Source organism: Plectropomus leopardus, chromosome 21, assembly GCF_008729295.1.
Source record: "Plectropomus leopardus isolate mb chromosome 21, YSFRI_Pleo_2.0, whole genome shotgun sequence".
NCBI classification, from domain to species: domain Eukaryota; kingdom Metazoa; phylum Chordata; class Actinopteri; order Perciformes; family Serranidae; genus Plectropomus; species Plectropomus leopardus.
The window spans coordinates 8341960-8401354 of NC_056483.1; the positions used below are offsets into that span (position 1 = coordinate 8341960).

The 59395-nt window shown below is 38.6% G+C and overlaps 2 protein-coding genes and 2 long non-coding RNA genes across 4 annotated transcripts; 2 read left to right on the forward strand and 2 right to left on the reverse strand.

Moving 5' to 3' along the window:
* The first annotated feature begins 1483 nt into the window (after positions 1-1483).
* Positions 1484-19271, forward strand: LOC121960388. Its single transcript, XR_006106975.1, has 4 exons — positions 1484-1543; positions 2199-2267; positions 19042-19114; positions 19220-19271. It is a non-coding gene; the product is annotated as an uncharacterized LOC121960388 (long non-coding RNA).
* A 6253-nt stretch (positions 19272-25524) lies between these two features.
* en2a (engrailed homeobox 2a) lies at positions 25525-28634 on the reverse strand. The gene is given in 3 exon segments (XM_042510762.1): positions 25525-25857; positions 25860-25982; positions 27924-28634. Coding segments are annotated over 3 exon segments (804 nt in total). The 5' UTR covers positions 28411-28634; the 3' UTR covers positions 25525-25663.
* Positions 28635-34196: 5562 nt separating this feature from the next.
* LOC121960504 lies at positions 34197-50661 on the forward strand. Its single transcript, XR_006106991.1, has 3 exons — positions 34197-34238; positions 39038-39117; positions 49881-50661. It is a non-coding gene; the product is annotated as an uncharacterized LOC121960504 (long non-coding RNA).
* Positions 41740-52485, reverse strand: insig1 (insulin induced gene 1). Its single transcript, XM_042510235.1, has 8 exons — positions 52350-52485; positions 51518-51671; positions 51320-51409; positions 50862-51206; positions 48688-48812; positions 48305-48471; positions 47482-47581; positions 41740-44397 (listed from the first exon to the last, which is right to left on the reverse strand). Exons 3-8 carry the CDS (start codon positions 51375-51377, stop codon positions 44368-44370), a joined length of 825 nt encoding a protein of 274 aa, XP_042366169.1. The 5' UTR covers positions 51378-51409; positions 51518-51671; positions 52350-52485; the 3' UTR covers positions 41740-44367.
* Between the last annotated feature and the right edge of the window lie 6910 nt (positions 52486-59395).

A 59395-nucleotide genomic window follows, 5' to 3' on the forward strand; every position in this document is an offset into this window, starting at 1 on the left:
ATGTGTCAGTAAGTCTTGTGGGACGGTGCATGTGTACCTGATCTGCTGCTTCCTCAGACTCGTCTAGACGCTTTTGCTCTGTCACTGCAGTTGTCGGCAGACAGTGCAGTCATATGACTTAGGGAGCCTTCCTCCCTCCTCCCAGTGTCTGCTCTTTTGGGGCAAGATGGCTGCTATAGCATTGTTGTTGTCCATGACGTATATGACTTGATGTGAGGGGAGAATACATTAGAAGCATGATGATACGTTACACTTCAGTGGAACAAACCACAGCTGCTCCAGCATTTATTGGACACAGAGGAGACAGTGAATGTTAACTCTTTACTGGGTTTTTGTAACCTAAATTTTATGGCGTTTAGTTGATTGGATGATAATTAAATCACTAGTTTCCATCCTGGGGTCAACACAACCCAATAAATAGATAGTTTGAATGTTATGATATAGTTTTCTTATTTCTGTAGCATTGTGAATCTGTCTCTTAGTGGGTCGCTTGGTCGCCATTTTGTCTGATTCATCACTGCCAGTTAGTGCCAAAGGCTTCAAGGGTATCCCCAAATTTGCTGTGAGCAGCCAAAGTGTCTCTGCATATTATAAAATGTCAGCAGTAGTTTCTGATCTTAACAGGCAGTTTGAAAGAAATTAAATCAAATCTATTAACCGTAATTACTCAGCATTATTTAACATGCGGCAGTGTGAACACTAGAATAATTTTATGCAGTGTCAAAGTATATATATGAATGTTTTTCGTAAATTAAATTATAAATTAGCAACTGAAAAAACTGTGTATATTTTGGTATTAATGATGATAATCGACACAAAGTTTTTTATGTGATTATACAGAACAACCAGTCATCTAAATGATGATTATCGTTGTATTTTGAACTAACTACATCTAGATTGTAAAAAGTAAGTAACAGGTTTAATTTTTGTCTCTATTAACAGGTAGAGCTTTGTTGCCTTATGCTGAATTAAACAGTATAATAATAGCCAGTGAAACCTAATGTCATAATGCAAGACAATAGAAGATAAGCCTCATATGTTAATGTTTTCAAGTTTCAGTTTTATAAATAGCGATCTACTATCAAATTGATCTGTTAAATTTTACTTTTTAAATTAACTGCTTGCAGCTTTAAAATGTCATTTATTGCACCAAGTAATAAGATGTGTTTTAAAAAGTCAAAGCACTTCTTCACAGTCCACTTATTCAGTGAGTCACTATTAACTTTGGCCTCTGAAAGTGCTCCCAGCCTCACTCTGACATTACAAGTTACTTTCACTCAGTGAGTCTGTGATGTTTATCTGTTTGCCATATCAGTGACCAGCCTGGACAGATCTCTTCATTATCACCTGCTAGTGCATACTCGTCTGCTGTCAGACAGCTCCTTTAGTCTCGTCTTGTCATATTCTTTATGGTTTTTGAGTGCTTGTTGATTATGTTTTCACCGGAGAATACAGAAATGCTTAAAGCATGCAGTATCTTTGCAGGCCTGTCCCAAACCTGATCCAGTGTCTGACAAAAATAATTGGAATTGCAATTAGAAAGGTAAGAAAATTGAAAAGCAGGGGTAACTTGTTGCAATTTCTTATTTTAGTTCTCCTAAATATATATAATATCAGATTATGCCTTTTTGACGTTTTGGCTTTCAATATTGTTTTCAAAACATAAAATGATGGTTATGCGTCACAAAATCTTAGTTTTCAGTTTTGCATGCAATTTATTTGATGTTGGTGATCATTTGTAATTTTTTGTAACTGCAGGTGGATGTGGATTTGTGTGCTTCTTGTGCAGATAATACAGCTTTCTTAAAATAATTTCAATTCCTAATTATTAAGGTTTGAATTAGATAAGTAATTTTATGTAAATATTATGAAATACAGCTCATGGTTTTTTTTTTAACGATAACGATTAACACTGTTAAAAATTATTTGCTTTCAAATAGTCTCAGAAATTCTCACGACATATGCAATATAGTATTTATTATTGGGTTTCTTTTACTTTATGATTGCAAATTTAGCTTTAATGTGTTACAAGCCAAATCTACAAAACAAAAATGAAAACGCTTTTTAATTTGAAGCTTGTCCTTTAGGTTTCTCTGTGGTTTTTATTTACCCTCTCTGTGACAACATAATGTGTATCTAGACTTTTACCAAGCCACACAGTTGTTTGATGCTGTTTTTTTATTCTTTTATTCTCACAGGAGAGCCATGGTTCCTTGCAGCCTGTCATGCCTTCATGTCTTCGACGCTGGACTGTGTCCGCCCAAATGGTAAGATCTGTGTTGACCTGTTCATTAACGCACATTTGGGCACGTTAAAAGTTGAGAAAAAGCTATTCCTGGAATGCTTTAAGGTGCTGCAGTGAGTGAATGCGATTGCCTGAGGGAAATATCAGTCGGCTGCACAGACCAGTGTTTACAGAGGTTGAGCTCTGGCTCGCAATGCCAATTCTACATGATATGATGATGAGAAATGGCTAATCAAATTCGGTGCTGTCATTCACTCGTCAGCAGCTGCAGTCATTTTTTATTAACGTTGATTTGTGATCTCTTCATAAGATAATCATGGATATGGATCTCGTAACTTTCACTTGAGGCTTAGCCGGAAAATGCTGATGCAAGAAGGGCTCCGAATCTTCATCCTGTTTTTCTATTGGCTCATTGTCTCCACCCACAGTGCAGTCACGAGGTCTAACATCATGATGATGTCTGTAGAAAACAGGCTTTCATCTAGGCTCTAATGCTGCCTGAGCTATAATGAAAAGATTTCTTGGGTTATTTCTGTGCACATACAGAGTAGAATTTGAGCTTGTTTCAAAGCATTGCTCTATGCAACAGCAGCACCTGCCATTGTCTGTTGTAAAACGGCGGCTTGTTTATCTCACCAGCCTCTGCTGCGTAATGACGCAGTTCCCTTTGACATTGGTGTGGCATATTTTAAATCAAGGCCTTCACTGTATTTTAAGGAGTCTCCTGGCAGCCTGCCAAAACATGGATCCATTTGCCTTTTCCCTCCTAAGAGCACAACTGCACAGCTGTGACCCTTAGCAGGTCCTAGCCATCGATAACTCAAAGCCAGCGGCGTCCATTTTAGGTTTAGGCAGTGGCGAAAGAAATGAACTATAATCTAGCTTGTAGAGAAGAGAATCTGAGCTCAAAGTGTAAATTCAGTTAGGAAACGGCACATTTTTTGCGGAGTAAACAAACTTTTCAGTGAAACAGATTTTAAAATACTGAACAACGGTCACATGTGAAAAATGCTTGCACTGAATTGTGTTTTATGATTCATAGGTTTACTTTTTGTCAAATGCAGCGCGATTAATTTTTATTTGGATGAGCATTTTGATTTAAAATTTAATTTAGATAATTCATTTAATTCTGTATAAACTACAAATGCTTTTGATGGAATATTTATTATTTCTAAAAAAGCACGTTGATAAAAGCTCAAATAAAATATTGAAGCATATGTTAAATTCCACGCATGCAATAGTATACTATGGTAATATAATATTACCAGTATAAAGTGATATTAATTCTTCGAAGATGTTGTTCTGTTTATTTATATTTTTCATCGCAAAAATGATCCGAGTTCAATCTAAAAGAAAAGATGAGTGCAATGCAGTGTGCTTGAATTAAAAACTATTTTTAAAAGCAATTACATTTTTTTTTTTAAACATTTGATGATTTAATCGCGTGAATTGTAATTTCTGCCAGCTGAATATTAGAAGCATAACTAGTTCTCAACATAATTAAATTGTTTTAGTGTATTTATTTTAAAAAATGAGATCAAAAGAATATACACACATCAAATAAAATTCTGTGTTATTTAAAAGGAATCGAACGTTGTAAACATTATACAAAACAAAATAATTTCATCGCTATTTCACCTGGAGTGCAAGCCAATATTAAAATGTTGAGTAGATATTTTATGTCCGATTTGAACGATCATATTATGCACGTATTATTATTCAATTATTTTAGTTTGTAAATCTTGCAAATCTGGTTTTGTTGTATTAAGACAACTAAATACATCTTGATGTATTAAATGTAATAAATGATTGTACTATTTATGTGAGATATTGTGCTTACTAAAAAAAAGCAATATTTAATGCTCTTCTATATTTGCTTACGTTGAAAATTATTTTTCTTTAAAGGAACCTGTATATATTTTTAAAATGTTGTATGGGATTTCCACTAAATGCACTTTAAATTTAAAATCAGCCCATTGCAACATTAATTTAAAAGTACAGTATATTGTGAGGTTACTGCTGACTTGAACTGCTCACTGAAAGGTTTAGGTGACCTTTGCCCTCTTGAATGCTTGTTTTCGTCCACTGTTAAGAGCTCGTGTTAAAGCCAGACTCTGTTCTGATGCCACGTAACACAACAGTGGCTGTCAGTAACATATTAAGCTGGGCCTCTGCTCTGTTGCCATGAAAATAGGGAGAGAGAGAAAAGGCACTTTGGGTGCATGCACATGTTAGAGGCAGGTCAGAATCACCAAACTTACGGATTAACGTCAAATTGAGTGTTTTCCTTTTTTTTAATTTTATTTAATTAAACCTGTTGACAAGTTTACATCACCATTTTGCAAGCTGTACATGCACACTCAGACTAAACTATCTTCAGTGTGTCCAGACTTTAGAATAAAACCCTGATTTTATTAGATTTCTTTTTGATACTTCAGTTCACCGCAAATGCTTTTGATAATATTCCCTATTGTTTTTTTTTTTTTAATCTAATATTTCTGCAGATCAGTTACAGTTGAGTGCGTTTCCTTCATACTGTATTCATGATGCCCTAATATTAGAATAATAACACGAGAGACTTGTTTATAGGGTGCACCTCTGCTCAAACACTATTCCTGAGGTTTGTAATTGATCTTGGGCCAACAGTGAGATCTTTGCCTCGAGATAGCAGACCTTTGTTTATCATTAAAATAACCACAACACACCCCACTCACTGACTGTGCTGAGGTTTTGGATTTCAGGTGCAACCACAACATCAATATCAATGTCACATGAATATTAGATCCTCATTAGGAGGGGGAAATTGCAAATGAAATTGCACAGTGACTACACTGTAAATGTCGATTGTTTAAATACTTATTTTTGAGCCGTGTGAAAGGTAAGTAAATAACTTGATTTCTCTGACTGCAGTGTTGTGTGACTGCCGTGTGTTTGCCTGCATTTGTTTTCCCCTGTTTGTGACCCAGCCAGTCTTTGAGATGTGCACATGCAGCATGTCCGTTCCCACTCAGCTGCGTAGCATTGACAGCTTCAGCAATACTTCCTGTTTTAATTTGACTGCAAATCCACCAGTGACTTTGAAATGGAGTGTGCTCATCTATAACCCCCTCATAAACGGTACAAAGAAGGCGGTGTGAGGCTGCATGCCTGCTTAAACTGAACAGCAGCCTGAACAAGTACTTACTTTTCTGGGAACGAAACTTTTGGCCTGAGATGAACTTCTGCTTTTTTGCTTAACTCTTAACTTTCACAGAGTTCTCAGCACATACTGCTGGATGGAGAGCTCGCAAATAAAGGGGTCCAGTCCAGTCCAAGTTATCATTTTTCAACAAAGCATTTGCACATAATCATTTAACACACTGCACTGCACTTAATGAATCATTAATTATCATTAGTCATAATAGCATAGTAAAATCATCTTATATGTGTGTGTGTGTTTGGACTTAGATGTCAGCTAAAATATGTTAATGTCTTTTTTTCCTTTTTCACACAAAAGCTGATTGGGGGAAGAAAAAAAAACACAGTGGTTGCCATTTGGGTAGATCTAGGTTAAGTGACAGTGAACCGACACATCAGTTCACTGTCACTTAACCTAAATCTACCCTTCTCTTGGCTGATGCATTATGCAGACCAGACAGACCCTGCTCAGCTTTGGTATGAAACGTTGAACACAGAGTACATAGTGTCCTTGACGTCCTATAGTTACTAGAGCTTGACCACTTCTGAATTTTATAGCCTGATAGTAATATTGAGGAGTACAAAAAAAATCTGATAATAAAAAATCAGCAGATATTTGTATTCTTTCTACATGTTTTTATCGCGATTCAATCAAAATTCAGATATCAGAGTTATGGCACAGTTGAACAATAATGTAATCGTTCTAACCAGAGTGAACACAAACATCTGGTCAGACTGTAACATGGTACCCCATGTTTAGCTTTTTTTTAATTGTATAACTTGTTTAATTAACTTTGAATACTGACTAAAGAGAGACAATAAAGTTATACATGTTTTTACTAAGCTGTCAGAGGAATCTTAGGTGTAAAAATATAATTGGGTGTAAAAATAAAATTGCAGCGAATACTTTTTATGATGCAACAGCCCACTTTTACAATAAGAGGTACAATCAGCAGGTCCTTAAAAAGTCTTAAAATATCTTCAATTTAATTCTCTAAATATTAGACCTTAAAAAGTAATTAAATAGTCTTAAATTTGAATTTGTTAGAAAATTGCCGCAAACAGACAAGCTCAAACTTACAAATCTTTAAATCTAGCGCCAAACCTAATACTGTCTTTTGACTTTATACTTATCTGTTGTTAACCATACTGCATAAAACCTCTGCACAGATACATAATTACCTTTTATATTTAGCTGCAGTGCTTGAATAAGAAACAGATGATTTGTCCAGAAATCTGTCTTAAATTTGGTTAAAAAATGATCTTGGAGAGGTCTTAAAAAGCATTAAATATGAGTGTCTGACACCCTTATTACATTCTACAGTTGTGCACTTGGTCTTGTGTTGGTGCTGACAATATGTCACTGAATATTTTGTGTAAATGTATCCGTACAAGGGGTTTGTCTATAAAAGTTTTTTCCCGTTCTCTTTCTTTTTCTGCAACAAATATGTAAAAAAGTCCTCTAACACACCACAGCATTAAAATTGCCCCAGTTCAGGAGCTTTACTGGAAGTTTCCTTCCAAGTTGGATATGTGAGACTTGAGGGTATGCTTGCATTTTTCCCTAATTGGGGCTTATTTTAACACACCTGGACACACCTTCCACTTTGCCATTTGACCTTTTTGTGAATTAAGACGCCAAAGCAGAGTTAGAGTTCGTCAACCCCGCGGTACATCATAGCAAGGGAAGGCTGCACCATGACTAATTAGTAAATCTCACTTCTCTCTAAGGTGAAAAAAAATGATTTCCTTTGCAGGGAGGTTGGGGGTTGATGAGTAAATACCCACCTGCTCCAAGTTGCAGTAACCTAATAAGTCTCCCTGGACTTTGAAAGTGAATATTTCATATTTCACTGATCTCTAACAGCTTTTCTGCATGTCTCATATTCGACTCTCCATAAGCCATCTAAGATGGGTAAAAGGGAAACACAGACTGCAGGGTCTCTTCCCTGCCACACAATGGCGTGGAAAGGTCAGGCCTAATGAAGTCGGGGGTGTGACCCCTAGTATTCAGTGACTTTGCATGGGCCCCCATCCTACCGCTGCAACCATGCCGGTTAATCCCTTTTTGATCCTAATTGATAGGCATTAACATGATCCTTATCCAGGAGCTGTGTTTTGTCTTCCACAGCCCTTCTCTCTGGGTGTCAGTGACACAAAGTGTGAAAGCGTTAAACCAAATGTGAAATTGATATTTTTCATGTTTGTGTGCTTAAAATCTCGCTGTGTTTCTAAACACTCACACAAAAGTGCCCAGTGTTTGGCGTTTGCCCTTTGAGGCTCTTAACAGGACTTAGCACATGACCTGCAGAATCCGACTGTGATGTGAATGGTACCAGCCCATTTCCACTTTGTTTTCCTTTGAGTCCTTTTATCTTCATCACTGGGTGATTACTGCCTTTAACTGTTAACTAATTACCCTCTTTAACATGTTTGCACTAACTTTAAGTCAGGACCCATATCAGTTATATACAAGTGCAGACACTGCGTGATCCCCAGTTCCCAAGAGCTTTCTCTTAGTGACTCCTTCTGTTTATATTCTCTCATCTTTATACCTCAAACCCCATAAACCTTAATTGATTTAACAATTTATGTTAATTATCAGTGTTTACTGTTTTCTAGACCTTAATTAAACATTTTCGTTGATTCTTAGCTGACCCATTATTAGTTTTGTTTCATCAAAGCAATTAGAAGTAGTTGTCCATTTTACCGAACTATATTAGGACTTTCATATTGCAGTATCTACAATTTAAGGCTAAGCGATATGGAGAAAAATAGATATCTCAGCATATTTTAACATTTTATTTATAGAGATTTTTAGGTTTATCAGAGGACAACATAGGCTATTACCTCAAGGTACAAATATGTTCAGAAATGTAAAGAAAAACAGAAGAAAAATAAAGAAACAGACGGGTCCCAAAACAAAAAAACAAAAACACATGCATCGTAGTGTATTTAAGTACAGACCACCTGTAGTTCCAGGCCAGATGGAAAATTCACAAAGTTTATTAAAGGGGACCAGATTTTGTAAAATCTCTTATATCTCAGTTTTTGGTTTTTTTTTTAACCCAAAACAATATTGTTGGTTTGACTCTTGATGCTTTCAGGAAATATTTACACAGTGAGATTTTTGACGAATAATCATCAGTAATGTGGATATAATGTCTAAATGGTTAAAGGCAAATAATAAAACAGCTAAAACACTCTGGTAATTAAAAAAAATACACATTTTACTGCAATGCAGCCTTTAAAACCAGGAAAAGACAACACTTAATATATAATATCCAAAAGCTAAGATGATATCTAGTCTTATGTCGCAATCTTGACATAATATTAATATACTGCCGTGCCCTACTACAGTATACTAAAATTGCATGTTTTTCTCACATAATAATAATTTTCCACTTGGCTCTATGTCAAAAGAAACTGCTCTTTATTAATTTTAACAAATTATTTCATCATAAAATGCCTGAAACTGAATCTAGTCTTGAGTGGTGAGTGACTGACAATAATGCAAGAGATAAATAATTAATAATTCAGCAAGTTTAGAAGTACTTCACAAAATGAAGTTCTCACAAACTCAGCTTTTTATATTTTCATAAACCAGTTGCATAGAAATCATTTGATTTGTTGTGATGTGACTGCTGTTTGTTTTGGTACAATATGAAGCTTTAATCAGAAATTAAGAAAAGGCGTAGATTATTGGGGTGAACACGGTGAGGTTTGAGCAATGCTGGAGCTTGATCCTAGGATCAGTTTGTTTGATATTACAGGGTTTTTTTTTAATGTTTGTATATTATAAAAGTGTTTGTAAGTGTATAAATGTGCATGAGGACAACTTTTTCTTTTCAAAAACTTAAACTTTCAACAGGAAATAATTTAAGTTAACAATAACTTTGTAATTTTGAGCCACGTTCAGTCATAAAATGATGACTACATTTAGAGAATGGTCTGACCTGCTGCTGTCTGTGTACCTTCAAGTTTTTTTGTTGTCATTTTCCCCTCCCCATTTTTACAAGATTAGAGCAAGGTAGTTTGTAGAATTTTATGCTTGTTTATTACAACAACACAGTATCAATGAGATTTACATTAAAAGATCAAAATAATGACGATTAGTGCTCACAAGGCATGTTATGAGAATAAAGATTTTTTAGAAAAGTAAAATTATAACCCTTGCAATATTTAAGAACTTTATTCAGTGTGGAATGAGCACATTAATTGAGCCACTGCACCTTTACAATTACATGTTTATTCTATATTTTATATTTTGACACATGTACGCATCTATTTGCATCTGATATTAAGTTTTAATTCTTCCATTTTTGCCTATATGTGATTTGATTTTCTCAGATGTTCTGAAATATTTTTTATACTCCTGGATTAGCCTGAAAATAAGTAAATAGTGTAGGCAAACACTGACTAGATAGCTGCTGAAAATGAGCATGATTAACATTAGTATCCTTGAACTGATGCTAAGCCACAGTGACTTATGTTATATATTTTTTGCTCTTTTTAATATGTCTAGAAATTGTCTGTTTTCCCATAAATACATGTTTATCTAAAAATTAATAAATAAATCTGCAGGTTTTTAAGCCTTTATATGGCCAGCCATATGTGTGATCTTTTTTTTTTCTCTCGGCACTCTGAAACCTGCACAATTAAGAAGCATGTCTCTCCATTGTGCTCAGCAGTGTGCAACAGCCCACTTTAGCTGGAAAATGCCAGGTGTCGTGTTGGTTCTTGTTGGTTTCACACAGCGACTCGAGTCCCTCCCTGGAACGCAGCTCTGAGGTCTCCATAGGATTGAGTGTTATTTCCAGCTTGTTTGTTGCAGTGAATAATGAGTACTCTGTAAGGCCTGATGACATAATTTGGAGATTGCTATGGAAAAATAACTAATTATCGAGCTATGAAACTACAGATTGGGACTACGTTCACGTACTTCACTTGACTGGCACCACCTGCCCTCTATATGTCACACTCACTTCACTTATCCCACAGTTGTGAGACCGAGCTGGTGTCTGCCAGTTATGTGCAACCCCCAGCAGACATGAATCAGTAGTGGGTTGGACTTGGTAATGCTTTTGTTATTTAGATTTTATTTACCCACAAACAAAAGATTAGCAGTAGATGACAGACAGGATTGTGGAGAAGGCATTCAGTAATAGCAATAGGAAGAGAATTCCCTCCAGTGTTGCTGCCTTCACTGAGACTGTAGGAAAGTTGAGAAAGTCAGAGCTTTGGAGAGAAAGTTCTGGGAGTATTTGTTTTTAGGAGCGTGTTAGTATATGTGGTTCACTGGACGGTATTTGTCAGATGTGAAGGCTTGACCTGCCGCTGGGTTCTGGTTTTCTTGCATTTGCTCTAAAATATTTCAATGAGATGTTTTGGGAATAGACATTTAGCAGGGCAGGAACATGGTGTATGATCATATGCAGAACTGTATGAGGAGTTTACTTCAGTTCTGGCTCTGGCTGTGAATCTCTTCCCTCTACATTGTTTTTTTTTTTTTTTTTTTTTTTTGCTCCTCACTACCTGCTTGAAAAAGTGGCAAAGTAGTTCATGAATATAAAACAGTTTTCTGTTTGTAAGATCGCCTGAGTAAGTTTTACAAGTTTTACAATTCCAGCGTTGCACTGATATAATAAGGTCAGGGTTTCTGTAGATCCTTAAAAGGCTTTGAATTCATGAATTTCAAAATAAGGCCTTAATTGGTTTTAAAATGTCTTAAATCTTTTTTAAGACTTCAAAGGTCTTAAAAAATGATAAAATTTGTGATTAGTTTTTTACTGATGTTGCATTGTAAATTTTTTTAAAGGATTGATAATGTTTATGCCTCTTGCGATGACCTCACGCAGGTCTGGATAGTGGAACCAACGACACTCATATTTTGTGTCAGAGGATCCACTGTCTGTTAGCTAGCTGTCACTCTCTCATGGATGACATGAAGAAGCGACAATTCTTTGAAAATTGGCTTCTTAACCAAGATTTTGCAGAATGCCTGACACTTGTACAAGGCAATGCATACTAGGCTCTTTTATGCAAAAAGTTTTTCAAACTCAGCACGCAGGGAATCACAGCCTGTTTTCATTCACAACTCATTATATATTGCTGCTTCATCAGTAATTTTGATAATTATGTCTGACACTGATGCAAAAAAACCCTTTTGTGTCAACAAACCCCGGACTTTCACCCATGAGCCCAGTGTTCACTTCCCTCATGAATGGTGAGCCGCATGATGTTTTTTTTTTTTCTTCTTAACCTAATCACGTGCTTTTCTTGCACAAGGAAATTAATGTAAATACAAGGTATATTCCTGATATTTTTATATATATAATTTTTTTTAAAAAGAAAAGCTGTATGCATCTAACTAGCACAAACAGTACATTTCCTGTGAAAATGAAAGTTTATTTTGAAAAGATACAATGCATGTCCTGGAACATGAACAACAGACACAGGAGGATACCTTGTTTGTCATATGTAGACATGAAAGTCCACTGACCAAGCAGCAATATTTACCAAGTTTGGATGAGAGCGTTTTGGGAATCAAGGCTTTCGAATCCCACATTCGGAGTAAGAAACACAAAATCACCAAGAAAAAACTGCCAATGAAGGGCAGGTATTTTCCCAAAAGTCTTGTTTTATGCACATTTTATGCAAAACCTTGCCTAACCCTACATAATTGACATCAGCTCATGTATTTTTTTCTCCATGTTTTGCAATTGTAAAATTGGTCTCAAAATTTCATTCAGAGTGGCATTAAAAAGTCTTTAAAGAGTCATAAATCAAACTTGCCCTAAGCTGCAGGAACCCTGGATACATTAGGTGATTTTCTAAATAAATTTCAGCTGTGTGGATAATAGATGATGCCTATAGTGTGCAAATTCAAAGTCTGATTTGTGCACATGTGCAAATGTAATCTTGCAGCATTATTTTTTTACCTCCACAAACAGTCTGGCTTTAGCTGCCGTGGAACTTTGTATTCTCTTCTGGTTTGCAGTTTGTTTTTTTTTTCTTTATTTTATCAATAATTGCAAGGCCAAAAAGTACTTCTTGAGAAAACAAAGAACAAAGAAAAGCAACATCATCCATATCACGTTTGTGTGTGTGTGTGTGTGTGTCTGGTGTGTGTGTGTGTGTGTGTGTGTGTGTGTTGTGTGTGTGAGGTTTGACTTCCAGTGCTGAAGGAACCAAAGCAGGTGCAAGTGTGCTGGCATCATTACAAAGAACAACCAGTATGGTTGACAACTGACTGTCCGAGCCATGCTTCTGCGTGTCACACCCTTGTTGAGTGCAAGTCAATACAACAAGTCTTGAGCATTACAGAGCAGTTTTGTGCCTCATCTCTGAAGTTTGGAACTTTATTTGGTATTTTGGGGGAAAAAAGCCTCTTATTTTTCTCTTGAGCTTTATCTCAAGAACAACAGACAGATCACAGCTCCTCACCTGCTTCAGTTTATTCTCTCCATATTGTTCTTATATGAACTCCTCTCGTAGAAATGACACAGATGAAGAAATCAGATGTAAAATACTTTCAGGTTGTTGCTGCATCTCAGCAGGTATGAGAAGAGCTTGTTGTCATGTGTGAAGAAGTTCTTTTAAGACATTGAAGTCTGCAGTAATTTCCACCCTTCTCAGGATATAGCTGTCAAAAGTCACACCAGCAGACTGTCAGTCAGTTTATTTTTATGAATCGGCTTATTTATTTGTGCAATTTGACCATTTTCAGCTACTCAGATATGCATCTATAAGCGTGTAACCACAGTTCTTTGCTTATTTTCTTCATTTCATGCATTTCATTTTGATTTTAACTTATTTATACATGGATTAGAAACAGACAAGTGAAAGTTTGGGCCTGGATGTGATTTATAATGATGAAAAGTAGGAAGAGAAAAGGTCGATAATTATGACCCGTAGATAATGAAAAGTTAGAGGGCAAACGATTCACCAAATGTAGAAAATGTGCTATGTCAGGCCGGGGTTACTGTATATTTAACACTGAAGCAAAATTTAAGAAGATATTAAAATTACATGAAATTTCAGTACTTAAAATCAGCTTTACATAATTTCTCCGCAGTTTAAAGCTAATAAGAGAAAAATCGTCTTTAGGTGCACAAGTTTTACCTTGGATACTCTGTGTGTCCTAGTTCTACCAGTATTATTCATATATCTTATGATTCATTAAAACATCAATTTGTTCTGGCAATACTATTAATTTGGATTTCATTAATCCTCCAAATCTACATTCAAAGTTTGGATGACAGGTCTATCTGAAACCTTGAACATGTACATTCATTTAAAGCTGAATTATGTGTTGTAGCTGGTTACATTTACTGTAGACCTGCTTTGTGCACATAAAGACGCAGTTTAAAGAGATAAACACTCTTTACGATCATGATTGGTGGACAAAAAGACACATCTGTTGGACCAACTTGATTATCCCTGTCATCTGTAGTTGTTAGAATCATACAATGTGTCCAAAATATATATTTTGTAAGGAAATTTTGTACTTCTTTCCACATTATTGTTGCATGGCTCGTGCCAGTCAAGAGCCGAATTTAGATTTTCAGCTTTGTTGTGAAATCAGTTTTCCAAACAAAGCCGGTCCCATATGGCCAAGCTACTCAATCTAACTTAACTTCTCAATGCCGCACATTCACCTTTCTCCTGACAAAACCATTCAAGATCAAGGGCAGCATCACCTTTGCCAGTAATGAGGTTGTTTATTTACCAAATTTCCTTGTGGACTGTGAGAGAAAAACAAGCCATGCATAGCAGAGCATATAATCAGCATTAGCAAAACAGTGCTCCAAATGCTCCAAGTTATACATATTGTGATAGTTTAACGGTGTGCAGCTAACCTGAAGTACCTGCATGTTAAACATGTAAACCTTTCAAAGAGGCTGCAGGAGTGAACAGACCACATTATTATAACCTGAAGTCGTGCTGGATTTTTAAATTGGACATGATCTTCAGAAGACAGAAATAGACTTCCAGACTGGTGATTAGGAATTTTAAGGCTGTAATTTAAAATTAGCTGGATTCCCATCTTGATAACATTTGCTACTTTATATTCATCACGTCAGATATCTTTGACATAATCAAGATGATTATGTCAAAATACCACAACTTTGGCAGCAAAGATGTCCAGCTGACTTATAGCTTTAACAGTAAAATCCACTCCTCCTTTGATTATACTTATGCTAGGTAGTTATTCTAGTATTAATTTAATGTCACTCCGTTAGTAACACTGCACAGGAGAGAAAAAATAGCAGTAAACACTTAAATAATATAATAATAAAATAAAGTAAATAATCTTAACTCTGAAGTAACTTCATCACGATTGCCAGGGATGATACAAATGTTTGTAATGTAATATCGAATGCCAGCGGTGAAATGTAACTGAGTACATTTACTCAAGTATAAACTTGAGGTACTTGTACTTTACTTGAGTCTATTCTTTTAATGCCAATTTAGACTTCTACTCCAATACATCATATTGTACCTTTACTTCACTACATTTCTGAAAGCTTTAGTTACTGCATCAAAAAATAAAAGTTTATAAAACATGACGTTTTGTTGGTAATTAAAGTACTCAACAGTTAATACAAGTACAGCTGCAACAATTAGTTGATTAATCAATTAGCCGATTGACAGAAAATTAATTGCCTTTATTTTGATAAACATTTTGGGTGAGGTTTTTTATTTTAGATTTTTCTGCAATGGGTACTTTTACTTTTCATACTTTACATACGTTTTCCTTACTATACTGTTACTGAAGTAACCTTTTGTAACCTTAAGTAACCTTAATGCAGTACTTTTAGTACTTTTAACAGTATAATACAGAGTATTTTCACAGTGTGAGAAAAATATATGTCGTTTTTTATTTTATTTTGAATAATTTAGAATTTCTGGGGTGTTTTTTGATCATTTTTCTGCATTGGGTAGTTTAACTTTTAATACTTAATAAATGTTCCTGATTATACTTAGCCTGCTTCTCACAATGTATGTCTTCTCAATCTATTATGTAGGTATTAGTACTTCTACTTAAGTAAATGATCTGAATACTTCATCCGCCACTGTGGAATGCTAGTTAGATGCCTTTCCAGCTATAATAGAGGTCTAATAATGAGCTCTTGGATTTCTGGGAGTTTTCGAGGCAACATGAGCTGCAATTAGGCCAAATAATCTGTGCCCAAACAGCAGCTGCATCGGTTAAAAAAAAGCCCCAAAATGATTTGACATGTGAAAGTCATGACGCCATGTGCAAAACACTGACACACAGCTTGGACAAAGTGGACTGGGCTCAGTGTGGCATTGACCAGTATGTGACGGACATGCAGCATGCAGGATATTTGAGGCTGCAGACGCTGTTAATTGGTAATCAACCTAATGGGACACACCTGCAACATTGCCGATTTACTGAATTCAAAGTTAAAAATCCTTTTAGCCACCACAGACTTTTGCCTTTTTTAGTTACGGTTATGTGTAATGCATTATGTCTTTAATTATTTACCTCTTTTTATCGACTGTATTGTATTAAAAACTCAAAACTATCGCATAAATTAGTATTTTTCTTCTCATTTCCATCACAAATCTTTCCACGGTGTCCACAGTGGTCCAACACAGATGAGTTTAAACTCGTGAGGAGCCTCTGGGCATTGATAGTTTGCAATAATAATGATGTATGTGTGGCACAGTTCTCTATTTGGTGCACAGCAGAATTCCATTTGTGCTTAAATCCGTCAATGATTTGCAGACCTGCTCATCAGAGCCCTTGAACACTGCTGTATTTGCTAATTTAGATTGGCTTCCAATCTCTGCGTAAATGTGTGAGGCTTTACTGTATGTTTGCTTATCTGTCCAGCCATCCCATCTATTCAAACAGCGTTCTTTCATTTAAGGCTGGCTGGGCTTTTTTTTTTTTTTTTCCTGGGACCTTTTCTGTTATTTTGGGACCAGATGGCGAGGGGCACGGAAGCGCCTCTTTTGTCCAGGCGCCCCAGTGAAAGGAGGCTGTCCTCCCTAATGTAATCAGCGGCACCGGAAGGGTCCATTTTGGGCTGTGAAAGAAGACAATCGGGTCTGGACACGTCTAGATTACAGAAACGCAGAGTTCATCTCTCGACCCTGCCCCCTTTGACCAAGGCCCTGGCATGGAGGATCCTCATCTTTGATCAGTGGAGGGTGGAGGTGCTGATCCGACCTCACGAGGGCCAAAGGCCACCCCCCCTCCGCCCTGTTTACCCTGCACTTGGCTGCTGCTGACACCTCCTTCCGGAAAGAGCCAGGGGGTGGTGGGTTGCTTTGGGCATGGGGGGGATACCATGACCTGTCTAGACACCGTTGCTTGTTGCCCTGGTGTTGCCAAGGGGACATGATGAACTTTGACCTCAAATGTAGTTGGTTAGGAGCCACTCTGGTCATCCAAGGAAGGCATTTTTTTTCTTTTTAATTTTCAGGGTTGGGGGTGGGGAAATGAGGCGGGGGTACGGATGTGACCCACATAATACACAATCTGTGTTGAGGGACCACAAGCATGAATTTGTTGGCAAAACTTCCTTTTTTTATTTTTATATTTGTGTGGCATTTTCCGTCAGGTTACAGGACGTCAGAGAGCAGCTGACAAATTCCTTTTGACTCTGAAACGACAGTGTGACTTTCCTGAGAATTCTTTGTTTCTTTGCTTTATTTCGTCTGATCCCACGATGACCCTCTTGGAAGGAGGACTGATTTAGTTGTTTTTTAATTTTATGACATTTAAAGGAAGTCATGCTTTTTTTGGTTCCTAATTTTTTTTTTTCATTTTGATACAATTTTTTGGACATTTTATTTCTCATGCGCAGTAAGTAAACATGGAATTTTTTTTGTTTTATTTTTTGAAGTATTATATTCAACAGGCAGTTTGTGGGTAAAACAAAAAATATTCTTACATTGACGTGTTTTTTTGCAACATTGCTGAGTAATACTCATCATCCTGAACTGTTTTTTTATGTTTTATCTTGTTGAGCCAAGACAATTTTCTACCTACAGTAATTTTGCATTCTATTTAATTGTGTATCTTTATGAAATTAAATTTTTGTTTTGCTATAAATGATGGTATTGTGTAGCAGATATACAGCCGTTTTGCACATGCACCTTTCTCTTTATTTGTACTTGTGCAGAGCTTATACATATTTAAATGGAAAAGATTAGAAAATGTTATCAATTTAAGATTATGAAAACTGCAATGCAATACACAAGGACACAATCTGTGTGCAGCATACAGTATTAATGTATACTGAATATTTTGAATTTATACCAGCTAATTTTACAAATCTGATCTAGAAAGAAGTCTAGAAAGTTTTTGCAAAAAAATAAGCTTGAATTGTTTTCACTTTGTCAGAATAACGTAATTTGTGTGTGTTTTCTGTAATAGAAATGTTCCGCCGTGCATGCGGCAAAATGTTAGCCTATCCTACATCTATTAATCACATGACGCACTTCGTCCTGTACCTAGAGTCTCCAGTTTTGGCCTGCACCACAACGTAACCCAATGTGCGAATTGGCTTTGATGTTGAGGCTGTTCCTCAGGAGTGGGTGTAGTGATTCCACCATCATGGCCGCTGCTACCAACCCCGCCCTCTCGCCTGCCACTCAGGAACAGTTAAAATGGCAGCATGCAGCAAAATGAGTGAGAGGGAGAAAGGGGAGAGACGCCCACTACTGTGAGCTAATGCACGGTCGACTGAGCCGCGGCTCGCCTTGTATGCCAACTCAAACTGAGATGATTATTTTTGGTGTATTTGGCCGTCTGAGAACAATGTAGAATCTGAAGAAGTCTAGACAGGTAGATTGGGCTGAAATCAGTGAGGGTTAACCTCTTCTGTCGCCGGTTTATCCAAAATGAGCAGTTTGATGGTGCTCTGTTTCCAGCCACAATATGTCCATGTGTAGAACTAAATGCCGCCATTTCTTTTTCGTTTATATGGCTGAGTGTTTGAAAAAAACATCCAAACATAATAAGCGAAAGTGTCGTCACTGCATTTTCATCAAGCAAATGCAGCCAAGTACAAAAACATTTATGCTAAATATGCTTTTCTGGAGTCAATGTGACCGTTATTGGAAAATGTTAACATATTTTGAACTCTTCACCCAGGTCTCTGGCCGGCTGCCATTTTATTCTCCAAATTATCCGTCTGGCACAGGAAACGGACACTCGCTGATTATCACGGGGGTTTTCTTCTCTGTTGTATCTATAAAGATACAAAAACAAGCTATAATGTTCATATACTGTACATGTGCCTAAATTGTAATATGCTTTAAATTTGGACGTCACCATTGGCCATTGCATCATCTGTATTCTGAAGTGGTTTAGTACAGTATCTCAGTGACTATATTCATTTTTAATGTAGAAAGAACAAAGTGCTATGATCACTGAAACCCTTTGCTCTTAGTCAAACGCCTGTATGCATGTGCTTATTATGTCATCTACTTAATACCAATTAAAGCCTATACGCTACACCAACTCAACGCCGTTTCAATGAGCTAGAGACCCATTTAGAATGGATCACAGAGCGCACATGTGTGTATGCAGTCTCAATGAAGAAATTACACCCAATCATTATAAACCTTTGCAGGTCTTGCTGCCACTTCTTAACAACTCTATTGCAAGGCACCCCACATCCGAACTGCAGAGTGGAGAATTTTAAGGTAAATGTCCAAATCTTCTATTTTTAGGTCTTCCTACTCACACTGAATGACATTTTATTATTGGCTTTTGGTTTGAATGTGTGTTTTTTCCCCTTCCCTCCACAGAGTAGAGAGCTGGTGGTGGACTAGGAGGAAGATGACATGGTTTTTTGGTGATGATGTTGCTGCTGTTGATGCAGCGTCGAGCTCTCACTTTGTGCCTCTGTCAGTTATGATGCGTAACCACAAAGTGAGTGACAGGCCGGTCCCCGGGGAGAGCAGGGGGCCTGAGGTGAGTCAGATGTATCCTTGACCCTGTCGAGCTGTGTCAGCAAGCTACACAAACTCTGTAACAAAGGCCAGAAATGGCATGACTGTACATTGTACATCTTAATTTAGTATATAGAGGAAGAATGTGAGATACACCAAGAAGCACAAGCAGCTCTACTATTTCTGTTCAAAAGATCTGTTTTTCTATGCATAAACTCCCTCAACTTATGAATAATGAAATTATAATGCAGCATATCACATTACAGCTCTCATACCTTTGATACCTTTGATACCTTTGCGTGCATTTGTTTCCTCCAGAGTACTAAGTGTTTTTAGAACATGAACTTGCAACTGATTTTGGTAGATATTCAGCATTGTTTACTTCAGTGCATTACAGTACAGTATTAAACACCCAATGCACTTTAAGACTTTTAAAAAAAGGATGTCAGAGAAAAGTGTTTTTTTCTGTGTCAGGCTATGAAGGCGGGTCTTGTTTTTATAGTGTGTTTATTTTGAGGGTTTTGTTTTGCTGCATACCTGTTTTAGCTAAAATTTTGATTATTTTTTAAAGTTTGATTACTTTCAGAGTTTTAGGGAGCAGGAAAGTAGTCGTTTGTAAAATTTTTGGTTCTAATTGTACAAGAATTTGAGAAAACTGTTATAAGGATATTTATCGTACATGATGCCAAACAGCCAAAGAATCTTAAGTGTTCAACTGCAAATCAATTGCAACCCTGAGCGATGAAATACTTGCAGGTGATCCAACTTTAGAGATATGGTATTGCGTTATTATAATGAGAAACATTTGGAAAGTTCTCATCTACATTTGGGCATTGCTCTACCTTTGCATTTGTTTCAGAATGGCTAATCAGTGTTCAATAAAACTTTTCCCTAATCCAAATGATTAAGACAGATGCAATATATTATCAGTTTATTTTATTCATGCATTTCTTATGATGTTTTCAATGTAACATATACAAAATTTCAAGGAAAGAAAATGAAGTTTCATGTGATGCATTTTAAACAAACTTATAACGTCTAACGTCGTATTGCAATTTTTATCGTTTTATTTAGGGCTGAAAAAATTAGATGATTAGTCCAACAGAAAATTAACTTATGACAACACTGATTATCGGTAAGTTTGAATCATTTATAAAGCAGATATGCCAAACTTTTACAGATGCCATTATCTAAACCACAGTAATTTGCTGCCTTTCTCTTTTTTTATGTCATCACAAATTTGATATATTTGTGATTTTGACTGTTACATGGACAAAACAAACAAGAAGATGTCACCTCATGTTCTGGAAAATTGTGATGAGTATTTTTTGGTATTTTTTCTGATTTGATAGACTGAACAATGAATCATCAGTCGACTAATCATACATGTAAACAAACAAGTCTGTAATGAAAATAATAATTTGTTGCAGCCTTTATTATGTTTACATAAAAAACAATTACAATCTGTTGACATTTCACATGTTTAAGTTATTATTGTTTTGTTTCGTGAGGAATATCTGCCTCCACTTGCGAAAACGGCAGAATATCCATATATAATGAAAGTTAGTGTTAGTTTACAGTTTTAGAAGTGCTTGTTGGGATCTGTTATAGCAGAGTTACAAGTGTAACAGCAGTTCATTTGACCAAAGCTGAAGTAAAGGTCATTTTTGAATGCAGTCAATGAAACAGTCAGTGTTTGTGAAACAATTGATGTAACCTGCATCAACATTTGCACATTTTTTCAATGTGCAAATGCTCTTTAATTTCAGCTTTTAATGAAGAAATGTATCCTATAATGTGATCTTGTTTCTACATTTTGTAGACCCCCACTTCCAAAAAATCTTTTTTGTGACACATCTGTGATTCAGTCAGCGTAGACCAGAAGTACTGCTGGTCAAACTATGGTACAAACAACTTTGTGACATTTAATGCTAAAGGTTCCACGTTGCAATTCGTTCCTCTAAGCAGGAAACATCCACTAAAGAAACCCAGATATGGTCGCTACATGGGAAAAAGGCACATGGAGACTTGTTTTTCCCGAATTCTGTTAAGCGAACAAAAAGAATCTTTATTGAAAAAGTCTTGCATCTCTTTTCAAGGGTCGCTCAAACAGGGTGTGTGAAATGAGAGTTGCCTGGGTGTGACTTTTGCAGAAAGCATCCGCTTGCTATTGTCTGCCTAGTCAACTTCTGCAGGCCCCAGTGCCCTGACTTCCATACATGAGAGATCAAGGGTTACCAAGGTGCTTTTGAGAACGGAGGGCTCAATGTGAGAGGGGACAAACCGGTCCACAAAATACTCATTTCCTTTGCATGTTAGGTGCCCTAGTGGGGATTCAGACGGGGTCACTGACACAGCCACTGGAGTTTTTTCTCCTCCATCGTTGTTCTTAATGAAAACTGTTGCTCGCCTTTTCACTGGCTTGTGACTGCTATCTGCCGCCTGTACAGTACGCGGCTTGATAATGTGCTGAGTTTGCCCAAAAGAAAGTTTGTTCAGACTCTGGCTGTTTATCCGGTGCCAGACAGAGGCACCTCATGTAGAAAAGGTAAAAGTAATTCTGTCCACCTCTCATTCTTGCCAGAAAGTTCAGTCACTGAGCCACGGCATTAACTTGTATTCTAACAAGATTAAAATATATTCGTCCTGGGGATTAGCATAGTTAGGTGTCCTTTTGCCTCTTTTTTTCCTGCACTGGTGCGGTGACAGTGGGCTTTGATCTGTGTTGCGAGGCAAGAGTCCTGGCTTGGACCTAGCCATTCGAGTGCCAAGTGTGAAATTGGCCTGATGTCATCCCCATTCTTCACCTTTTACATCTTTCACCACTTTAATTATGTTTCCGCCACAAAGCCTAGGCACCTCTGAGCAGATTCCACTCTGGCCGTAGGAAGCATTTAGAAAGTGGGTAAATGACACAGTAGGGGAGGGGGAGGATGGTAGGAGAGGTCATAGCAGGATGGGGCCCTTTTGTGTTTAGAGGTAGACATTGATACTTTCCTGATGCTCACTTCCATTTTTACAGCATGAGAACTTTGGGAAATTGTCATCAGAAAATCATTTTTATTCTAGGCGTTTTTCAAAACTACTCCATCCTGTTCCAGAAAAGATGTTTATTTCTCAGCACCATTTACCCAGATCACTGATGACTTTTACTGTCATATATTACATTTTCCAAGCAATGCAAGCTTTTCGGTTAAGTTTGAGCAGTCAGAGGCCCAAACAAGGACCACATCTGGTCACTTGCACCTGAATCTCACTTTTAGTGATGAGATAAATCATTCTCCAGTAAAAAAAAAAAACAAAAAAAAACATTTGTTCCAAGAGAATGTGCCCATGCACCCGTACAGCTCCAGCTATTGTTCATGCATTGGTGTCCCTATCTGAACTTCAGCGAGCTTCTCCACCGGTGAATATTTTTGATGAAGGTTCCTATTGATGCGTTGAATGAAGGCCCAAAACAACATGTGCATATGCGGAGGAAGAGAAATGAATGAAGTGGATGTGTGCGTGCCAGGCAAGAATAAAATAAAAGCAAGTGATAGTAAGATGTGTGTGTGAGGGAGGGAGAGAGTATGAGTTAGTGAGTGAGAAAGCTGTGTGTGGAGAATGGGTTACTGAGGGACGGGAGGGGGGGAAACCAGCCACCTGCAGCCATGACAGGCTTTGACCTTCATTGCTCTCTCTCCCTCTCTCCAGTGTGTCTCTCTCTCTTTCTCTCCCTCTCTCCACCTCCCTCCCCTCTCTCCTCACTCTCTCCTTTCGACTCCCATTTCTGCCTTGTGATAGAAGCACAGGCTCTTTTCAAAAGCGGCGAGGAAGACTGACCGTCACAGAGACAGTGCTGGGAGCAGCCCTATCCGCTCTAATGCTAGTCACTGGCCGTTAGACATGGCGTTCAAAGACTAGCGGTGCAAGTATGGAAATGCAGATAAGGCATTGTTGAGGAAACATGCCTGGGAATTGTTCAAGGCTTTCCCTTGCATAATGTTTGGATGCTTTCGCAAATGTTTTAATCTCAGGATCCATGAATTTGATCCTCCATGAATGTGATCCAGAACCGCCCCTAGAATGAGTGGGTGTTTGCATGGAAAGGATTGTCATGCTATGCAAATTAATAATGTTTGTGATTGCATTTGTGGATTTTTGACATCTGGCAGGATTTATTTAAACTTTTTTATATATATATTTCTCTTTTCTAGCTAGAAATGCATTTGTTTTTCTAGATTTTAATGCCTGCAGAAGCTCGGCATTGATTTAAGGTCACATTTGCAGCTTCAGCCAGGCTCCAGTTTTTGTTTTTTTTTTCCTGTTTTAATGACAATAGATATCACATAAACATGCCAGAGACTTGCTTGTGTATAATCTTCAAGGTTTATTTACTCTTCTTTTGCAGTTTTCAGGAGGCAGTTAATTACACAATTAATACATGATACAAATTATGTACATTTATACCAAAGAATACTCCCAACATAAAATAAAAAATAGCATTGTATTCTACAACTCTGTGTTGTAATTTTATTTAAACATGTTCATATATAGATAGATATACGCTGATGAGTAAATTCATAATGTCGTACCAGCAGTTTTTCATAAAGGCATTAAACTTGAATAGTCTGCATTTGAAGTAATACTGCTTCTCTGATTTCGGCACAGTTCTGTTTCATAAAAAGTTCACACTTGAACTTTAAGGCAAAGTGTGTTTCTGTTTGGTGGATTTTAATTCACACACACTTTTTGCAGATACACAACAAAAACACTTTGAAAAGGCAAAAAGTCCACAATTTGGTATGGATACAGTCTAAAACTTAGCTCGATCATACTCCCCGTTGATAAAGACCAAAGTTTATAAACACAGTTATTTGCCCAAGTACAACAAATTGCAGCTTTCATGCAAAGGCCCCATAAACTATTTTCATTCACAAAAAAGGAAAACAAAAAGAAGTTATTGCAAGATAAACAAGCAGTGTAAACACCTCAGATATCTACTCTAAAGCAACACTGGTCATTGGATAGATTTTTTTTTCTCAATATAATCTATATAAATACACATATGAAGTCCTTTCAACAACGATAAGAGATTTCCAACATTTGTAATACAGTCACTGACGGATTTGCCTTCTTTTATGATAAATGGATATGTAATAAAACTGTATATAGAGAAAGATTTAACAAGAACATCCAATAACCTGCTTTAATAGTCTATACTCAAGAGTGCGCAGAATGGTTGTCATCATTGTCTTTATGCTACAGAGTTGTTCTGTGACTTTATAGGCAGCATTATAGCCTTCAATTCAGTTAGCTACAAAAAATGATTTATATTGCTAGTTAAAAACTATAATAGCTGCACTGATGCATTGGTACAACGAAGGAAATACGCACATGTTTGTTTAAAGGCCATGAGACGACCACATGCATATAAGCGAGGCCTAACTTTTTAGTTATGTGGCGTGTTAGAAAAAAATGCGCTACCTCTCTCAGTCACTTATGATAATAAACTGTTCTTGTGGTTTTATTTTTCTTTTTAAAAAACGTATCAAAATTCATTGTCTGCCCAATTAGCTCTGCAACTGACACTCAAAAAACCCCAACAATAACACATTTCCTCTGTCCGTTTTTACATTAAAACAACCAAGAAAATCGACAAGCATGGAAATAAAACTCGTGTTAGCATTTATTTAAATTCACAGTAGCCTGGATGCAGCAGAAAAATATTCTTTGGACTTCAGTTTGTTCACTTTCACTGACAGATCGAAACGTCAAGTGCCAGTTAGTTCAGTGTAAAATGATGGCAATCATGGATAGCCTATAGAAAAAATGGTGGGTGTAAGCTTTTGTACCTCCTTTGGGGGGGGATGCGGGTAAGGGGGGGGGGGGGCGACAAACAATGAAAACATACCTTTATACAACATCTTTTATAGACGTGATATTGCAGAAATATCTCTCTTATTTTTTTAATCAATTTATGCTGGTATACTCTATACACTGGCCCTTTATTCGATGAAATTATTGCATTGTAGGCTTGACAAAACCTCCTATATAACGAAAAATAATACTCCTATAGGAACCTATAGAGACCTATAAATAATCCTGTAGGGACTCTGAGCAGTCCAATGAGCTTTTTTTTTTTTTTCAAAAAAAAAATCCTGTAGTGTATAGTGGGTCAGCATTATAGTGATAGTAATAGAACTTTTATCTGCTGTGGTATCTTTAAATATTCCTGTAGTTTTGCGGTGATATCTCTATAAAAATCTATCAGATTACTATAGGTTCTTTTTCGTCAGGAGGCTGCTGCTCTGGAAATCAATCGCTGTCTGATTTTTCGTCTTTCGACGAGACTGTGGCGTGATTGTACAGTCCTTGTGCCATCAGGTGCAAGGCTAGAGAGTTTTTAGCGCCGGTGGCCTTCTTGATTTTGGCCCTCTTGTTCTGAAACCAGATCTTGATCTGGGACTCGTTCAGGCCCAGCTCCTGCGCCAGGTTCTGCCGCCTCTGCCGGTCAGATACCGATTTGTCTGAAACTCCGATTTTAGTCTTTGCAGCTGCTCTGCTGTGAAGGCCGTCCGTGGTCGCTTGTCCTCTTTGCTGGTCGTTTTCTTCTTTGGTTTGCGAGATCTTGGCCCTGTGGTGTCGGGGGACATGGGGGTGTGGGAGGGACACAGACACACATATATTGGTTTGTCAGTATCGAAAATTGGTCATGAATATGGGTAAAGAATAAAAACGTGGACAATAATCAGGCAAACGGCTTAATTACAACTTTAGAAATTAAAATGTATATATATATATATATTTAATTTTAATGTTTCCCGTTACAATACTCAATCATTGTAAACTAGAATAATATTCTACTACTTTAAAATGTATAATGGTTCATACACGTGTATCTAAAGTGTACTTTATACATTTCTTTTACTTATTTTAGGTCTCCAAAATTTAGAAATAAGTAAACTGTTTCTTTGGCCATCTATTGTCATTGAGTGACTTTCTTAAGAAGCTTTATGTTGGCCTTTTGTTTGTTTTTTAAATCACAGAACTATTTGTTTCTTTAAACCTTTCTGCAAACTTATAAAAAATGAGCAGAACTGATTGTAAAATGTTGACACGTCCACTGAAAAAAAACCCATCCAAGAATCAAAACCTCCCCTCCCTCCCTGTTTCTATGCCTCTTCCTCGCTTACACACATATACGTGCATGTACACACACACACACACACACACACACACACACACACACACACATACACACATACACATCACACTGACACTGTCTGTAGTAATAAGGAATTATTAACCAATAGGACAACCCTTGGAAAAACATCACTGACACTCAGCCACTGTTTTGAAATACAGGATACAGTTCAATGCAGCTACTTTGCATTTTTTGTTTTTTGTGGGCCTCTCGAGGAGCTCCTCAATGGGCAAACGTGAACAGAATTTGAGCAGCACACACGTTAATTTTCCATCTGGACAGAGGCCTATTTAGTGCAGCTTTGCGCTTAGTGTTTGGTTCCCTCCTCCAAACAGTGTGAAAAACATTAATGAAAAGCACAGAAACACAGGCCGAACCTTTATACTGATGAATCAGCTTCTCACTGTGTGTGTGTGTGTGTGTGTGTGTGTGTGTGTGTGTGTGTGTGTGTGTCTGTCTTTTTTTTCAAGCAGCCCATATAAAAACTGTGCAGCTCTACAACTCGTAGTAGTCGCCTACGCCACTCTCCATACAGCGTTACATAATGCATGAGAACAAGTTGTACTCCACTTTTCATAGACTCTAAGAAAAATACACCTGATGTAAACTTTACTGCAACCTGTCGAGCTGCAGCTTGTGTTTTCTTTTAATTAAAGATAAGAATTTAAAAAAAAACTCACAACTATCAACTATGGGAGCGTCCATTATGAAATCAGATGCATATTTAATTCATCCCAAACACAAATCGCCCCACGCTTCTACAAAGCAAAACAGCTACACCAATTATTATTTTTCAGACCTGCAGATTTTGTGCATGCAGCCTGCCAATGCGCTGATGTTTACTACATGTAGGACCCCAGTATTAGCATATTCATAACGCGAGGAAATATACGAGAACTGCCTGAATTCGACATTTTATTGCAGAAAAAAAAATCTGCGCGTAAAAGGTAAAAATGTCTTTTTAAAAATGTTTTGATGTATTTTAGTGAGAGATTAAAATATGCAGATTCACTCAAGTTTTACTGTATAAATGAAATATTTTTGTTTCTCGTTTGCATTTCCAATAGACCCACTCTCACCGAAAAGCCACATTTTTATTTCGTTTTACGCATAGCCTATTTTTTGCCTACATTGTGCAAAGGCATGCTGTTCGTGCAGATAGTCAACGTCGGGATTTTTGCATTAAATATATATATATTTTTTAAAATCAAAATTGATTTATGTTTGGAAAAATCTCAGCTTGCGCTACTCAGCACGCTTCGCTACTCTACTCGGGAGAAGTCGGTCAAGGCATCCGGGGTCAGTGTTACGGGGTATTTCAGGTTACCGAGAATCCGGTGTAGAGAAAAACGCATGCACGGTGCCACCAACCTGAAGAAGGCCTGTCCGAGTATCTGGTGCAGTAGACCCAGGCTGGCCACAGCATGGGCTGAGGCTGGGATGGGTTTGAGCTGGCTTGGGAACTGTCTGAGTCTGAGCTTAGGCACTGGTCTCCGCTCTCCCCGCGGGGTTTCAGGGGCTCCTCGGCGGCTATAGCGGGCTTCTTGGTCCCGGTAACCGTGTGTGGAGTGGAGGTCCCCTCCGCCGGCACCGTGTTCCCCACCGGCTCGGTCTGAGGGGCGTCGGGGCTGTTGTGGCTCTCCCGCGATGCCACGCTGTTCTCTTCTCGGTTTGCGCTCCCGTCCTTTTTCCGTCCGAAATCCGGCCGCAGGATGTTATCGATGAAGAAATTGGTGACCCGGTGAGGGATCTGCAGGTTCCCCGGCGCCTGTAACAGGGGAAGGATGGCTCTATTTGATTCATCCGCCGACTCCTGCCGCTCCACCACGTCTCTGTTGCCGTGATCATTTTCTTCCATACTGATTCACTTTCCCCGCTTTACTCTCTTTAACCCCTTTATCGCTCTCAACGCTGCAATAAAATTCGCAAAAAAAACTTCTGAGAAATTAAACTGCAAAAAACTGCACGCGTGAAATAAATAAAAAAATAAAACTCAAATATTAGTGAGTGCCTTGGACACCATGCAAAGCCTTGCGGTAGTGTCCTCTGAGAAAAGCATACTTTTTGACATATATTCCCTCAATCTCGGGTTACGACTGATAACGCAGAGCTAAAACATGTGCCATTTGCGCACCATCCAATTTAGTGTTATCCGATTTCAGTGTGCTCGGTAATGCCTACACCTAAACTAAACTAAGGGTAAATAAAGAGGCTCCTAAACTGATGCTCTAATACTCTCACTCTGGAGTTTTGTTCTTATTTTCAATACGAGCCCCCCGAGTGACGTTTTCCCACCGTCCTCCCAGACACGTGCCTTGGACCAATAGGATGGCAGAAACCAGGCCACGTGACGCAGACTCCAGAGCAGTCCACAAACGCCCATCCTCGCCTTAGTAAAGGGAAAGAGTCCTGGACTGACGGAGGGAGAAGCCTAATTTAAATCCAGTGCATGCTCCCAGATACTCCCAATAATTCATGTGTGTTTATGAATCTGTAACTTAATTTTTTGGACTTTTAGTTTGCAGGAGAAAACACGATGTGCATCACATTGTTTGTGTTTATTAAAACAATGGGAGATTGAAGCGTCGGCTGTCAAAGTGGGTTGTGGGGACCCCCGGGGTTCCTTGCTTGCAGGGCAGGGAGGGATTCCCGATAAAACGAGAAATAGTGCATTTATACTACATTTTGATGCACTTTAACGCATCTTAGACGTAAATAAGTTTAATTTTAGACACTTTAAGACACCTACAACTCAACAGAGCTTAAAATGAACATATTAACAGCTAAAAAATCTGCTAATTTGAAAGCAAATGAGACAAAAATCCTTCTATAGAGAGTAAAATGGCCTAATGTGGATGTATTTGGGGAGCCATGCATGCAAATCTTTGAGGCAACATGATCTGAAAAAACACCTTTATAGACAACGCAGAAAGCACTATTATTCCCAATAACACTATACGATATCTGCATTATATGTTATGATAGTACCTGTGAGGTCAGTTGGACTCAGAGTTTCTTAAAGTCAGCTTGTCCGGGCCAAGGTTAAATGCGCAAAAACAGAGTAGCTGCATATCTATATGCCCACGTTTCGAGCTGAGGGTGGAGTAACTGTATTTTTTAAACATTTTAAATTAATCTGAAAGCATTCATCTTCCTTTAAGCCATAGCAGGAACACATTTTTGGGATTTATCATGGAATTTAACTACTTTATTGGTAGGATGTGCCTAATGTGACGTGCTGCTTTCAGTCGAGTCATAATTGGCAACAAAACGCATCAAAACTGAAACGTGACAGCCAAAGAGTTCCCCCTGTCTCATTTCAAAACGCGCAGAGATGTGTGTTAAGTATTTTTGATGTTCTCATGTTCGCCTGTCGTGACGCTGCGGTCGACCAAGAACTGGGTCCATATCCCTTTAAAAGAAATCAGTGATGCAAACAAACTGTTTTGTGCACGGTGCTCAGGATACTGAGTCGCGCCAAAGACAAAACTTTGAGTAACTTTGCTGACCAGCGCTAAGTTTTCTGTTTCTCCTCCCAGGACACCACCGGGCTGCAGGGATGGCGCAGCCGGTTCTTCGCTGGCGTTTGAACCGGGGCTGTGCATAAAAAGGAAAAGGGGGCACCGAGGAGGACCAGAGGAGCAGCAAGACTGAGACTGAGTGAGGAGCCTTTGAACAATTCAGTTAGGAAGTCAGAGAGCTGCTTTCTTTTTTATTATAACAAGCATCCATTGTGTGTTACTCTAGTTTTTTGGGGGAGCAACTTGGATCCAAATATCTAAAATGAGCACAGGGCGAACACTATGCAACATAATGTTATTCACATTTATTTGAGTTTTGGTGACGTTTGCTTTAAAAAAATATGCACTTTTGGGTGCTGTGAATGTTGTTACAGTAACCTGCTGCTCAAAACTATTGTTTAAATGTGCATTAGAGACACGCTGGACTTTGTAATTTAAACCAAGGCTGGTATTGTCCTGCGGGAAACATTCTATCCTTGACTTTTCACTTGTTAAACACAGGCTTTGTGCAATTTGCAAAGCAATTATAGTGAAGTCCTATTACCGAAAATATTCGTCTAGGGTTTGCGTTCAAACGCGTAGGCAACTCCTTTACGCACAGATTCACAAAATACCACATCACATGCTTTAGGCTGATCTTTGGATGGTGTTTGTCTATTACAAGTTAATTCTAGCATTCAGATATTGCTGCATTTTAAAGATTCATATCCTAAAATCTACCTGAGCACCATCTCACACGGCCCCCATCACAAAGGGCCCTTCCAAGCTCTCACGTCGGCTGCTGGAGTGAAAGTTGGGAGTGAAAGATGTAATTAGACAGGCCACTCTCATGCTGCGATTGTTTCTCACTTGTGAGGGGAAGCGCAGATTAATGTTGAGCGCTAAATAAGCAGCAGACAATGGAGGCACAGACAGGCCGCTACCGCCTGGGCTTGGCCTCTAACCTCACAGCAAAACAGGGATGTCTGGAGGAAATGACACCATTTCAAGCTCTGAATTATAATAAAGGCCCGTGCGCACTGCAAAAAATACACATTTTAACACCCCAAACAGGCCTCCAATTAGCATTAGAATCTTATTTTTCCTCAAAAAGTGACATATATTACACTTGTTTCCATTTTGAAGCCACGTTTTAAAACAAAAAACGAATTGATGGCAGCGGATCGGGATTTTACACACAGGACACCTTCTCAAAAAAATGCTCCAAAATAGGTGAAACACAAATCTTCTCCCTCCACTGCAGATTTTAGCATCAAAACAAGCTTTTAATACTCAAAACTAGACTATGTGTATTTTTTTGCAGTGTATACCGTACAAGCACGTAATCCCACTGTTGTGGGCTTTTGATTTACTATTGTCTGTTGAGTTTTTGACTGACTTGTTTTGCTGTGTGGAGGTAAAATGTGTCCTGTTTTAGCCGAAAATCTCTCATGATCGCTTTCTGCTTCCGTAGTTTGACATATAAGTCAGACTGTATGCTGCACGTTTACTGCTTGCGGATGAAAACACATTGTAGGACAGCTTGTTCTGGTTGATAAAGGGTTAATATTGTGCTGTAGCATCCAAATGATTTGCATATAAAAATATTGTTTTTAAGTTTTTCATTCCCAAGTAAAGTCAGGCATCGACTTATATGAAGTGAGTCAGTTTTATTAGCATTGTGTGTGGTTGTTTTTTGGCACCATGCTTGCTTTGGAGTTTTATTGTCTTGCTCTTCATCGGCTATTAGTTTGCTTTAGAAAGTGAAGCCCCTTCATATTTAGTCTTTGGATTTGGTTTGTTTTTGTCTCAAAATATTGAATAATGCATTGGGGAAAGCGCATTTTAAAGGGAAGCTGTTGTTGTTTGTTTTTTATTTTATTTTAAATCTGTATATTAGCTTGTGCAGACGCAGTGGAATTGATATATGAACCCATAATAATACTTTATTTTTCTTGCTTGTAACATGATCAAAAACTACCCCTATTAGTCTGTAATACTGGCGTTTAAAAGTGCATGCATGTGCTTAAAAAAGGGCCTCAGTCGCCTTATTATAGGCGTGTGTAGATTTGATCTAAGGTGACTTTAAAACCTGCATCTGCAGTTAAAGGTAGATATGCATAAAAAGGGTGACTATTATCAACTAATTTCTGATTATCTCAAATGTGTGTAACAATCGAAGCCTGCTTTGCCATCCTTTCACATGTTGAACACAAATATTTCATATTTACGCGTTATCTGTTATCATTTGCTCCAGAGCAGTGTGTCTCGTAACGTGCAAATAGCCGCCAGCAGGCCCGAGTCAAATCTTTGTTAGATTCCTATTATTTGTAATTTGCTAACATACAATGCACCGTGCTGATTAGTTTATTTTATCTTTAACTATTTTAAAAGTGTAAACTGCCTTATGCTTAAAGCATAGGTTGGATACAATTATTATTTATCATGAATATATTCTGTTCTTGTTCAGGGAAGCAGGAAATATTGATTATCGCACATGTCATGTCTGTCAGGTTCTGCTAAATAAGTGAATGCTTCAGTTTTCCTCTCCTTGGTTTGTTTCAAAAAGCACTGGGGAATCTGTTTGCATTAAAGGGTTAATATACCATGTTTTTAATTTCATTTAAAAAAAATCAAGGCTGGAAGCCTATTTTGTTTCTATGCAGCCTATAAATCCAGCAACTGGGTCTATTTCATATTCACTTATAGCTCCATACCCCCACTCCCTCCTCCTCCTCCTCCTCTTCACGCTCACACATATATACACACCCCTCCTACTACTATAATAAATCGCATGCATTGTGCGCATGTGCCCTGTCCTTGAGTTCCTATAACCTATTTTTTTTCCTCTGTATTTTCCTTGGTAGGATTGTCTTACACGTCACCAGCGCTCAGTACTATGGAGTACTACAAAAGGTGACGCGCAGAAGGAGGATTTGTGAATGGACGCCGTGATGTGTGCCAGCTCACAGATCAGAGGGTGGTGGGACCTCTGCAGATGCACCCTGAGCCCCCTCCATCCCAGCAACACCCCCACTCCCTCCCTCCCTCTCCCGGCCACCATCCCTCCCTCCAGATGAATGGGGGTCTCGAAAAGATATCAGCTCTGTCACCATGCAGGGGTCGGGACCAAATCCTCCAGCTTCCTGTGCCTTTCAAAACCTGAAAGCAAGTCTCTCCTATTTGATGATCCTGTATGATTTTTTTTGTTGTGCTTTTGTGGGCCCTGGAAGCTCGCTGGCCCCTGTTTTTTTTTTCATCTCGGGTCAGCCAAGAGCATGGCAGCCGAATTAGAGAAGATTAGAAGCGGGCCTAATTGCGTATAGTCTACACTGCAAAAAGTCAAAGCAGTTTGGAATAAAATAAATCTAAAATAGAGTGTAGGATTTGGTGAGGGAGTTCCACATGTTTCCAAAGCCTGTTTGTTGTGCAGGACATTTCCCAGAACATGTGGTGTGTTGAATATAAGAAACGTGCAGATGACACAAAATTAATGTAGTAAACGTAGATTTGGATTAAAAACAAACATAATTATTTCATGAAGTTTACATTTTTTGGCCATTTTTGTCAAAATATAGATATTTTTGCAGCGTTATATACGAACCTCCGCCTACTATCGCTTTATTTCCCTGATCACATATTGCTTAAAAGCTCATTTGGCTGAACTCCTACCTAGCTGCCCTCTAATAACATAAAACACAACTTTAATTGTTAGGGAAACATCGTGCATCTCAAAGTATTATTCACTTATTGTAGTATGTTGCTGTTGAATCGCCTCCCAAATATCCCTCACATCACTATCTATTCATCATACATCACCGTATGTAGATGATGTCTATATAATTTTTTTTCCTTGGTGTGACTGTGTTTACAGAGAAATCCTCTGGAGTCGCCTCGCTGCGGACTTTGGGGCTGCTGAATCTTCTGGTTTCAGCCCTTTATAGGTTTTAATAACTCTTAATCCGTCTGATCGGTCTGGCGTAGATAAGTCTCATTTGAATTGGGATTGTTCTTCAGGAGCGGCTCGTATTTCTCCACAGAAGTCTCAAACAGAGCTTAGCACAAACAACTGCACCACCCTGAGCGCAATTAAGGCCTCAGCTAAATTGGATGAAGGCTAATTGAATGCAGCTGAGCTCCCATCAGCAAACTCTTGAACGCTTCACTAATATGAAGAAAACGTTTGGTAGGTAGTCACTGCTTCTTTTTTTTAAGGAGTAAATATTACTTGAAATGTCAAAAAAGAAGTGAGGCAAAGCAGCAGCACGCCTGTTTGAATTTACATACAACTGCATGGTAATATATATATATATATTTGAAAAAAAGTTTTCTCATTGCTCATAAGAGACACAAAAGTAACCGTGAAAAAGTTTCTGTAGTGTTGCATGTAGAGCGGTAGGAAACTTGTAACCTAGACCATCATATGTGGCAAGTGTAACACATTTAATATTGATCTCTGGTTTTGCCCAAGTGGAAAATACAGTTTTAACAAAGTTGGTGAGTAGGTGTGCAAAGAGGAGGTTAACATAAAAAATTACTAGGATCATTAGTTTGTTCAATATCTCAATTCTTAGTTGCACAATAGGGATTTTTTAAAGATGGATAGATACATTTGACCGTTCAACTCAGGGAAAATTTGCTTTCGGCTTGTCACAAATACAAACAAGATGCAATAGTGCAAATGGGCAGGTAGGAAAAATAACTTGCAAAAATAATAAAAGAGAGCACATGTTATGAAATGACAGCGTTCCCTTATGCAATCATTGCGTTCAATGCCTGGATGGCACAGGGAATACAGGACTTCAAACTTCAAGGAAAGCCCATATCTTTCCAGCTTTGACTAAAAAAAATGAAACTAATAATACATGTACACATATCCAAATAATAATAATAATAATAAAAGCTCTAATAGTAAACTTAACACAAAAGAGAGGAGGGAAGAGGAATTAAAAAAGTACTTTAATTCTCCCAGGAAATGCATGCCAAACGTGAATTACTTTACATAATAGTCCTTAATATTCCAATATTCATTTTATTTTTTAATTATTTAAACTTAGAGAATAAACAGTTTATTCAGAGAGTTTTGAAACAGCCCATCGTAAATGATTGCTTTAAGACTTCATAAAAGCAAATAAAGAGTTAAGAGATAAACATTAGCGTGAGAATAAGACACGTAAAGACGGTTCAGTGAGCAATTTGGAGGTGCGATATGTAAAGTTTGCTATTTTTGAGCACTATAACTTTAAAACTAATGTTTCACTGTTGTCTCCATGTCAAAATAAACGCACAAAAGGCATTAGGCTTATTATTATTTTTCTTTATAATTTCTTCACAAGGAATAGTAAAGCCTAATCAGGTTTAAAATTATGTTCGTGATACTCAACTGGTGTCAGGCTCATAGTATATTGTATAGTTTTCCAGCTGCTCGGCAGGACTTTCCACGTCTTACTTGTGACAGCAGAGTGACCTGCACGTGGTGGCTATTTCCGTGAGGTTAATGGGTTTACATTCTCCGTCCAGAACAAAAAGGCATGCATGCAACATGGGGGGGAGCCGAGAAGGGCCATTTCTGAATGAAAATGTGCCTCTAAACATATCTAAAAGCAAATGTGAAAATGCACCTGATGTTAAGTGACCCACACTCACTAACTTAAAGTTTTTGCTCCCTTGCGGTGGCATCCAGGATGCTTTACGGTGTTTGGATCGTCCAAATGCCTCGTGCACCTGTCTCGACTCCTGCGTGCGTTTATGGGAAAGGAGGAACAAGTGGGAGAGAGACAGGTGGAAAGCACTTGCTGCAGAGTAAACTAATTTATTGCAGGTTTAAGCACGCATAGGGCAGAGGAATATCTGGGAGATTTAGGGGTATTCTTTGCCAGGTCACCACACTAAAGTGTCTGATATTTTATACTTTAGGTTTTTGTTTTTAAGAAATGTCCTGCAATCAAACGTGGAAGAACAGGTGGAAACAGTTGTGCATTTTGTTTTGAGCTACAAGTAAAAATACAGTTAGAAAGCCTACATTAGTGAATTTTGCCTTACAAACTAAAATGTAGCAGAGGACCTATTTTGACAAAATTAAAGATAGTTACACAACAAATTGGTGCAAAAAGGCATAAACTGAAACTGAAAATGCATGAAATGAAGTTTGATGTTCATCATTTTTCTTTCAGAATACCTCCCCGACTCCCCCTATTTTTATGTCCCCCCTGAATGTTGAAACGATTTTTTTCCAAATCTTATTCATCTTTTAAAAAAGCAAAAAACAAAAATAAAAGCACTTTATATTTATTCAACACGAAGACAATACATAGGACACACAGCATAGAGGAGATATTTACAGTAAAGTTTACATACTTAAACTTTTGCTTTTATCTTGTCCATATTCAAAACTAACATCTTCAGTCTTTCACATCAATCTTATTCAACTTAAATTTAAACTTTAAAAGTAGTTTAAATTTGCAGCCCTACAACCTGTGGCTTATTTTAGTGAGTTTTATATGTGCAGATGTCAAACCAACACGCCAGATGTGATCAAACCCCAGTTTTAAAAGTTACACATTTAGTAAAAGTTGTCTAAAAAGATCCAGAATGCCATCGAGTTTTTCCCCCTCTCGTTTATTGCCGTTTCCAGATCGGAGTTCATTCTAAATGAGAGAAACAATTCATGTTATGTCTCCGCGTCCAGCTTGCAACTTTAATTATAGTGGACGGAGGTCATTCATAAGCGCTTTCTCGACCCCTCTCCCTGTGTGGCATCGCGCCCTGCGCCGCTCCAACTCGCCAAAATAGTGCTGGACTCCCCTGAAAGCGCCATGTGCGCCGGAGTCCCTTTCACCCCGCGAGCACCTGAGTTGTTTTTACCCCCTCGGTCGCGGATATGTTGTGAATTTGTCACTTATCAGTGGGCGGGCTGTCAAAGGCCATTTTAGGCGCAATAACTTTCCCAAATGGATTTAGCCTGCCAAGTTTGCAGCGAGCTGAAAAGGCCGCATGCCTGTTGCTTCACAGAAATGTCTCTTACGCCTACTAATGAAGACTAATTAAAACATGTCAAACATTGACCTTTATTGCGTCCTAAACAGGGCTGCAAGCACGATTTGGATTATGCAAATTAGGCTTCCATTCTTTGACAATATTCAAGGAGGTGACATATTTCTGAGGTGTGTCAGTTTGTTTGGATTTCTGCTACAACAGGTGTTTGGGGCTTTTAATTTTTAGGATTCTGAATGATTGAATGTTTTTTTTCCATATTTGATATTTAGATAAATATGTGTTTCATTTACACTATTTAAAGCCCAAAGCTAATCTTAATCAGTGAGCAAATTGGGTGAATCCAGATTGACATCTTCTCAATATTTAATTCTTTTATTATTTAGAGAAAACCAAGCGTGGATATTGACCTGCGGTTGTAAATTTTTAGCCCACTATCTGCGAATTTTGCACGAAAATGCAGAGTTTTTGTTGTGTGCCTCTCAGGATATGATCATGCAATGGAAATGCTCAGCTTGATTTATTCCATTACCTTTTATTCAGTTCTTATTATTACCCTGGTCGATTTACAGAGTCTGATCTGGGCTGTAAGATGCACTGGGTGTGTTTAATTTACACTGGGAAGGATTTGTTTGGATGGCATGCATAATGTGCCATCACCTGAGGTTTAGGCTGTCATTTTATTATTGTCCTGCGGAGGAAGAAGAGGAATCAACAGGAATGGCACACAAGGCTGAGCGTGCTGACTGAACTGATAAATCCCACTGAGACAGTGAGCTGTTGTTTACACAGTTAAAGATGATGCTGTATCTGTGTGTGGTTTTTATGTAGATGTTCTGCTTTTATTCCTTTGATTTAGCCCCAAAGTGGTGGAACAGTGGCCACAAAAAAAAGCTACACAAATGAGTAAATGAAGAAAAGGTGTGTGGGGATAATTGCAGCCTCAGATAGGAGTACGTAGAGAAGGCAGAGAGCAGCCTCAGACTGCCATTTGAATGGGATCTGAGAGGTAATTTGAGCCAAAATGGAGTCCACTTCTGAGCCACTCACTCAGCCCCCCATGGCATCCACTGTAATTCATTATTCCTGGCCGGCACTGGGAGAGGCAATGAGCGAGGGCAGAGGACAGGAGTGGACCCAGCTCTGGTGTAATGAAGACTCAGTAGACCTAGACCACTCACACACAAACGCACACACACACTCAATCTTTCATTATATATCACAGAGAGCAGGACATTAATGCCACTGAAGACCTTTTGGCAGAGAAATAAGAGTGTGCAATGATTTTCTCCACACTCAATCCATTTCATTGACCTTTTCTATCATGCATGTGACTCGACCCCGCTCGCTGCAGAGTGAGATAAATATTCCAAGAATAATCTTCCTGCCACTGTTTAATAAATTATCTTTTTTTTTTTTAAATCTGAATTTTCATCAGTGGGTTTTAGGGGCTTAAAGGAAAATTTGTGTTAAAAAAACACACACAAACACTGATATTATTTGGAAAAGTTTTCTCTTTTGTATGCAATATTTGCACACTTAAACATGCATTTTTAAAAAAAAAAAATAGAGAGAGCTTATTATCTTAGATTAATTAAACTCGATGTATCTGTGTTTTGTCTAAATGCCCAGGAGATGTGTGTTATCTAGATTTACTCTTTATAAAAGTAGTTGGATGCATTTAGGTTACATTTTTCTGCATTGTAAGATCAGAGCCCTGCACGACATTGCTGTCCCCTGTCCCTCCACTAGGGGTCCACAGAGGTCACGGTAATAATGTCCAGACAAGCTGAGAGGATAAATGCTGTCATCTGGTGGTAACAAAAGCCATCACTACTCAGTAATCTCGCAGTGTACTACACCATTTACTTCTAGAATAATCTTCTCATTATCTGCTCTACAACATGTCTTTGTGCCACCTGTATGCATGTAACACCTGTCAAGAAATGTGTGTGTAAAAGCACCTGAGAGACTTTTAAATGTGTGTGACAGGCAGAGGGGTGACAGGAGTCAGAGGGAGTCGGTCCGCCTGCATCCACAGAGAAAGACTGAACCTGCTGAGAGGCCCAAAGGTGAGAAAATATAACTTTATAGGAGTTTGAAAAAGTTTTTTAAGAGTGGGTGAAATTAAATACAGACACTTGCTCATGTGAGTGTGTGTTACTTTGGTTTAAAGGTGTTTATGGGGACAGTTTTGAGGTTTTGCTTTTTTTGGTATTTATCTTATTGGTCTTTCTTGGTCTTTCTTTTTTGATTTTTTACTTTTCTTTATTAATTTTTGGTCTTTTATTTCTTTATTTCTTTTTGGTCTGTCTTTTATACTTACTTTTTGGTCTTTTCTTTCTTTATTCCCTTCTTTCTTTATTTCCTAAACCCATGGGGCATGAAATCTAAAGGGATTTCTTCATTTTTACCCATGGTAACAGTTTTATATGGCAGTAGAGGGATACAGACTTTGCAGTGATGCTGTGATGTTTTCTTTTCTCCTACTGTGTCAAATACCAAATGCAAATGAAACAGTAAAGAATATGTAACAAAAAATCTAACTCTCAGAAAAACATATTTTATTTCAGTGCTGAGTATTAAAAAAGTTTCTCCTGTGTTAACAGAACACTATTTAACCATGCAAATCAATGATTTATGCACTTGTGTGGCTTCAACTAACAGTAAGCTAAGTGATACCCTCATACCAAGAAAATTCTCAAATCCACTGGGAGAAACGCTGAATTATTTCCCCAAAAAAGACACATTTATTTCACGAAAGTCATGATGCCCTTCAGTAGCACATTCACAGTATCAGCCTGCTTTGTCTCTTCATCAAAGCCATATGACTTTTAAACCCAGGACTTCTTGTGTTTTTATGGCTTTGCTAATCCTTAAAAAAATACTCTAGATCTTGTACATCATTTTATGCACATTTTTATCCCAATTTGTTGTCTTTTGGGTCTCAACGCGAGAATAAAATAAACTTCTGCGTGTCTGAACAATGTTTGGCTGCACAGCATGAGTTTATACAGACTGACCCGACGGCTTGCTTGCTCTTGTTAGTAACTTTCCTAGAGGTCAGGTTCTGTAGAGCCTGTTATATTTGAAGAGCTGTTAAATGTTAACATGGCTGTCTTCATGTTTGCTGGCAGTTGACTTGCTGCAACAAATTAGAGGCTCTATAGCCACAATCTCAAAGACATAATCAAAACATAAAGGTGCTGCAAGGAGATGAAATTGAACAGTCTACCAGGAGAATCTATAGATGGCTCCGATCAATAGATCAGACAGGCCCGGGCCTGTCTTCTCGCCTTGAAGGAAGGACAGAGAGAGAAGAGGAAGACACAGAGAGGAGGGGGGGGTGTTCTTTTGGCAATAAGGAGGCGCTCTAATGGAGTCTTTCAGTTTGCTGTGGCTGGAAATGAAAGGAGGTTGAAGCCTGGCCAATTATTCGGGCCTGAGAAGAGGAGGAGACTGAAAGAGGAAGGAGAGCGAAGAAGTGGCGTGTGGCGCTGGATCGTTGGCCTGTCAGCGAGAGAGAGATAGATAGACAAATAAATAGATAGCTAGAGAGAGAGATAGAGAACAGATACATGGATGTATAGAGAGCCTCCCAGAACGAGGGGTTCATTGAGAACAGCTCACAGATATTGGCCCCACTCCCAGAAATTTCCCCCAGAGCAAAAGGTTAACTGTCAGTCCCCCGCTAGGTATAAATAGAAGTCTGCCCTCCAGAAAGGCGTGTTCAGAGAGGGGGTAGACAGAGGAGGGAAGGGGGGCCAGTTCCTCATGATCCCAGTGACACGCAGAGGTGGGGGGTAGTTTCAGGGGTTTTTTTGGGGAGGGGCATGGAGGGGAGAGGGAAGATGCAGCCGAAATTATAATGGCTCTGGAGACTGACAGAGACGGCGGACAAAAGAGTGTCCTCATCTATTCAACTTGGCCGTGACAGCAGACACAACAAATGCCATCAGCAGCACCCCAGAAAGCACCGGTGCAATTGAGCTGCGGCTGCGTTTGACACCCCCCCTAAAAAAATAATCAGGAAGCTATTGTTTTACTGAGGCTGCTGAGACGTGTAATTAGGCTGGTGTCTGGTAATCAGAGGCAGAGTGAACGGCTGAAGCTCATCAGGTTTATATCTGGAAGGGAAGCTGGAGAGTGTTTCGTTCTGTTATTTCTGGTTTTTCAGATTGTATCTATATGTACCATCAGAGGCGGACGACCAAATTCTGGGTTCTATGCATTCGCAGTCTCTGTGGGCTCCCCATCCTTCCTCTCTTGATCTATGTCTCTATCACGCACCTTTTTGGGTTTTGTTTTTTATGAAGGCAGTTCTTTTCCTTTCCTTTCTTTCTTTTCTTCTTTGGAACCCTAATTTCCCTTTTTTGGGGGGATAAAAATGACAGAGTACGTTAGTGCTCCAGCCTCTTCAAGGCAGAAATTTCACGCCGTTAATCTGTTTAAACAGGACGACCGTTTTCTCGCCTTTAAGCTGCCACGGGAGGTAGTAACAGCAACCGAAACAGTGTCTGTATGAACGAGACAGCCGGCAGTTGGGGATCATGGGCAGGATGAGTGTGACGTTATGACAACGTGTTACGCATGCGACCCACTGCGAAAGATTTAAAAAGCAAAACAGTAGCAGCAAAAAAATCGTTTTAAATCCTTCAATCCAGTCCCATATGTGAGTAATGACCAGACATATATATCCTTATCAGTTGTTTTTATTTTTCACTTAAATCCATGGTAGCAAAAATGATACACGGCTGAAATATCAGAAACACAGAAACTCTAAAACATCAAAAACAAAAAGGTGCTTCACCACCTCAAAAAATAAAGCTTCCTCTTCAGTTTAACACACCTGAATGTGAGCAGATTTAACCTGCCACAACAAAGTTATATTTAAAAAAATAAAACAGGTCTCCTTCGACGACACAACTAAATGAGATTTTTCTTTTCTTTCTTTTTCTTTTTTTTTTTTTTTTTACAGTTTGACACAATATTTTTTCATGTCGTCTCTCTGGTGAGAGTCATTGGTATGACTCTGAAGGCATGTAATCTCTGACACAAACAAAGATGTTATTGCTTTTTTTGAATTATCCACACTGCATATACTTACAACAAGTTATCTTTTTTTTAAGCCATTGTCAGAAATAATAAGAAATAAATAAGAAAGAATAATCGGCTCATGTATACTCTGATTGCACTTAATCCTCTAGACCCCCAAAACGCTAACTAACATACTGTAGGTCTAGTTATAATACCTGTCAGATCACATAGGAAAGCCATTATACATAAGCAATAATGTCAATGTTTGTACAAATGATAAAACTAAACTGTTATAGTGACAAAAGCACTACATTCTATAATACACAGGCAATCACAGATTGCAAATCTTAAGTAATAATGTCCTGCCCTCTCCTTCAACCGCTGTATGTTCCCAAACTATTGGTTTGAATTTGAAGTGGGAAATGTACGATCACAAAGACATTTAACAGCTGTAATAAAGTCATGGTACATTCTTTCAAAACATGGTCCACTGTGGTGGCTTTGCCCGCTCTGCTGATAGAAAACACTAAATATGCACACACAGTACCAGCATTTTTTTTTTCAATCCAGACTAATGCTTTGACGTCTCCCTACTAAACAGTCCTCTGTTTGACTGAAACTTGTCAGAAGCAGACAAAACAAAGCACTGAAGGTCTCAGAGTAGTTTTTCAAAAAATAAATGTGATCTTTTAGTGGTAGACGGTTGTGAATATGAGGCTTTTCCAACCTAAATACTTAGCATTTTCACTTTTAGTTTATCACGTTGTCATATATTCAGGGGAATATCAGCCAGGACAAACTAATTGGCACTCCTGTACTTATTTCCTGTCTTTCTTCATTCTTAAAACCATCCTCTCGAATGTGTTTTATGGTCAATTTAAAGGAGCAGTGTGTAGGACTTGGTGGCATCTAGTGGTGAGGATTGCAAATTTCAACCAGATGAATCTTCTCTTGATTAGGATTTTCCTTTAGTGTTTTAAGGTTGGGAGGTTTTTACTGGGAAGCAAATGATCCGCAGAGGTCTCTTCTTCTCCAAAACAGACAAGGTGATTAAAATGGGTAAAAAACACTGAATAAAGCAGTTTCAAGTTAAAAATCAGTGTTTCTCCAATGCTGTTTGGCTTTCCACAGACGGACCATTACCCCAGCGCTTGCTAATGTTAACTTTTTTCTCTAATAACTTAATTTCCAGACATTCAGGAGGATTTTACTTCGAGCCTAATTATCCACAAAAAATACTGAAACCATTCGCAAAAATTCAGTGGGCCAGTGTTTGGTTTGTCCATTCTGGGCTACTGTAGAAACATGGCAGAGTTAGTGGTCAAGGATACGCTCCCATAGTGGACATAAATGTCTCATTCTAAGGTAATTAAAACACATAAATACTTATTTGTAGGTGATTATACAATTAAGAAAATTTTTGGCGATACATCCTGCTAAATACCTCACACTGGACCTTTAAAAGAATAGTTTAACCTAAAAAGAGACCACTGAAAGCTCCTACACTCATGTCTTTACAATAAACACAGACCAGCATGTTTCCCCTGCTGCTGGCTCTCGCTGCATATTCAGTGTACGGATACGAGAGTGGCATCAATCTTCTCATCTAACTCTTCCCAAATATTCCTTCGAAAATGGGAAGCATCATTCATCATCGAACATTGGCTACATTTAATTTGGGGTCATTCAAAACTCACAAAATAAATACTTAATTTGGTTTGACTGGGAACATACATCTCCCCTGCACCTCAGTCATGCAACTGAGGCCACTGAATACATTTCTATGTAAGAGTGAAGACATTTTTTTTGTGGCCACTCATACAACATTTCCCTTTTATGATCATAATATATTCAGGCTAAAAAAAAAACAACAAAAAACACACAATTCAGTCTTCTCCGCTAAGACCAGGATGCATCTGCACCGAAGAACACACTTCCACTCCCTAAATTCCAGGAAAGATACGAACCTCCAGCATGAAAATAAAACCAGTTCACTTCAAAAACAACAACAAAAAAGAAAAAAGAAGGCAAACACTGTCATCCCGTCTACTGTGCAGGAAGTCTTAATGCTAAAGGAGTAGCACAGAGGTGGGAGGGAGAGGTTGTTTGGCCACGAGGAGGTGCAGAGGACATGGCACGTTAGATGAGGGGATTTTCGTACCCGCAGTTTGTTATGAGAACAAAGGATGAAGTCAAAACAATGAGTCTTTTTTTCTCCTGTTACCATCCTCTTCCCATAACTTGTCCATCTTTACATTGGCTGTCCTTCGGCTGTTGTTGTGCGTTCAGTCCATGTGGGGTTTCTCGATGCCACCCTGAGGGGGGGACAGAAAAGAAGCGCACTGTTAAAAACGTGTTAATCAATCAAGCAACAATCGGGAAAAAAATTGCTACAAAGTTGCTAACAGCTGAAATAAAGTGGTTCAAATTGAGCTTCTTTATTGTGTCTGCGTTGTAGCGCCTTTATTATGTGAGCGAAGTCTCATATAGAAATGTCATCAGTCTATTGTTAAGCTGTGATAACAGGGAGACTGACTGGGGGAAATTTAAACAGCCTCAGGTGACTCATTACTGAGACATGAATCACTGCTGTGTACGTGAACAGCAGCTGTGTTTGTGACAGCAGTTTCAGTTTCCTGTAAACTTAAAACTGCAGCTGGAATCAAACTCTGTGGACCGTTTCCGGATTGTATTTAAGCAATCCGTAGCTTTTAAGTAAATGTCTCTATAGTATATAGACTACTATATAATCTGTGGGGGATAAAAAAACAAAAAAATCGTAACCATCTGCCTCCTCCTAAAGTTACTCGCAAGAATCCACTGCGTCTGAAAAAAAACAGCCAATCAGAGCCAAGGAGGCCACAAATGTTTTCAAAGTTTGCTTTGACAACATTACAAACTCTTATTTTGCAGTTTAACAGTCACTAAAATGTGTTTCTGAAAACATCTGAGAAATAAGCCATGCAGTAACAAAATCTTGATTGATAGTTGATCGGCGTGGCCTAGTTTGACCGCAGTTTACAAGCAGTGATTGACATGATTGGCTGCAGTGGATTCTTGCAAATGCTGTTAGTTAGAAGCACTACAGGGAAGTGGGGGAACAGGATTTTTTTCACAGATTATCTTTCTCGTGAACAACCGTCAGAATATACTGACAGTTTCATAAAATATGCCAAAAACTTATTTTTATTTTTAAAAAATTGTTTAACCCTTATTATTATTATCATTTAAAATTATGTGGCAGAATATATATATATATTTGAAGAACTTTTTTCCAAGTAATATCCTTGTTTGTTTTTGACCGTCCTTTTTTCTCTTGCTCATTACCTTCTTCCCATGTTTTTGAAAGAAATCGAGCCAATTTTCTTGAGTTAAAGAAAGGAGCATGCTTCTTTCAGTTCCCATTTTATGGATGATTAGGTTTTTTCCCAAATGGAAACAGAACATGTTGTACAATAAGGGAACAAAGTACTGCTTGCATGCATGTTGGTTTTACTCATTGCTCATTTTACCCATCACGAGACATTCTGACCCTCTATCTTTGCTCGCAGATTCAAAAACTAAACAGCTGACTGTAACTTCAAATAAGTAAAATGATCAGCCATTTAGCCTTTTACCAGATCTTAAAAGAACTACTAGATAGAGTGAAGATTAGTCTTCATTCTGCATGTGTAATGCTCCAAAACGGATTGTTTCACTGTAAATGGCTTTAACCCAAAATAAAAGACCTCCAAAAAACTTTCAGGAAACAAAGTCTCATGTTCCTCCTGATCCTTCTCATAAATGACCCACTGGAGCGAAAGAGAGAAAAACAAAACCACGAGTACCGACTTGTGCCAACATTCCTCAGGCCTCATCACAAACAAAAACAACAAGTAGCAAATGACCCTCTGGTCAGCCGAGTCCTGACTGGCTCTGTGTCCCGCCACGACTGTGAAAAACAACAGCCCTTAATCTGCTTTCACGCTTTCTCTTGAGTCAAACTGAGGGAGTGACGGGACTCTTACTTTACAGACAGAATGAGGTGAGGCTTCTGGGCACAGGCTTAATGGAGACATCAAAGCTGAGTTGATGGGATAATTATGAAAGAAGGGGGGCGTCCAGTGCACTTTGCACAAATTTAAACCTTTTTGACAATGATATCAGCTGTTGTGGTTCAGCTTTAAAAATTGGGAATAAAGCATGTGTTGTGCAGAGGAGTCTTTTGAAGTCTGTTCTACAATTTAGACAGAGCGCAGAGGAGTTCTGCAGGCTGATACTGAGAAATGTGAAGGGATATTTTGTGCAACTATGACAGACCAAACATTTCTGAAAACATCACACAGAATCACTAATTTACCCCCTGAAATTTCCATTGCAAAAACTACAGAACTGAAACTGGTTTGGTAGCTGTTTAAAGGAATAGTTCCGACCAAAAACTGAAACTGAAAATACCAAAATTTAACATTCTCCCTGTTTGACTTTCAGATGTTACACACAGAACTTCAAGCTAATGAACGTAGTGAATATCGAATACATATTAAATGCAAATGTTACGAGATCACTGACTGGCTTTCAGAATCTTTTGAGAGAGGGAAAATAATCTAGCAGATTGCAGAGATGGGACCAAGTCATTATTTTGCAAGTTACCAAAGAGTCTCAAGTATTTGCACTTAAGTCCAAAGTAATTTCCCAAGTCCTAAACTTTGGGTTTTGAGTCCTTAAAAGTCAAAATGCATTCTTCGCTGAATGTAATCTCATTTAAACAAAAGAGTAAATATTGAATTTTAAAAAGAAATCATGAATGCTTTTTAAAATCTATATTCATTTGTAAAAACAGGTTTCATTTGTAATTTTCTACCTTCACGTTCTGCATACTGCAATTTCAATTTTTGTTGACCGCAAAGTAGTTTTTGTACAGAGATGAAATGTACTTTGGTATAATTTTTTCCCCCCAGCTAGTGCTCAGTAACATGACATTAGCTCTTCACAGTTCCTTCTTGCAAATATGCTGTTGGCTTGGGTCAAACAAAGTAGATCTGGGAAATTAAGTGTCGACTTGCCTAAAATTAATAGCGGTAACCTCAGCTGATTCAGGAAATGAAGGTAAATGAATTTATTCATGGCACACCTTAAATAACTTTTCAATCTTTGGGCTTGGGGGAAGGGATGTATTTTCAAGTCAAAAGGCTTAAAGTCCAAGTGAGGCCAAGACTGATTGATGTTAAAGTCCTAGTCTGGCTTCAAATCTTTGATTCTGTCAAGTCAAATCTAAAGTCATGAAATTTGTGACGTGTCTGATTCGAGTTTACACCTCCGGCAGATAGCAGGATGAATGTTTTAACACTGGGACCTAAAGCTCCACTGGTGCCTCTCGAACACGTTGTTTGGATATAAGAATAAATGGTTTCAAACTTTACCATGGCAAGTTGGCGTCCGATGTTTCCCACGGTAACACCGCCTGAGAAGAATATGCAGGGGAGCCAGGAGCGCACATACAAGAAGTCTGGAGACGTATACCTGAAAGAGAGGAAGAAATTAAATAATTCAATTTTATTAATAATGTAGAGCAGGTTTAGTGATGCTGTTCTGTAGCTGATCGTGACCTCTGACCTCCTTGAAGGGTGTTAAAATAAACCACAATTCCCTCTAAAGCTAAATAAGATGCTGTATGATAATCAAAGCACAATAAGAGACACTTCGACTCTTACTAAGAGAAAAGGCATCTTAAAAGATGACAAAGACAAATCTGTGGAAAACAAACAAGACCTGTCATGCTAGAAAATACACTCATCTCTGCTCATCCTTTCTTTTGTTTCTATCTTGTAAAGTCAGCATGAGCTGCAGCTGCCTTTTATACGTCCTCTCCTAAACAACAGTCCCTTTTCACAACTGTGTATTTTTGATGATCTGCCACTGAAGCCGGTAGGAGGGCCTGTTAATTGGGTTCCTCGAGACGGGGGGACTTACCATAATATAACTCGACATTTCAAGCTGTCGTGTCTTTTCTGATGGAATTGTACAGCTGGGAGTGCTTCGAAATACTTGCTTCATTCACACCAGGGCGCGGTTTATTCTCAAAGCTGTATAACTAACACTTCAACATCGTTTTTGTTGTGCGTGTTATATTAAACCAGAAATTAGTGATGACAAAGCACTGGCGATGAATCATCGATCGTGTCATCAGTTTTGTTTCCTCAAAATAAAAAAAACCTGGATAAGTGGAAAAGAAAATGAACTTACTGGTAGACTCCGTTGTAGACCAGCAGCTGTGTGAACACAGTAGCCAGGACGGCAGTGGTGATGCCCAAACCGAATCCGCTCCTGGACCGGTCGAACGTCCACCACAGGCCCAAGGACAAGGCTGCCAGCGTTAGGGAGAGCTGCACGTTGTTGTCGAAGTCTAGTTTCTGTGTTACAGGCAGTTCAGGAAAAATCAAACAGTATGGCGCAACCATGGGATTAGTTCTTACTCAAATATTTGCATGACCTTCAGAGGATCCATCACTCCTTAATGGTAAAACAGGACATCCTGACGCTTTAGATCCTGTCCAAACTTAAGACAGAACAGCGCATTCTCCTCCTTCCACTCTATATTAATACAAAGGAGGTCCTTGAAAGGATACAACACTGGCGTGGTTGATGCCGACGAACACAGCGATGCACCTCATGACGCTGGCCCACTCCCTCTTGAACTTGTGCGGCTCCCCCAAATGGCTGTCGAGGCAGGGATACAGCAGGCCGACCACGGCTGTGAAAAGTAAACAAACAGACCCAAATTACACGAGATAAGCGGAAATTCTGTGAAACGCCAGCAGGCAAATCCTGTCATGGAGCTGCTGTGTGGGATTATTTTATTTGCTGAGCACGCGCTTCCATAATTATAGTCTCATTTAAGGACTGTTCGTCATTTATGAGAGGAGATGGGGTGATGCAAAAAGGGGGAGGAATGTTAAATATTTTTTTAGCACTAGGGAGGGACATGATTTTTATATTGGCTTAGGGGAGGGGAGAATGCAGCCAAAATAACACCATTTATCATAACAAAAAACTGAAAAACAGAAATTATTGTTGGATTTTCAACTTTCTGACAGTCCTTGAACACATTGTTGGTTGAATGCTTCTGTCAGACATAAATAAATTAAAAAAAAAAAAAAAACCTCAGCCAGGCCCCTCCTCTGATAAATAAAGAAGATAAGAACAAAATAAGTATATATATATATATATATATATATATATATATATATGTATATATATATACACATACATAATTTTGTGTGTTTTTGTTGTAGAGTTTTTAGTGTTTTTTGCTTATTTTCTTGTTACTTTTTCACTAATTTCGTGCTAAATTTTGGGCAATATCTTGTTAAGATGCTTGTTGCATTCTCCCTGTCTTTGGAAGAAATCATGTTTGTAGTAATTCATGTATTTCCTGGTTTTATCTAATGTCCATCTTGTTTATTTCACCCTACTCCATACCATCAATGAAGTAAAAAACCAGAGGTGATATCCCCAAAAATATATTCAATTTTTCTCACAAAAGGCAGAGTCAGGCAACTCCTCACAATTTAGAGACTATGACCAGCTATTGCATTTTTGTCTTTTAAAATGACTATATTAGTGGAAAGGAAAAATAATGGTTCGTGTTAATTCAATGTAAACTAACTATTAAATACTGAAGGCGCATAGTTTACGCAATGCACAGCTTAAACAAGCTCTTTAATGCCACAGAGAGACATTAACTTGGCACAGACTAATGTCAACACACTGCAAAAACATGAAGCAGCACCTCCACTTTCATTTGTTTTCTGCCCTGCAGCACGAGGAGGAGCCGACGAGAAATGATGCTGTTTTCTGTCCACTTCCTGGTTCCCGGCCTGATAGTACCACCCCCTCACCTCACCCGTTATGACATGAACCAATGAGCGCGCAGCTCGCCTCGTATCCGGCTGTTGCGGCCAATCAGAGCTCGAGAATCGCTACCATCTGTTTCAATTATTTATTTTTTTTGTATCTGACTGCCAGACAAAACCACCAAGACTTGTGCAGCATTGGAAAGGAAGACTCGTATAATTACCAACAACAACAAAACCTATTGTTGCCTCATTACAACATGATCATACAGTAGATAATAGCAGTTTTAATAATGGAAAATATCATTTTCTGTCTTAAATAGTTTAAAACTGCAGTATTTTTAAGTTTAGTATGCCATGACATGCTAATAAACACCACAGACATGATTTGCAGACGTTTAGCCTTCATAAAGGATTCATAAAGTGCATTTAAATGGCTTTGTTTTTCTCTTTATATGGATGAAGTGGCTGCTCTGTAACTCCACCCCTTAATGCATTCCTTTGTCCTAAACTTAGCAGCAAACTCCTGATAACACAGGTCAAGCTTATCTCCAAAACTGTTTATAACCAGTGGTGTAATGAAACTCGAGTAGCTACTGTACTAAGTAAAAATTTGAGGTACTTGAGTATTTTCTTTTCATTCCACTTTATACTTTTACTCAACTACATTTCAGAGGGAAATATTGCTTACATTATATTACTTTAAAGAATACGATTTTCAGCTGCAAAGAGTGACAGAAAATTAATTGCCAGCTTCTTTAAAAAATAATTTCTGGCTTTTTGTTTATTATGTTTTGAGGGTTTTTTGCGTGACTTAAACTTGTATTTTTTTTTAATATAATGTGGTCTTAGTACTTTCACTAAAGTAAAGGACCTGAATACTTTATTCACCACTGTTTATAAGTCTTTTTCACATTTTTTTTTGTCTCAAACCAGCGTGCACTCACCGGCCCCTGTGCCGCAGCACGGTGGGATCCACCAGGCGGATGAAAACAAAGTTGTCATCACCTCCTCGGGAAACAGGGTGACATTTCTTTGTATCTGCAGCAAGTTGAGCACCAGGGCGAGGAAGGCTCCCACGGTGAAGAGGACCAGACCCCGGCGGATCAGGTTGGCCGTCCGGACGTTGTGCAGAGAACCGTAGGCATTGCTGAGCACCGAGGTGATGATGGACATCATTTCTTCAGCTTTGGATGCTAACCAGTTAGCTCCAGATGAGTGTTTAGAATCACTTGATGCACAGGAGCAGCTCCAGCAGTGGTCCTCTAGTCTGGGCATTTGGCACTTTGGGGCTGGAGGAGAATTTGTTACAATTTAGCGCACAAGAATACATACATTGTTGCAAGTTTCGGTTTTCCGGATTCTGCTACAAGTAAATAAGTTCTTGTGAGAGAAGGTTCCTCACCTTGATCTCCAGACGTCTTCAGTGTCTGGTCCAAAGAGAGACCTCTGCTCCTGATCATTCGGCAAAATGCTCGATCCCCTCCTTGTTTTCCTGCTCGTTAACAACAAGAGCTGCAATCACGTTGTTTGTTCACATCATCGTTACACAAAGAGAGAGAAAAAAACAGTGCTGCTCCATTCCACAGCACAGAGCTCATACCACGGACAAGAGCTTCCTCTGCAGAAAACAATCACAGCTGTGTCGGGTGAGAATCGGCAGCCAATCAGAGCGCGGCGGCTGATATGACGTGTCGCCACCCCACCGCCCCCTCGTCCGGGACAGACGCACAAACCAGGAGGCTGCTGCTGGAGAGCTGAAGTGAAAGTGGAAACAGAGAACTGCTATGAATGCCAGGAAAACATATGAAGAGCATTTGAAGAGATGCAACAAAAAGCAAGGATGCATTGGACCAATTTAATATAAGTTGCTCAGTAAGTCATAAACAACTCAGTACTGAAACCAGCTGCTATAGAGATCCACATGCACCATAATCAGTGTTGGGAAGGTTATTTTTGTAATGTAATAGGTTACAGATTACTAGTTACTCTGTTAAAATTCAGTAAATCGTGATTATTTTTAAATACTTCATCAAAGAAATGTAGCTTGATTACTTTTCTAACTAATGTTTTTAAACAAGGCAATAAAGCTGTAAAGATCTAAAAATAGAAGTGCATAAATGCTCAAATTCGTCTCAACGGCTTTGCTGACCCCGTTGTCCAAAAATATGCTAAAAGAGAGCATTCCTGCGTGGTTAAATTGTGTTATTAATGCTTCATTCAACATATAAACTGTTTACTGAAAAGATCTCTTTCACATGTACCCCTCTGAAATCACCAACATTTTAATTAGTAACTAATTTAATGGCATATTTTTTCTCAGTAACTGCAACTAATTCTGATCACATTTATATTGTCATTTAATTACTGTAACTAGTTACATGTAACTTACTCCCCAACACTGAGCATGATAAGAGAAGAAAATATGTGTTTACCAAACTTCTAGCAGAACTCTTTCGGATAAAAGCTCAAACTTTCCCAGATCTTGTCCCAAAAAAGCAACAGTTCCAACAGGCTGCACCTCCGCAAACTACTTCCAATCTCCTGCACGGCTACCTTTATAAAGGCAGCCTTTGGGAAGTGGGACATGTGGCTCAACTTTTTTTGTTGTTTACAAAAAGTTGGATTTTAGGTCATGTTAGAGGAGGTGGGGCTTGCAAGGAGGAGTGTGCAGGGCTTGGCATGTAGGCCAACTGCACGTCAGTCAGAGATAAAGTGAGAGGGAAAAAGTTCAGTGTCCGGATGACAGTCTTTCAAGGATTGACAACAACATGGAAACATGTTTTGCAAGAGCTTGTGTGACCCAGTCAGCCATCCAGGTGCATATAGGACAGCACGATAACACCCCCCCACCCATTGCATACGTGCACCAAAAAGCATACATCTGTGCATACGACACTCAGTGCAACATAACAAGACATAGCCCAAACATTAGCAAGAAATTAGTCAAAAGTCAAAAGAAAATTACCTTTAAAAAAAGCACAGAAAGGTAGAAAAAAACCCAAAAGCTACTGAAAATTGAATTGATATTTTGTACGATTATTTTAAATAGGTAATTAGAATAATTAGGAATATAGTTTTCTGGAAAATTTGACTAGTTTTTTAAGTATTAACTAAATAAATATAAATTAACTAAATAAATATAAATAATAATCTTCAAGTCATTTTCTTGTTCCTTCCACTAATTTCTTGCAATCTGTGGGACATTTTTTGACAAGTAGCTTTCTGCTTTTCCCCCCATGTTTTTGAAAGAAATCAAAAGAAATCAGGTTTTAGAGGGTTAAACAGCTTATAAAAGGCCCCCCCAAAATTGATGTCGATTCAGGTTTCAAAGGGTTAATTTAACCGTCAAAAAGTCCCAGACTAAGTCATATTTACTTCATATCAGCTGCTGGCACTTTGTACAAAGTAATGCCATGGATGAATCATCTTTTTTTTCATGCAAATTGGCTTGCGAAATTAAGCGATGCTTCATGACCTACAGCAAATTTGGTAAACAAAAAGAGAAAGCATATCAATCAGATAGCATTTATTTTCAATTAAGTTTAATTAAAACATTTTTTTTGGTGTAATTATTTGTGCTGCTGATGTCTCAGGGTATTGTGTTTATTTTTTTTAGGCAATCGTGGTGCTAAACTGCAGAACTAAAAATGAGATGTGGAACAAATGAGGGTGTGATGTGGGATTGGTTTCTAGTTGTCACCAAGTGTTCAGCTTCAAGGCATTAACCAAACTGCAACTTTTATCTTTTTTTAAACTTTTTTTTTTAACTTGTTGGCTTTTAGCTCAAAGCGCAGCTGTTTGTTGAGTCTCTGCTAGAATCACTGTAGGCTACAACCCAAACATCAGAATTAAAGTTTGTCGTTGTACGTTTCTGCAAACCAAGAATATGATACAACCCTAAGTTTCATGTGTCTCTAGCATGTTGTAATATAGCAAAGGAAGACTCACAGAGAACAAAAAAAGATTCAGAATTAAGTCTGTATGCACTGAAATCTTGTAACTTTATATTGATGTTTTTTATTTTAGAATTTTACGTTTTATGTTGTGACAATGCTGTAGTTGACCTGTGGTTAATTTTGGGTACAAAAACAGAAGAAAAACAGGAAAAGATCATGTTTTGGCTTAAAATACTCTTTTGTCTCCACAAGCACCACTGGAAATGTGCCAACATCACCTTAAAAAATACACAGTTGTTGCGACACTCACCATTGAGTTGAATGCTGACATTGCCTTAAAAAATATCCAGTTGTTCTTCCCACAATCACTGCTGGCAATGTGCAGATGTTGCCTCAGATGTTACCTTCTCTATATGATGTTGAAAGTTTGTTATATTCCAATTCATTTTTTTGTAAATGTGTATCGGTTCCAAATATTAGTTGTGGGTCTCATTAACTGCTAATAATCGGTATCGGCCCTGAAAAAACAATATTTGTGAACTCCTAGTCACAACATGTCCTTAAAAAACACCACTTGTCTTGAACAGTGATCTGCTGCTCTGCCACTGTCTCACCTAGGTGTCACATTACGCACCAACCGCTTCTTCTCCTGATGAGAACTCAGCTCATACACGTGCAATCTGAACTATGTTGCTTCAGTAAAGTTGAAGGGGACAAATGTAATGTATCTGTTGTTTGCAAAAAATGTACAATTCCAGCATTTTCTTCTTGCGACTGGGCTGGACTGTAGACGTGTACTCACAAACTGTGATGGCAAATTTAGTGGAGAGGAAGCTACTTTATTCAAGAGACTTTCAAGTTATTGAGCATGTCATCACACAATTTAAAGATAAAGGAACTGTTTTAGTTCCACTGGAGCAGTTTTAGAATGAGTTTCTGAGTATTAGTATTACATATGGATGTATAAGTCACCTTATAGGTATTACTTTTTCCAGACAGTGCATTCAAATTGGCCGAGTTTAAATTGGTTCCACTTGAATAGAATGACAAAATGCCATTTCTAAAATGGTGATGATAACTGAATGGTTAAATATAAATGTCACAGCTGCACTCCACTGGAGCTGTTTCACTATTTTGTACCAAACAAGTCAAGCATGAAAGTATATTGAGGGTTGAAAAGTTTGCATTTGTCCTCCCGTCTCATTTCTGAGTGCTTTAGTGTGGTGTTGGTGTGTGCAGAAGGCTTGAACAAATACAGCATGTCTTATTGGATGAGAAGACTGTCAAAGAGGAAACTCTGCTTTTTAACCATCTGAACAGGTTTCTTTTTCTTCCTCGACCATTTCATAGCTTTTTTTAAGGGACGCTTTGATATAATGGCAAACACTCTCGCTCATGACCTCTTTACAAACACACAGTTGTGGTCCTAAACCAACAGTTGGAGACATTCACTCTGCTGCAATCCATAGATAATGACATCAGTCATATTCACTCTATCCTAATTTCAGTGGTGCATGTGGTTAACGCAGATAAATGGCCAGAGCTTTGCAGTTTTTCAAACAGTGAAAAGAGGTCAAAATGAGAGGGGTGCACCTATGGTACGGAGAGCTCTCCAAGGCCCCAAACTACTACACCCCAGTAATCCAGCAATAGTATTCTTTCTGCCTCAGGACAAACTGAGTGTGTTGAAAGCTTGTCTATGGAAAGGAGTGTGTGTACGTCCCCCAAATGAATAAGTTTCTCTCTATGTAATTCTCTGCAATCCAGGTGCCTGAGGATAAAAGCCTACAGCAGCTGGTGTGTGTGTGGGGTGTCAGTGTGTGTAATCTTAATCTGCTAAGAAAGTGTATTGTTGCATATGCGTGACCTGAGATGACTTCAGCGCAAGAGCACGCTTAAAAGATCTTCAGTAAAAAAGGTTCAGTGGTGAAAAATAGTGAGATCCTGCTGGAATTTAGATCCCTAATTTAGCATTCATTTACAGTAACATGCATTTACGTGGAGGCTGAAATTACAGGTTGTGTATTAGCTAATGCGGCACCATGATAACCATGAAAATGACTCGGCATATAGCAAATAGCTCCTAGCAACCGGCAGAGCTGGCGCTTGCGTCGAGGAGGTCTCAGCCACATCAGATAGATAAAGCAGGATGCTACGACACTTCAAATGAATAGCAGATCAAGCGTGTCATAGATTATGCTGTTAGACTGGGAGGGATTGAATTATAGCTAAAGGAAAAGCCTGCTGGTAAATTGATCTATCAAACTCCAGCCTGACAATTTCTTTCCTCAATCCCGTGTGAAATTATGAAGGGGAACATCCTAATCCGTCCTCTCGGAGAGTTGATTAAGATGAAAACGGTTTCAGCTTCATCCAGTTCAGGTGTCAAAAATCCCAGCGTTTATTCTTTGATGAGCGCTAAAATGCTGCATTTGGAAATGTTTAACCCATTAATAAAGAGAGTATTTTAAATGCACCAGCAGTGATTGCAGCATCCATCCCTTTTATCACTAGGTTAATAATCCACAGTTTGCTTAAAATTCTCTCCTTTCTCCAGTGCTTCAATTCATTCTGGGCACTCTGGATACACAAAACCTTTTCAGTCTCTCTCGCTGTGCCATAAAAGATGAAAGGGTATTCTGGGTATAGAGTGTATCAAGCAGCTTAACAAAGGGTGCCATAAAGGCCCTGACTCCACAGCCCGAGGGCGTGGCACCAGGATGCAATCTCCCAGCCCCTTTGTTCTTCAGCTCCAGAATTGTTTCAGAGCAGCTCACCTTTTTTTCATAGCCAGATCCAACACTTGCTCCTGCACAACGTGCCTATTTTCTGGGTGCATTATGCCAAAACAGAGAGAACATGTTGGGTTTTAAGGGGTGATAAACACATCCTGAGTGAGAGCTACGAGCCAAACAAACTCTGCGGTTCAGTGGATAAAAATGTTTATATCTCAGAGGCTGTGACTTATATTTGGCGTGGTTGTTTCAAAAGTATATAGTTCAGCATTTTGGGAAATATGCTGCTTATTCCATTTTCTTGCCTGGAGTTAAATTAAAGGATTGATTCCACTGTCATGTTTTTATGGTGAATATGTGGATGGTTAGTTTAGCAAGCACAGAGACTGGGAACAAGGGGAAACCATAGGGCACTGACACACCAAATCTGCTCAATGTCTGGCCGTCAGTGAGGGTCTGTCGCCCTAGTTTTGTGATGTTTCACACATCGCTGGCATTAATCACTCGTCTGGGTTTTTTTTTTTCCAGCTGATTCATTATCTTAAATTGGCATCAGAAAATGTGTAGCGTGTCAGTGAATGAAATCACTGTGAGACACAGGTAACATAAGTCAGCGTTGGTTGCAACTATTTCTTTGATGACAGTTGGTGTGTCTGGGCCTGTAGACGTTATATAAAGATGGGCGGCATGAAAGCTCCCCTATATAAAAGCCAAAACATCTCAATAGCCCCTGTTGGCTGGCTGCAGTGTAGGTCACAAATCCCGCCCCCCACAGTATTGGGTTGGATGGTTGTATGGGCGGGAACTTGATACTGCAGCTCCACTTCCTGATAACTACTGCACTGCACACACTCGCTCTCACTGGGAAAACAACCACATGGGTCAAATTTGCAAACGGCATTTTGTGATACATTCTTACAGTTATTGTAAGGCAGGGCCTTCTAGTGGCCGTATTAACTATTGCAGGACCAGAGGAGGAAATGATGTGACGATGCATAAAAAGCAACAAAGTCTGCAGAATGTTACACAAATATTGAGGAAGCCCTTATATGGGCAGGTGGGAGATGTGGAGCATGGGTCAAACAAACACAAGACTTTCACCCAGGGGACTGTTGTTCATGTCCCGAAGTCAAGCTTAGCTTGATTGACGTCTTTTTACATCATAGCCTGGTATGTTCTTATGTGTAGTATGCTAAGCTATTGACATATGTGACGTGTTGTATGTGGTTACAAAAGTACTTTTTTTAATTAACTCATTAAATTTAACCAGGATTTTTATCCTGAAACTAACCATGTCGTTTTGGAGCAGGACTGCGTCAAATTCATAACGTTAAAGATGTGTTTTAAACTGCAACCCTGAAGTGGGTCATGTAAGCCATTTTGGGGCCAGTCATTTTTTTTGGAAGTCAGTGGAAATCAACCTATTCTAGTGTTTAGGTATGCCAGAGTGTAGGATATTCTGGCTTTTTTTTATTTTTATTTTTTTATAAACAGCCACAGTTGGAAGTCAGGGTAGCTTTTTCCCCCTTTTTCCAGTATTTGTGCTAAACTAAACTAACTGGCTTCTGGCTGTAGCTTTATATTGAAGATAGGGATTAAAGTGGTATCAGTTTTCTCATCTAACTCTGCTAAAGAGCAAATTATCTCATTTTTTAAACTGTCCAACTGCTTTTTTTTTTTTTTTTTTAAAGTTGATCCACACCCTTAACTGTTATGATAAACTGCCACTTGCTCTTATCATGTGTGAGCTTCCCAGTGTGCTAAGCTTATTGCTGCCGTTGACCTTTTAAGAGCTATTTAGCTTTAAAAGAAAACACTTGAGTTTATCTGTCTTCCGAGAAAATTGCACCAAGGTGATAAGCACAGCAGTATCAGTGGGGCTGCTGATTTATAATTAGGCTACTTTATGGTTTTTATGCAACCTGGTAAACAGAGGAGTCAACACCACAAACAAAACTGAATATTATAAGCTCTGCAAAGGTACCATTTTGTCACAGGACTATTGTGTTAGACTGCTTTAGATTACCAGGTGTTGGTGATTCTGCTCCCCCCGCCTGTAAATGTGACACGTTGACACAAAAGCTCTATTCAAGTCAACTACACTAGAAGAACCCATGAACAGCACAGTTTCAACAGCCAATGAGACTCCTAAATGATCCCCGTCTGTTAGCTCAGGTGTCATTCTCGACCAATCATAGCCCTCTCTCGAGGGTACATTCGTGTGTGTGAGAGAGAGATAGTGAGAGCAGTCTGTTTGAAGTTGCACAATGCTCCTAAAACTCACCCCACATTTTTTTCTGCTGCATTGCACAGTGTTTGTTAAATTTGGTAAATTCGAACAAGTTTCTTCCAAAGCTGAACGGCGCAGAGACAGACTTTAATGGTGATGTAATCCTTGGACAAATCCTGGAGCTGCCTCACAGACAGTGACTAATAGGACAGCTCACTCTGACAGCCCCCATCCGTGGTGACTTTACAGGGATTTGGGTACATGACTACTGGCTTAATAAACCTGTCTTCAACCAAACTCATCAGCTCCCGAAAACAAGGGTCATAGCATGTGCAATAGTGTAACACAAATGCATTCAACTTAAAGGAATATAATATTATAATATATAACATTTTAGGAAAAAATATTATTTAATTTCTTGCCAAGAGTTAGATGCAGGGGTGGAAATACTTCATTAAATTTACTGTCATTATTGAAACAAAATCTTTGTGTGTGTGTGTTTTAATCTGTGATTTTTACTTTTACATAAGTAGACTATTTTTATCACAGGTCACTAGAGTTCATGTCACATCTATTATTGCAGAGGTCTTCAATGTTTCTTGGCCACTGACCCTTAA

Bases quoted from the DNA above. Each gene is read 5' to 3' on its own strand.
- insig1 (XM_042510235.1), bottom strand. From the start codon at position 51,377: ATGATCAGGAGCAGAGGTCTCTCTTTGGACCAGACACTGAAGACGTCT. The intron at 48,813-50,861 runs GTGAGTGCACGC...TACTTTTCACAG, and splicing joins GTGCTGCGGCACAGGGGCCG to CCGTGGTCGGCCTGCTGTAT. The intron at 48,472-48,687 runs GTATCCTTTCAA...CCTGTAACACAG, and splicing joins GCATCAACCACGCCAGTGTT to AAACTAGACTTCGACAACAA.